The following is a 72,089-nucleotide window of genomic DNA, read 5'->3' as shown; positions in this document are numbered from 1 at the left end:
GAGAGAGCCTGACAAGGACATCTAAGGCTGGGGAGTCTGTCAGCCACCATGGAGACCCCAAGGATCTCCCCAGTAAACCTTTGCCTGTGGGGCCAAGTCACAGAGACTGGTGGGGGAGAACCCTGCTGTGGCTGCCCCATCAGGGAGTATAATTACAGAGCTGGAAGGGATGCAGGGATAATCTAATCCAATGCTGTTCACACTGTGATCTGAGGTGCCCTGGGGTCCTACGGCTGCCCCAGGGGAGGAGGGTAAGCCTGATAGAAACCCCAGCTTCAAATAGAACAGCTCTGTTTTCATCTGACTGGACTTTAGGGTCCACGAAGATGTCATTTAGGGAAAAAGTAGCATTAAAAATAATGATGAAAAACTCCGCTGGATGCGTCTATCTGTCTCACACTGCAGAATCAGAAACTCAGAGCTGCTCGGTTGCCCAAAGCTACCAAGCTGGCAGGAGCCAGCACCCTGGGCTGGTTTCTGGAGACAGTCCACACTTGGTGCAAGTGTTGGATGTTCTGTGCAGAGAATCTGTCACCCACTGTGGCGGTGTTGTCAGAATCTGAGGGGTCCAATTTGCAAACTCTTACACAAAAACCCAGCGATCCACCCTGGAGATGAGCCTGGCCCAGCCTGCTCTCAGAACCCTGATCAGGCTTCTCGAAGCCTCCAGTGGCTCAGTGTGCTTCCTCCAGAGAGCGCTCTCCCACCTTCCTGTGCTATCCATCTTCCATGGGACTGCAGATTCTAATTCATGAGATGGGCTCTCCTCTGCCCAACAATGGTCGAATCAAGTGCAGGCAGAGAGCACAGGGGTCTTGCTTGGCTACCCCAAGGCATCTCCCCAAGGAGGGACAGCAGCTGTTACAGTGAGACAGGACGGCCGTGCCTCCTTGCCTCCCAGCCTACTGCTGCACCCCGCCCTCCCTGGAGTTTTCTCTGCAGGAGCCAAAGCTGATGGTGGCTGGAGCTGCTGGAACTCCCAGTTTGCATGCAGAGCAGGCGCCCAGGAAAGGAGGAGAGCATGCGACAACCCTGTACCCCAGGACGGAGGTGCCCAGTACCCACGGCCGAGAGTGCAGACCCAGGCCTGCTGAGCACCCCTGGGCTTGTGTGGGGAGGGGCACTGTGGAGGCTGCACCTGCACAAGGGACTGGATACAGACGTCTTCAGCTAGAGGGATGCAAATCAACACAGACTGCTTTCCTTGTCCACCCATGGGATTGTAGATGTCTATGATGAAACCCAAAATTCTTCCAGCCTCTACCCACTGCCCAGTTCCAAAGCTGCTTCCATGTTTTAGGGGTTTGTTACAGTAGCATTTCCACTTAGGATCTTTTTTCTGTCCTAGTCCAGTTAGGCTCCTGTACCAATAATCCAGGTGGCTTATAAACAGAAATTTATTACCCTCCTGGAGTAGAAGTCCAAGCGCAGGCTGCCAGCAGCGGCTTCTGTGAAGGTCTTCATTCTGGTCCAGCATCCTTGTCTTTTTGCTCCACCCTCACACCATGGAAGAAGCCAGGGCATCTCTGCGGCAGGGATGGAGAGCCTTTTGGAGCTTTCGATGATAACAAGCAGCCGACATGGTTTGCCACCCCTGCTCTGTGGGAAGGGGTGGTTTCCTCCTTTAAGTCACCTAATCACCTCCTGAGGTCCAGCCTGTTCATACCAACACCTTGAGATTAGGATTTCTACACATAAATTTGGCAGAGCAGAGGTGGGGCACAACTATTCAGACCATAGCACAGACTGTCAGTCCCTTATGGTCTGTGACTATGTGTGACCTGTCCTTGCCCAAGGAACGGTAATCTTGAGGGCGGGAATCAGGTTTTGTGTCCTGATTTCAGCACTGTGTCCTCAGCACTGGGCCTTGCATACACTGGGACCTGTGCAGCATCTTGGGATGGATGAGTGAAGGGATTCAAGGGTCACATATGAGCTCGGTAGTCTGGGCGGCTTCCCAGACTGCCTGTTAGTTTCATGCTACCAAGCAACAAAAGGCCATTCTGGGAAGTCTCCCAGAAGAGAGGGTAGGTTTGATGCTTCCTGCATTCTCTGTCCTTAATCCTGTAAGAGTAACCAGAAGGCATCTATACACTCATCCCTTGGTATCCACAGGTTCCAGAACCTCCCAGAGAAACCACAGTCCATAGATGTTCAAGCCTCTTTTATTAAATGGCACGGTATTTGCATCTAATCTCTGTGTATCCTCCTGTGTATGTTAAAATCATCTCCAGGTCTCTTATAATGCCTAATAGTTAAACACCATGTTAATTTTTGTTGTGCTGAATTGTTTAGGGAATAATGATGAGGAAAATACCTGTACATATTCAGTACAGATGCAGCTCTCCCAGGCCTAACCGCATCTCTTTCCACAGTTGGTTGAACCCACTATGGAACCTCAGATACCGCAGGCTGACATACATGAAACAATCAGAGGTTGTGTTAGGGCCGTGGGAAATTAATTGCTGACTTAAATCCAAAATATATGGCACAGGGGCTGGGGATTTAGCTCAGTGGCACAGCGCCTGCCTGGCAAGTGCAAGGTCGTGAGTTCGATTCCCAGTACCGGAAAAAAAACAAAAAAAAAGAAAAAACAAAATATATGGCACAGAAAATAAATGCTGAACAGGCAGATGTGAAAGAGAGATTTATCTTCACCTAAGTATGTATATGAGACACCATGGGCTAGACCCAGAACTTGAAGGGTTTTTCAACCAGGTAAATGGGGGGAGGATGGTGTTCATGATATGTAAAAATCCATCATGAGACAGTTTGAAGGTGAGAAAAAATATGGGGGTCTGTGGTATGTGAATGGGAATTGGAAGGTAGTAAAAGCAAATAAAATGAGGTATACAAAACATTTAGCACAGTGCCTATAATACAGTAAATTTTTAGTGTCACCTTTATTATTATCATTATAAATGAAAGCATATGGCTTTAGAAGCTTATTTCTAAATAAACTCAGATCTTCTATCTGAAAGAAAAAGGAAGACTCCCTTATTGCTTTTCACTGTCATTAATTAATCTTTTACTTTTAAAATTAATTTCCGTTAAGAATTTACATCCATTATTTTCATGCTACCAACAACAAAAGGCCAAATGGCCAGGGCGAGCGGGCACGTACAGAGGACTTTCAGTCCTGATCTGGGGACAGCAGGCCCAGCCGTGGGTACACACTAGGAGCCCCTGGGGAGTTTTCCACACTTCGGCACCTGGAAGCTGCACCTTGCACCACTGAAGTCTGAATCACTGGGGGTGGGAGTCAGATGTCAGTAGTCTTCAAAACTCCCCAGGCGATTCCAAGATCTGCCAAGGCTGAGAGCCCTATAGAAAGGAAGAGTCACTATAGTTGGTGGGTAATGGCACGTGTGACACGCAGGACAGGAATGCAGAGGTCTGTCTGTGCTACTTCATCTAGTCTAATCAAAGACCCTGGGTTTCAAAGGACACTGAGTCTTAGCAAGACTGAGTCTCAAGGAAAACAGAGTTAGCAGCCCGGGCCTGGAAAGCACCACTGCCAGCTCCTGCCTGCCTTGCCCCAGTGCCCTCTGTTCTGGGTAGTCCCCTTGCCCATGGAGGGGTCTGAAGCTCAGACTGTGGTACAGAAAATGGAAAGGAACAGGAGACCAGGCCACCCCCTGGAGGCCAGCCCAGCAATCTGGGGGTGAGAGGAGAGGGTTTACCCAGCTATCTGGATCAGCTGTCAGCCAAAACCAACAGCAAAGTGATGCTGTTATGGTTTACTCAAGAGTGGCCCCCAAACTCTCATGTGGTCCAAGGAGGGGCTTTTGGAAGGGGATTGGATAATAGGGGCACTACAGCTGCAAAGGTGGGGATTGCTCAGAAGAGGCAGTCACTGGGGCATGACCCAGAAGGGCCTATCTTCATCCCTGGCTCTTCCCGTCTCTCTGCTTCTTGGCCGCCATGATGTGGGCAGCTTTCTTCCATAGCGGACCCTTCTTCCATGCATTTCTGTGTTTGAACCAGCCAACCATGGACTGAAACTTCTGAAACTGTAAGCCAAAATAAACCTCTCCTCTAAATTGCCAGTGTCTAGTGTTTTGTCCCAGCAAAGAAAAAACATGACTAAGACAGATGCCATCCGCCAGTGCTCTAGCCAGAGAGCAAAGGCCTGCCCGTGTTCCACTCCTCTGAGGATACTACATCCCCAGCAATTTTAGAAATCAAAATACAGCTGCAGTGGCAATTTCAAAAGTAGCAACCCTTTACCAGTGCAGCACCTTTCCTTCTTCAGGAGTGATTTGCTCCCACAAAGCAAAAAGCATAATACTCATCCCATGTGTTCTCCCTTCAGTGCTTTAAGGAGATCTATAATCTCAGGTTTTATAGGGAGTGGGTGTAAACACACGGTTTAAAGATCTAATCTTCAGCTTGACAAGGTGTCTTTTGAAAAGTAAATTATTGACAGAGAGAATAGCAGTAGGGAGAAGCTTTCTTCCTTTTTTCTTCTTTGAGAGGGGAAGAACTAAAGAGTGCAACACTCAGCTCTCCTCTGAATGGCGCGTGCCTCAAAGGGAAGAAAATGGACAGAGAAAGGGTAGGCTGCAAAAGCCCCGTGGCAGGAATGAGCGAGAGCAAAGCTGTGGCACTTTGAGAGAAAGGGATGCGGCGTGGGTCAGCAAGAGGGCGCTTCTCTCCTGTGAGGAGAGTGTGCACCCTGGCTCTCCACATTGGGACTGGACAGCAGGCTTTCCGGTGACCTCTGGTGCCAGGCCCCAAACTGGGTGCCAGGGGCTCAGAGCTAAGTCAGACACTAAGCCAGCATGGAAGGATGCAGGGTCTGGTGGGGGAGACACGCCAGCAGTGCTGTAGGTCCAGGACCAGAAAGAAGCACAGTGGCTGTGGGAGACAGCATGGCCAGGGGAGTCGGAAGGCAGCCTGGGGGACTGGGTTAGCCAGCAGAGCTAGGGATGTGGCTCAGTGGTGGAGCTCTTGCCTTCCATGTACAAGGCCTTGGGTTTGATCCCCAGCACCACAAAAGGAAGGAAGAGAGGGAGGGAAGAAGGAAAGCGACATGGGGTGCACAGTTGTGCAGGGACATGGGCCTTGCAGAGCCACAGAGCTGGGACTGATGCTGCAGGTCAGGGAAAATCCTGCCCAGAGCCTCAGGGACCAGTGCTGGTTCTTGTCAGGTTGGGGCTGGCTGAATCTGGACCTCAGCTTTTGTCCCTAGGCCTTTCAAGGGGCATCCATGCTGGGTCCTAGAGAGATTGTCAGAGATAGCACTCCCCAGGCCTGTCCGAGTTCACCTCAGCTTGCCTCTGGGTTTCAACACCAAAGATTGTCACAAAGGCCAAGTTCTTAACTTTCTGTCTGGTCTGAGGCTGACTTGCCACCCCACCTTCATCTCTGCTTTCACACTCTATGGGCCACTGTATGAGTAATCTATTGTCCAGCATCTATCCAGTAATCTATTGTCCCAGCATCCTCAGCTCCCTGTCTGACTTCATTTTCTCCCCTTACCCCCAGCCCTATCCCTGGTAACAGTCCCCACAGGGCACTTGGCTATTCCTCACACATGCCCAGTCTACCCTGCCCCAGGACCTTTGTACCCACTCACCCCACTGCTTGGAAAGCTCACCCCTCCAGGAACTCTTCCAAGGGTCATGTTCTTGTGCTGTTCAAGTCTCTGCCCAAACATCACCTGTCCAGAGACTTTCCTTGCCTACCCTTTGGGAAGAAGCTCACCCTTTCCCTCCTTTATTTTTCTTGTGCAGCTCTTACCACCGCCTGAGATTATAGATCTGTTTGTTCTTTCTTGTTCTTCGCGTGTGCTATGGACCGAATGTTTGTGTCCCTCCAAATCCGTATATTGAAATCTTTTTTTTTTTTTTTTTTTTTTTTTTTTTTTTTTTTTTTTTTTTTTTTTGGTTTTTCTCCGGTACCAGGAACCAAACTCACGACCTTGCGCTTGCCAGGCAGGCGCTTTGCCGCTGAGCTAAATCCCCAGCCCTGAAATCTTAACTGTGATGGGCTGGTACTAGCAGGTGTGGCCCCATACAAGAACAGGCAGGAGAGAATTCGCTTCCTCACTACCACCTGCTGTGGGAGGATACAACATGGTGAAGGCCCTGTGCAGGATAGGAAAACTGACCTCACCAGACTGGATCGGCCAGCACCTCCAGCTGTCGTCGCAGCCCCCGAACATGTGGGAAAGGAGTGTTCTCTGTTTAAAGCCCCAGCCTGTGGTGCTTTTTCTGAGTGTCCTGGACTGATCAGAGTGCCCCTCCACTAGTAACACAGGTCTTCCCACGATTAGAGTCCCAGCATCTGTAAGAGTGCTTGGCTTCAGCTTAGAGCTCAGTGAACACAGGTAGAACGCCAGGACATTTCCAGGTTAGACCCGACACAGGAGGCCTCTTGTCCCCTCCAGGCCCTTGCACATGCTGCTCCCCCGAAGCCCTCCCCATCCCAGCTCCCACCTCCACCAGCTCCTCACAGTGCCCTCAGGACATGGGAGAAGAGCCCGCCTGCCCAGGAAGCCTACTCAGCCCTTTCCTGGCTCTGCCTCTCTTCAGGACCTGTACCTCACTGGAATCTCGGTACTCCAGCATTTGCATCTCACCTGTCTGCCTATCCAGGGGCTCTGGCAGGGCAGGTGCGGGCTTCTATTTACCTCTAGAGCCCCAGGGCCCCATGCAGCACCTGGCACATCGACCTTTCTTGTAAAATGCCCATCTGCTCGTGCTCTCCCTCCCTTCCAACATCATCACCATCACCATCGTCAGCGTCACTGTCGTCATCATCTGGTGCCAGAGGTGAAGCCTAGAGTGGCCTTTGTATCTAGCAGGCAGGAAGCTGTGAGAGAGAAGCTCATGGGCTTTCTGGATCTGGCAGGCTTCCTGCTGCAGCAGAGCACAGCAGAGCCTACACCCTTCCCAGAGGCCGCACAAATTCAAGAGCAAACCCACTGTTTCCACCTTAGGGAAGGAAAGTCCACCAAATCAAGTGAGAAATTCCTCATTCATGGTCTTGGGATTTCCCCCTTCCCCTGGGAGAGATAAAGGAAAATATGTTTCCCTTCTATATTAACAGCTTAAAATGGGAGATAAATCCTCCCATCCTAACCTGTTTTTAACAAATAGACTTTGCTGTCCAGTGGCATGATTCATGTCTGACAGATCTATTTATCCATTCTATTTCTTCAGAGATAGCAGCTAAGAAGTTTTATCTATTATTTGCCGCCTCCCTCATTCCCAGTTTCCTAACCAAGCGTGTGCAGTGCGCGGTTGATGGATGGATGGTGTTTGGGATAAAAGGGGGCAGAATCAGATAGTTTTCAGGATGTGAGAAAACTGGCTTATTAACAAGGAGTCATCTGGCAGGAGGTGGGGGTGTGGGGCGTGGGTGCTGGACAATGGCCGGTGATGGATGAAGGGACCCCCGGGGTCCCCAGGTGTGCATGTGAGATAACAGGGGGTGGTGCAGGCAGAGGCGATGATGGGAGCGCCCAGCTTTGCTGTGGCCCACTGCACAAAGGGGGCTGTCAGAGTAGCCACTTGACTCCTGCCACAGGCCCCCGAGAATTCCTCACCACAGATGTGCCAGTACTTTCTTCTCCTCTTCTCTCTGTGAAATGCACCTCCACACTCAAGGAGTCAGGCGCTACACAGGGAAAAGGAGGCAGGAGGTAGACAGGGCTGACTGTTCAGGACATGAGAAACGGAAGGCAGCTGAGCTTCTGCTGCATGCCCACCATGAACTTTGGGGTGACAGCCACGCCTTTGAATGTGATGACACCCAGGGCTCAACTGTGCTCTCCAACGAGGACAGTGAGGTATAGAGGCGCTGAGTCACTGGATTAAAGTCACACTGCTGGAAATGATGGCAGGAATCTTAGCCCTCTGTCCGCCTCAAAGCCCTGCAGACCCACGCAGCGTCTCCTGTGTCTCCTCCATGTGGGTGCGTGGGCACCAGGAGGTGCTTCTGCCACGGAGGAGATGGGACCACGGGGGCAGCAGCCCCAGCCCTTGGACTGAGCCCTTCTGAGCCATATGGTCTTGGGAAAATCACTGTCTCTCCCTGGCTCTGTCTCATCACCTGTCAGAAACAGATACTGAATCCCTCCTCTTGCAGGCATTGAGAGGATTAAACTGGATTAGGTACGTGAAAGTTCTTTGTAACTAGTAATGCCCTCTGCAAATATTAGTTATTATGTTGTTACACTTTCCTGTAATAACCCAGAGCTTGGCCGAGAAAAGCCCTCCATGTTCTTTATTAAGATATCTCCTAGGAGCTGAGCTATTTTATGGCTTTTTGTTCTCATATGTTGCAGTGACTTTTGCACTGAAATGGCTTTAAAGAAGTGTTAAATGACTTTTTAAAAAACCCAACAACCTGAGGTTCTTGTTGAGATTGTGAGAATCCCCGGAAATGACAGCGGCAAGGACACAGGTAATTAAGGAGGTTTGCGGGACCCAGGCATGCTTCCCCACATGCAGGAGCCCACGTGTGCTCCCTGGGCGCCAGGAGGCTGCAGTTGCCATGGCCGGATCTCCTCTCATCTCCCAGGTGAGGCTGTGGAAGCGCAGTAGAGAGCCCAGCTGGCTGAAGGCCACAGGGCCGTAAGCCTCAGAGCCAGGCTGGTGCTCCCCTGCACACACGTGCACGTGCCTTGCTGCCAGCCTTCCCTACGCGGCCTCCACTTCCTTCCCCACTGTGTTAGTTTGGGGTTTTTGCAAGGTGAACAATATAATAGAGGATGCATATTTTATAAGATTATTTATAATAGTCACCCAAAGAAATCATATACAAGAGAGTGCAGGAAATCTGCCATACACTAAAGACCCAAGAATCTTGCTGAGGGCCAGGATCCCACAGAAATGTCCTGCATGAATCCAGCTGAAGACCTAGAGCGCATAACAATGCCTCCCACAAGTCCAACTGGAGGCCTAGAGCCCATAACAATATCTCATGCAGGCCTGTTTCATGGATCTGCGTGGAAGACCCAAAGGTCAGTGGTGGAATCTAGGAAGGCTGTGCCAGGAGGATGAAGGATCTGTGCTAGCAGCTGAGGGATCTACATTGGAGCCAGGAAGTGACGCTCAAAATAAAAACCAGAGCCCCCAACCCCCAAAGTACCACAGCCATCCTGAGCAACAGTGAGGTCCTGAGCTCCTCCAGTGATCAAGATAGTTGAGTTCCCATCAGGAAAGCCAACACAACAGCTTCCCCAGGAGAGAGCAGTGAGCTATCTTCCCCTCTGGAGCCAGGAAGTGATGCTCAGAGCGAGGACCAGAGATCCCCCAAAGTGAACTGAAGCCATTCTCGCAAAAACAAGGCCCTGAGCTCCTTGGAGGATGAAAATAGCCAAGTTCATCAGGAAAGCCAGCATGACAAGCTCCTCCAAAAGAACCAACGGCTGCTTACAGCTTCTACCACCTCACAGCAACCTTACTTCTCCAGTTCTGCCTCTTATGCTTCTGGTAACAATCCTTAGGTGGGCCTTCCACACCCAGGACCACACTTACTCACTTCAGCTGGGTGTTATAAGTTGGCCATCAGTTGTCAGTCCACCATACCCATACTGTCTCCACTTCCATGTGAGAAGGACATCATCCCTACCATGCCCGGAGCAGACCTGGGGGTGTCTCGATGCCTCTGAGTCCAACTCCGGCCCAGCACTGAGGAAAGTAACACAAAAATAAAACCGCTGTGTAGGAAACTAAGATTTCATAACAACTGTCAATAAACCACAAGGAACTACCATGCCCTCTTCCACAGGTTGCTGTTAGGATCCAGCTTTAAAACTAATCTAGAGATAAGAAATGGGGGTTGAGGCAGAACACTGGAAGAGGAAATTCAAGTTGCTCTTTCTTGCCTTTGCTACAGATCGGGTAAGGCTGCTCCCAGTGTTTTGGGCCTTGGTTTTCTCATCAGCCTCTGAATGTGCTTCTCAGGTATACCCTACCAATGATGACAGCATTTTAACTCCATTTCCTTGTGAAGTTTCCCTGGAGAATTTTAGCTGTTCCCCAGTGGTGTCACCAACATGGCTCCCAAGCCGGCACCATCAGCCCCTTCCTGATGTTCACTGCATTTGCCATGTTTTATTTCACTCCTCTTTGGCACTGCTGCCCAGAAGCCAGCAGAAGTGGCTGCCCCTTCACTGCTACACAGGTTGCTTCGGCCCTTGGCATTGCAGTGTGTTCATCTCATGATGCCACCTTCATGTGGCACCAAGTCACTGAAGTTTCTCAGCAGCCTATGAAGTTTGTGCCCTCGCTCCCACCCACCCCTCTCCATTAGTTTACTCATTCATGCAACCACTGCCTACTGATGGCCTGGAGCAGTAGGTGTGGAACCTGGGCCTGGAGACATGTTAGTGTACTGCTCTTGCCTGCATGGGTGTTATACTTGAGGAGGAGTAAGAGATAATGTAGAATAAGTTATAATACAGTGTCTGCAGGGGCTGGAAATACTGGTGAACAGACAGAATATCACTAAGGATATCTGCAATCTGTGCAAAAATATATCTGTGCAGACTCCATCAACACTCTGCCCTGGAATGCATGCTGTGATGACAGAGATACAGGTTGAAAGGGGAACAGAAAGAAGAAATATCTATTCTGTGTTATTTGTTTTCATTACTGTAGCAAAATACCTGAGACAGTCTAGCTAAAAAGAGGAAAGTTTTATCTTGGCTCACAGTTTCAGAGGCTTCATTGCATGTTCTCTTGGCCCCATTGATTGAGGCCTGTGGTGAGGCAGCAAATCATGGCAGGAAGTGGGTGGTGGAGCAGAGCTGCTCACCTCATGCTGGCTGGGTAGGAAAGACAGAGGAAGAGACAAGGGTCCCACAGTCCCCTTTGATGGCACACTGCCAATAACCTAAGGTCCCCACTGGGCCCTGCCTTGTAAGGATTCCACCACCTGCCAGTGCTATCTTGAGAGGTCCAAGCCTTTGTCACGAGGAGAAAGAAGGCATATGTGGGGCACCTACACGCAAGGTCCTATGGTCAAGGTGTTACTCCACCTGAGTGCTGAGCATGAATTCCCAGAGAGAACAGCTTGGTGCCCCCACAGGCTCCTGCCCCAGGCATCCCTCTCCAGAGGGATCCCCCTAAGTGCCAGGAGCAGGCTGAAGTCTCCTAGGACAGAGGGGGCTCTGCCCTCCTGGATTCTCTGCCAGCCACGCACACTTCTTCCTGGCCTCCACATCACATGCCTCAGGTGCCATGGTCCAGCCCTTCTCAGTAAGGATCGTGTTTCCTTTTGAGGCTGTCTTTGTCACCTGATGATTGCATTACTATCTACCCCATCAAATTCAGACACAAATTAAATGGGATAATGCAGGCTAAAGGACTTCCTAAACTGGGAAGCAGTCTGTAATTGGCAGCTATTATTATTACTATTGTTAAGCTAATTATAATAGTTACTATTCCTGCAGAAGTTATTAGTCCAAGGTCATGGGGAAAACCTCCCACCCTGACATGAAATGTGTGAAAGGGCTCATAGCCTTTCGAAGACTCGTTCTGTTGGGTACAAAGCTCTCCCACACGCAAGTGTCTAGTGCCGCATTCGAGGTTTCCTGGGGCCCTGCTTGCGATCCGCCTGAGGATGCTGCAGCTCCTTCACAGGTACAGTTACGAATACTCTCTGAAAGCACAGTTTGCGTTTATTTTGCTTAATTCCTACATTATGTTTCCGCCTCCTCCTAACTGCATTTGTTGGCAAAAAGAGCCACGTGGGGAAGTTCAGCCCACAAATAAGAATATAATTATTACCCAGTTTAGCAGCGCTTGGGCGTCACCCGGGTATTCACCGGTGCTCTGCAATCCAATCGTCTCTCCTTCAAGACCGTACTTAATAGGATAAACAATTTCTGCTAAACGCAATAAACGTGAACCTGGCTGTCATCTCCATAATCAACTCAAATTTCCCATTAGAAGTGGTGGCTGTGATTGAGATTCGGAATTTAATTTGGCGGTGCTCGCCTCGCTGAGCTAGTGTGGGCTTTGAGCGTGCCTTGCGTCAACCGAGACAGAGCTGCTCTTCCTTGTCTCTGGGGAATCTTAAAAGAAGATAGATTATAACTCAAGAAAATTATACGGCCTCGGTATAATGAAAGAGATAAAACATTATTGGATTAGCCTGTTGAAAGAACAGCAGACAGCAAAGCAATAATATTAAACTAAACAAGGGCCCAGGCCCGTCAGCTTTATTCCAGGGACCCAGGGATGCACGAAGGCAGACACGATCACCTCGCTTGCTGCAACAACACTTGCACAGCTCCTTGTTCTATTAATTTCATTTGGGAGAGCAGTTCAAGGCACGCCAATCGGTGGCACCAAGCTTCCGTGCTGTGGATGTGCCAGGGTCTCGTACCCAGCAAACAAATCCGGCAGTGAACCCAATGCAGATGATCTGGCTGACAGCAAACTGATTGAAGGGGAATAAGATGAGGCAAATTCACCTTTAATTAGCTGCACCTCCCCCCACTCCTTTCTGGTAAATGCACCTAAAGTTTTTCAACCAGGCAGGATGTGCCAGAGCAAAGAAAATCTTAAGGGAGGTTTTAATGGGATTGAATGAATGAGAGAAATAGAATTTAGATCCTCACTTGCCAACCTGAAAAACAAACATATTTTGGTGTTTTTGTAACTTGCAGATCAATTGTCTTATTCTCCTCTTCAGGCACTCTCCTCCCCAGATAGTATTTGCCCAGAGTAGGAAGCACAGACCAGCTCATGGGAAGTGAGGGGAAGGTACCATGCATCTACCCCATAGCCATCAAAGGTTCCTTGGCTTGCTCTCTTGCAGCCATCACAGCCTTCCCTTTTTTCTTTTAACTTTCCCTGGCTTTGGGAAACTCCCCCCAGGCACTCACCCCTACTGTTCCTTTAACTATTTGGAGGTAGTGGCTGAGCTGAGATGCAAACTGTTCTTACCTATTAAGTATTAACACCTGACCAGCAAGTTCCACAGGGTTAGTCCTAACATTGTTTTTCAGGTTGGCAAGTTAGTTAGCAGAGGAGCTGAAGGACAGAGACCCACCTTCCTCTGGCAGCAGCCAGCAGAGATTGTCAACACACACACACACACACACACACACACACACATTCACGCACATACACACACACACACGCATGCACACATGTGCACACAGTGCTTTCTTTTGCTTTATATTTTGTGAAAAATCCTTTATTAACCAGATGCTGCTTCACTGAAAAGCAGGAGACTATCACAGTTAAGAGTTTAAATTTCTAGAGCCGGAGTGTGCAGTCCGGGTAGCCCACTTTCTCTGCAGCCTTGGACAAGTGTCTGAACTGTTCTGAGCCTCAGTCCCCCCTGCTCTTTACTAGGGTTAATAAGAAAGAGCATCTGCCTTGGGAGGTGGCCATGAATGAACTGAGACAACGAATCAGTGGCTGGCACATAGTGATCATCCAGGAAACAGCAGCTTCCATAATTGCTGAACCTCATCCTGCACTCATCAAGGAAAGAGCAGCTTCATATCTATTTGTTGGTTCATTAGGAGTCACCTCCTGTATGCCCGTCATCTGCTAGAGGGCGGGACTACCTGGTGAACAATTCCAGCACAGCCCTTGGCCAACAGTAAATGAGAGTGAAGTAAAAGTGTAGAGTGGGCAGCATGAGTTTTATAAGGTCCTTTTAGAGAACTTCAACACTTTTGTTTAACTCACTATTCAAATCACCGTACATTTTACAAAATAATATCTCTACTTTAAAAGCCTGAATGGCGCTTCCCTCTGCCTGAGCTGGTTACAGTGGGAGCTGGAGTAGGGTGAGGTGGGCGAGGCCTGAGGGTCCCCAGGCCCCCACTGTGTGCAGAGCACAGCGGTGTCATCTGCCAGAAATGCTCCCTTGCCGAACAGTTGACCATCTCTGATGTGGGGCCTGAGCAGGGGCTTCCCCCACTGTGTGGAACTCTTTGTCTTGTTTTTAGTCCCCTAGAGCATGAAGACTAGGTGGACCAGCAATTCCAGTTCCCATTGATGGGGTCATCTGCAAGAAAAGAGGTTAACACACATTACTATAATCTGGTGCCCTGGGGTGGGGCAGGATGGGTAAGGCAAATGGCCTTGGGGGTCTGAATCACTGACCTCACCTCTCCAGTCAAATGTCTTTCTTTGTGACCATTGTACCACCCTGTCCTCCGTTACCACAGGGCATGTGCCATGCTGCTTTCCTTGGCCGGCATCTGCTCACCCAATCCAGCCTATTCACCCTTCAGATCTCACCAAGAGCACATTTCCTTAGGGAAACTTTCCAAGACCCCTAATTCTCCATCAGTTTCCCATATTTTAAACTCAGAGCATTTTGTAGCAATTGTTACAACTGAAATTTTCAATGCATCAATAGGACACTTCTAGTGACACTGATCTTCTCTTCCATAGTGCAGTTTCTGTGATGATAAGGACTGGATCAGATTTGTCACCAGTGAGCCTCAGTACCCAATGGGCACAGAGAAGGCCCTCAGTAAACATCTGTTGGATGGATGACATTTGCCTTTCTTGGATTTCTCTTTTGCATGGTGCTGTCGTTCAGACAGGATCTCTGTATGCAAGGTAAGGGCTCTACCACTGAGCTACACCCCTACCTCCTACTTGAGGATGTTTTGAATGTTGATGAGAATATGAATAATCAGTTACTCATCATGATATACTAGGTATCTAGCTTTGCCACTTCCTATCACTGGCTCCTGTCAGATTGGCAGAGGCATTAGCTGATGTTCAATCCACATTTATAAGCTTTCAGGGTCAGAAGCTTGGGTGCCTTCATTTAAGCCAGTCATCACTGATGTCCAACTTATCATGGTTAAGCCTCTGCTTCTTATAGGAGTGTGAACCCTGCTGTGCACTGCACAAGTGAAGGATCTAGGTTGTGCATCTCTAGCAAGAATTTAATCCCCAAACTATCATCCCACTTCCTACCAGCAGGAAGATTGTCTTCCAGAAAAATGGTCCCTGGGGCCAAAATTTGGGGGATTCTGCTTTATATGCCTCATTACAAACTCAAGCCAACTCCATGAGATAGTTAATTGATCCTTTCCATTTTACAGGTGCAGAAATAAAGGCACAAAGGAATAAACATCTTGCTCAAGATCACAGTTAGTGAATAAAAGAGGTGAAATTCAAATCCAAGTTGAGTCTAGGTACTCAGAAAGTGCCTACTCTATAAAAGTGTCCAATAAATGTTTTTTCCTTCTTACTGAATGCTCCATACTCACTTTTAAGAGGATCAAAATGTCACAGAATGGAATAAAAGCAAAAAGAGGTTGAGAGCTCTTAGATAATAAACTGACCAAAGAATTTTGGAGCTGGAAGGGAGCCTTAGTCTCATTTTTCATTTGTTAATTCCATATACATCACTGAGCAGACACAGAAACCAATGGGACTTGATCACTACTCACAGAGGCACAGCAGGTAGGTTTGTCCCCAACCCCCAAATGCAATGTGCTGAGAACCATGATGAATATATGTTCAAGGTCCATGGGCACCCACAGGAGGAATGAATAAACTCCACCTGCAGACTTCAAGGAATTTTTGACAGAGAATGGACATCAGTGCAGGATTTTGAGGGCTGAGTATACGCTCACTACATAGAAAGAGTTTAAGTACTCCAGAATTACCCAACAAGGACTTGGAGCTGTCATGCATGCATCAGCAGTTCTGTAACAAGAACACTCTGAAGTGTAAAATAATGCAACACAACACCAGAACCCAGAATGGATCTCCAGCTTCCTAGTGTCCAGCCCCCTACTGCAACCCCCACCATGGCCTTCTTCTTTTGACTTATTCTCTGCACTTCCCCAGAGTTCCTCTGTCTGAACAACGCTCAAAAGGACCCTTACTTTTCTGTTGGTTGACCTCACATTCTGGTCCTCAGAAGCCAAGAGGGAAGATGCACTCACTGTGGGATCCTGAAAAACTAGGAGAAACCATTAGCTACACCATGTGAATTGAAGGCCCTGGGCCCAGTCTCCTACATGAGGGCCATTCCATTAGGTGACTTCAGGAAAAAACACTGAGTTGAAAGGTTTACAAAGCATAGGCTCAGTTCCAAGAATACCTACTCCTTCCTTGAGGGCCCTTTGCTCATAAAAGGGTGTTTTTGTCATCATGAGGAATTACAAGGACTTGTTGAGGAAATTACTTATTAGCTGACATTCAATCCATATTTATAAGCTTTCAGGGTCAGAAGCTATGGTGGCCTCACTTAAGCCTCACTTAAGCCAATCATCAGTGATGTCCAATTTAATATCATTGTTGAGCCTCTGCTTAAGTACCTTAGTGTCTTGGTTACAGTTTGTGGAGGTTTCAGTCCATACTTGGCTGACTCCAAGGCAGAGTGGCACACGGCAGAGGGCAATAGTTCATGGTGGCAGAAGACAGCAAAAGCAACCAGAGCAAAAAGGAGGAGTGGCGCAGCAAGCAGCCTTTTTCCCTCCCTTATATATGCAAACTATTGGCCCCAGGGCAGTGTAGCACTCACAACAAAGAATTGAAAACTCTAAAAGCGCACCCCATGACTGCATGTGGCTTTGAGGGGACACCCAGACACAAACCATAACAGTGGGGAATGCATCACTCTTTAGGGATCACCCTAACTCTGGCCAGTTCTAAGAGTTTGAGAGTGATTCTTATGGTAATATGTAACTTGTCACCTTGGAGCTCTGTCACCTGAATCGCTTTACAGAGTTCCCCATCCCTGGTCAGACACTGGCTTCATATTCTTCACCTCCACTTACAGCTTCAGTTGAGCTCCAGCTTCTAGGTCTAGATTCTCACACAAGGCAAAGGGAACTTCAGCTGCTGTGGACCCAAACCATGAGCTGATAAGGATCCCACGCCCTTGCGCAGCAATCCTGGGATGATGGTGAAATTTATACCTTAACCCAACTGTGTCTGTTTTGCTGATATCCATCCTACATGAGAAACTAGAAGCGAATTCCTCAGTGCTGCATGGGCAACTGGAATCTTTCTCCCTGAGAACGGGTCTTTGGTGACTTCTTTGCGGCTGGCTACGTCTTCCTGGACTGCAACTGGCTATAATTAGAGGTTCCTGATGTCCTGTTTGGGGTGGTGGGCTGGACCTTTCTCAGTGCCTTGCTAGTCCCTCACAGCAGGAGCGGGGTTCTCAGTCACCATCTCTCCCAGTTTTCCCCACCCACTGCAGTGACCCCAGATGTGACCCTTGAAATCAGCACTCAATTCTGTTGGGTGATCCTTACTGTGCCTTCAAATCTCACCCGTATGGGTCAGGCTCCCTGAGTCTATGGCCACCACATGCTCTCAGCTGTATTCAGACCTCAACTAACTGCTGCTGTCACCCACTGAGCCCCTGAGGCTGGAACCCAGGTACGTTGACAGTGGGAAGAGTGTCCCCTAGGTGCTTCCATCCTGCCTTCTTGGGAATCAGAAACTGGCAAACAGCTCAACCCAGAGCCAGCTTCCTCCAGATAATAGCTTCCACAGGGACCCCAGTGGCCTGGAAATGGTCCTTTTCAGGACAGGGACTCCATTCCTTTGGCAGGTGGCACAGTGGCAGGAGCTGACTTCCCACAGGGAGCTTCATGTGCTGTCTCACTGTGCTGGAGTAGGCGAAATCTGTGGCTATCACCAAATCATATAGAGGCCCTGCCTGGAGGGGAGGAAGAGCATTGTTTTCAAGAGGAAACATTCATGAAATGAGGCCTGAAGCCAGGCCACACCAGTGGGTGGGGGCTCTGGGCGTGGAAACTGCTTATGATTCCTCTGGAACAGGAAGAACTGTCTGTTTTCTCACCCACCTGCACAAATTAGCTCATTCCAGTTCAGACCAACAAATACCAAACAACTAAGTGCTAGGCATTAAACATGAACAACAGCTAAAATCCTGACTCTTGAGAAACTTAGAATCTAGAGATAGAGACAAACACCTGACAGATGATTACAGACCATATCTGACTTAGGGTTTCTTTTTCAACTCCGGGAGGGTACGGAAGTGAACTTCATTCAGTAGCATTGTGACCACTTCCTGGACTAGTGTTCTGCCGCACAAGTCTCTCATATGGTGTTGGGTAGCTGTGACAGGGCTCGAGCCCAGCTCCTACCTGGTCACCATCAAGAGGAACTCTGAACCTCCAGAAGACTGCGATGCCAGGCTAGGATGTTCTGCAGGTTGGCCTTACCAGATGCATCTTCAATTTGCAATATATCAAACTTACAGTGGGTTTTTCTGGACCCAACCCCACAGTGTGCTGAGGGGAGCCATAGTGGTGACAGCCGAACTCACAGAAGGGAGCAGGTAAGAGGGGAGGGGTGGATGGTGGAGGGGGGTCAGGGGTTGGTGTCCAGCAGCTCTTTAAATGTACTTTAGGATTATTGTCCCCACACCATGGTCCCTCCAAATCTTTCAGAAACATTCCCATCATGCAAGAGCCACTATCAGCAAGCTCTTCCCAGGTACCAAAGCTCCCAAGCATCTTCTCTCCCTTAGAAACTAGGGTCACTGCCACCAGGAATGAATGCCAGGGTGGAGGCCTCAGTGGGGCAGTGGCAGCAGCAGGAGCCGGGCCACAGCTGTCAGAAACCGAGCAGTGGAAAGTTCAGGTGCCGGTCCCTCCACAGAGGTGCTGCTGTGCGGGAGCTGGAGGTGCCTTGGATAAGAAGACCAGAGACCAAGACTGGAGAGGTCATCAACCATGTACCGCCTCTCTTAGCTCCGGCTCCAGGGCCAGGTTCCTTTCCAGAGTTTGGTTATGATCCTGCCCCAATCCAGCCCTGGAGAGTTTAGGGTCCCTCTAAATGCAGGCAATCATGTCTAATAGAAGCCTCCAGTGGGAAGAAAATTGCTTCCATTTCTTAATGCATCTGATGCTGACCTTCGCGCCAGTGGGCAAAGCAAGCTCCTTGGTGGTCCCATTGTCTCACCGGCTGTGGTCAATGAATTGATCCAATGGCTATTTACAGAACTGTCCAGCCTACAGGCCACACACAGGGAGGGGGCTGTGGTGCAGGGGAGGGGGAGCTTGCTTTACTCCAAAGCAGAGCTCTTCCAGCAGCCTGCTTTTGCTTTCCAGCACCTTGACATGCTGCCCTTAACCACCTTAACTTTTGTCTACCGGCGCGGAGACTGACCCAGGAGGAAGAGGAGTTGTCAGTAGCCAAGCCGGAATAAACCCTCCACATAAAGTCCACTCCAGGAGCTGCATGGGCTCCAGGGGCTTCCTAATAGGATCTACTTTATCCTCACAAGGTAACAAGTATTAGCCCCCTTTTATGGAGAGCATAAGTATCTTGACCAAGGTCACACAGCTCATAAAATGTTATGGCCAAGAGTCTAATCCAAGGCCAGGGTTTTCCTCCTAGTTCACTATGACTATTGCATTGACAAAAACAGCTTGGTTATTCCCACTGCCACTCTGGACCCCAGAGTTCTCCCAATTTTGCTGACAGTGGTGGTTCTCTTGCAACTCAACAGCCATAATGCTGGACTCCATAGCTCTCCTTTGACCTGAGCCAATATCGCTCAGGTGTGCTGTTAGTTTGCTTTTCCTCTTTAAGCCTTTCCCCCCTTTTCTTCCCCTTTTCTTCCTTTCTCTCTTTTCCTCTTCTTGTTTACTCTGCACCTTGCCCCTAAATATTCAACCCTAAATACATTGGTCTGTGTGTCCCTAGCACCCCTGCCCCACTGAAGGTTATACTTATCACATTGCTGCAAGGAACTGTTGGGAAATCTCTATTAAATGCCATGCAGTGTTCCACAGTTGGACATGGCACTCTTGGTGATGAGAAATAATTATCTCTAGAGCTAGCATTTATGGGTGCTGAACTTTCCAACCCACACACGTCATCTCACCTTCACAGCAGTTGTGGGAGATGGGCAGTCATCTGTTTCCACATTGCTCAGGGGAAAGGCTGAGGCACAGGAAACTTAAAAAGACTGACAAAGTTCACATATCAGTAAGTGGCAGAAAAGGGTTTGGACTGTTCCTGCGTGGGTCTCTTTCCTCTCAGGATGTATTTTTAGAGACGTGAATGCACAGGTATTTACACTAGATTGGTGCATTGGTGTGATTTTATAACACACTCTGAACACTTATCAGGAGTGTTTCTCCCTGTGATTCAATATATTTTGATGAAATGGCTTTCTGTGACCCCTGAGTAGCCTGCTGTTTGAGGAGCTGCAGTGGACTCAGCTCTTCTCCCTTGAGCCTTTAAGATATTTCCTTTTCTTCTTTTCCTTTTTGCTATTATAGCCAAACCTGAATGTCTTTATACGTACATCATTACCAAGTTTTCAAACTAGGTCTTCAGTGGACTCTTGCATTTGGTGTTACCGAATCAAAAGCTAGTTATTTAAAAATATTTTGGAGATATGTGCTTACATCCTTTCCCTAAAGAGTCGTGCCATATCATATACTCATCCCACTTTACAGAATTACCCATTTCCTCCCTCTCCACGTCAGCGAGCATTGTAGATTCTAATCACTGTCAACTGGACAAGTGAAGGATAACATCATGCTGTTACATTTGAACTTTTTTATTGCTAGTGAGAGTAACAGTTTTGCATGTTTCTTAGCCAGTTGAAGCTTGTGCAATTCCTTTAACATGTCTGTTTCTAATAAATTATCACATGGGGTCTACCTTTGTGGCAAAATTCTTTTGGTGTGTTATCTATCATTTGCTTATACTTATGGTGTTCTTATTTGAAATTCTAAATTTGTTTTTGGAAGTGAAATCTATCAGCCCAACTTTGCACTCTTTACCAGGTTAGTGCTACCACATTATATTTTAAATGCTCTTATGGATGAGGGGGATTTGCTTTTAGAAAATATTTGAATAATTTGCTTTCAAAAAGAGCTACAATTTCTCAAAGGCAAGTTTCATATAATAGGGCTTCAATTCTTCAAGGACAGGTTTGCATATAGTAGGGCACATCTCAGAGACAGACTTGCATATAGTAGGACTGAAACGCCTCAAGAGCAAGTTTGCACATAGTAGGGCTGAAATTCCTCAAGGGCAGACTTTCACATAGTAGGGCTTCAGTTCCTCAGAGGCAGGCTTGCACATAGTAGGACTGAAATTCTTCAAGGGCAGGCTTGCACATACTAGGACTGCAGTTCCTTAGAGGCAGAGTTGTTCAATGGAAGGACTCCCTCCTTAAAGGCAGGTGTGCCCTGTAACTTGCTCTAACCAGCCAAAAGTGAGCAGGAGAAGCTCACTTCCATTGGAAGCTTTCATTTCAGGGCAAGGACATCTTGGAAGTAGATGCCGAGATAAAAATCCTCTCATCGAGTTCCCAGAGTGAGCACAGGGAGCAAAGCCCTTTTAGAAGCACTTACTGTACACTGCATGTAACTGAGAAGTAAGCTCTGCTGAACTGAGGTTTGAGGATTATTTCTCTGCATGTGACCTCAGCGCCCTGATCTCTCTGCGAGACCATTCATTACCATGTTTTTCTTTCTACCCTGGGCAACGCCAGTGTCCAGCACACTGCTTCTGCATCAGCCTGACTAGATGCAGAAATGCATGTGAAAGAGAGACCACATGCCTCAGATTGGCAGTTAAATACAAGACACGTGGTTACACTGCAATATCAGATAAACATCAAATATTTTTTATAATAAGTATAAAATATTTGTATAATATTAAGTATTAATAATAATAATAATTAATTAATAATAATAAGTATAAAGTACAAAATTGCAATATTTGGGAGATGCTCACACTAAAAAATTAATCCTTGTTTATCTGAAAGTCAAATTTAACTGGATATTTGCTAAATCGGGTGATGCTTTTTGTGACTCCTTCATGACCTCTAAATGTCTTTGAAATTCTTCACCCCTTAATGACCATCTAACCAGGTCGCCAGCTTTTCCCTTTAGAACTAACAGTTGTCACTCCTTTATCTCCAGGCATTTCACAGTGTAGACTTCTAAGACCAGTTTGACTTTTATTCCTGTAGGATATATTTGCTCCTGGAAGCAAAACATTTCACTGCGATGTGTTTCGGTATTGTTTTGTTTTGTTTTCAGTACTTTTGCCTAGCTTTCAATGAGCTGCTCATTTTACATTATCGGCTCACAGAAGCCTCTCCCATTATGTCCTTGATTAATGTGTCTTCACATTTAATCTTGTCTCTTTCTCAGAAGGAAGTCTTTGTGTTTTAGATTTCCACTTCTGTACTCTATCCATCATATTTCTTTTCTGTCATTGTTTTAATCTCTTTGTCTTTTGTTTCTGTATTATAAGAACATTTTTTTATAGCACCTTCCACATCACTGACTCAATTTTCTGCAGTGTCAATTCTGTTCTTTATAGTTTCCAATGTGGGTTTTAATTCTGCTATTGTGCTTTTGCTTCCCCACATCTAGCTGCCTCCCTTTCATCTGATTAGTGTCTAAACATCTCAGCTATTTTTATTTTATAAATTCCTCATTTTCTTGAATATGTTATAATCACAAAGAAAATGCATTCGAAAACTTATTTCTATTTTCCTATCTTATAGATATATGCTCATTTTCTGCATCTTGAACATAATTTCAATCTTTTGTGTTCAAAAACCTCTTTACATGTCCATTGCTATTTCTTAACTCTTCTTGGAACCAAGAGCCACCTGACCACATCTGGTTCACCAGTAAATAGTACAAACAGGCTTTTCTGTGGTCTCCTATGCTGCCTATCTGATGGCTATAGAGATGGTGTCTCAGGTCTTGATTTCAGAGACTCATTAATGTACTCAAGCGTTAGCCAACACTCTTGTATCTAGGAATTGCCTACCTAGTGGGCTAGAAAATCAATTGTCACTCCAGCTCCTTGGTAAGCTGGCTCTGCAGAGAATTATTCTGAGATAATAGGAAGCCTTATGCAGTTTTTTCTCTCCAGAAAGAGTGCATAGGAGAGGGGACACCTGGATGTATGTCTCCAACACAGGTCAGGGAGGTGCAAAGGTGCACAATCACCCTCAACCCTCTTGCCTTCCTCACCGCACCACCCCCCCAGCCCTCACTGATTTTCTAACTCGCCTTGGATGACATCTATGCTTGGCATTTGACATTCCTAGGCAGGCACCCCAACCTCACTGAATAACCGGGGCTTTCCCTTTGTTGTCAGTTTTAAAAAATATTCAGAGGAAATGTTTCAGTAAAAAGTAAAACCCAGGAAGCTATTTTCCTGAACTCTCTTGTCTCCCACGCCCTGCTGTGATGTCAACCAGTGTCACCATGACATCCGTCAAGCCTAGCTTTCTCTGGAGCTGCCAGCCTCCCAAGGCTGACTCCATCCCTCTTGTGATCACAGCAACTATGCCCAGAATGTCACCGCTGAGGAAGTGCAGAGGAGAGGACTGAACGGCAGCTTTCTTGTTCTGCACAAACTTTACTTTTGACACATAAAGATACTGTGGGAAATTGCCAGATGTGGAGACTATAGTGTCTCATCGGCACATCAGTCTTCCAGTCCCTCTCTTTGACTAAAAGGGGACTCTCAGGGGGCAATGGCCCATCAGTGACTGTTCAGACACCAGCTGAAAGGATATGGTGTAGGACAGGCGCTGGGTGCTGTTCCGAAGTCCCCACAGGCGAGGACCTATCTTACTGATATGTATGACAATCCTGTTCCCACAAATATCTTTTTAGTTTAAGACTGCAAATCTCCTCTTGTTTTGGTGACAGGTGGTTGGGATCATTATTTTTTATCCATCGAGCCCATGAGAGCATCTACAGGAGAGGGAAGAAGTCAGGTCTCTCGTCTAGACCTAACAGAGGCCTAAGCAGACGCTTAGAAACTTGAGGACCCAAGTGGGAAGGAGGTGGGTCTCCAGGTGGGACACAGCAGCAGGTCCTAATCTGTTCATCTCAGATATATTTTCTCCTATAATGAACATGCCTTGAGATTAGGGCACATCTTACTGACCTACATTCCACACCCTGGCTCATGGTGGGCCTCCAGAAAGGAGGCAGTGGTGGGTGGCACAGCTGGGGTACCTTTGCTTTGATGAAGGCCGGGTTGTACTGCCAGCATCTCCCAACTCCTGCATCAGTGCAGCCCTGGGCAGCTCCTTATAGGCCAGGGCAGTGATGTGCCCCTTGCCCCTCTCCGCACAAGGACCACCAAGTCTTCCCTCACAGTGCTCTTCTTGTACTGTCCGGAAGGGACATGAAGAGCAAGCATGTCACAAGAGGATCCACTTTCACACCTTGGAATATTCTGCAGCTCAAGCAAAATCTTAGGCACCACGATATTCAGAGAGGTTGCCTGGCAGCCATGGGAGACCAAACCATGTCCCTGCCCACAAGGGGGTCAAGGGGCGTGGAGCAAAAGGAAAGCCCACTGGTCACATGTGCTACAAATCGGGGCATAAGGAGGAAAGGGCATTTATCTTGAGCTTATACAAGTGTCAGTCATGGAGTTAGTGTAGGGGAGGGGGGAGTGTGAATAAATAATGGATTGTTGAACAGATGGATGATAGATGAGATTAACTGATTATGATAGAAGATGGGTAATAGATTGGTAAATAGGTAGACAGGTAGGTAGGTAGGTAGATAGTCAGGCTGTAATATTTTGTTCAACTTGACAGCAGTCATATGAGCCAAGCATTATTAACTCCGCTTGACAAATGATGAAAGTCATACCTAGAATTATTAAGGCACTTGTCTAGGCCCGCATAGGCAGCAACTGAAACAGCCAAACTGTAAACAAAGCCTGCCTGGTTTGATAGCATCTGCTCCTTGATCAAATGACATTCCTGTCACCACACTGGCCCCCAGAGGTGGAGGAGGTGGAGGTTGTCTGGGGGAAACTAAGCCCTACCTCTCAGCCCTGTCACCTTGCATGCTCACCCAAGCCTGAAGGTGCTTATCTTTGTGTCTTAGACAAATAATTTCTTTCCCCCTCATATATAAAATGGATTCTCTGCATCCAGGTAAAGAGTAAGTGGAACCGTAACAGTTAGCAGTTACTGATCACTTGTGTCAGTCACTGGTCTAAACGTTGCATATGCACGAATGCATTTAATCCTCAATATCCAATAGGAGAACATAAGTTTCACTTTACAGACTAGAAAACCAAGAATGATGAGGACAGTCCCACCCAGGCCTCAGCTGGAGCCCCTGTGTATGAGATGGCCAAAGTGGTACACTTTGTGGAGAATGAGCTGCACGCATAATGCATGCTCACTAAATGGTACCTCCTACACCACATTCTTAGCTTAACTTCCCATGGAGCTGCTCCAAAAGCCCTCAGCCCCATTAGTGAGCCATTCCCATTCTAATTTGATTGTGTAAGAAGTATAGAGAATTGATTATAATTACTTGATAGAGGAAATAACCCCAATGACCATCAATAGGTGAACAAAGATAAGGTGGCATATTCACACAATAAAAGATTGCATAGCAATGGAAAGAAATTAACTATGGATATATGAGAAAACATGATGTAGAATGAAAAATGTAGGAGCAGAAAAAAATTACATTCTACCCACATACAGTTAGAAAAAAGATCACCACAAAGGCATATTGGTAAGTGATACATATAGGTGATAAAACTCTAGAGACAGAAAGGGATATATTTCACATAGAAGCAGGGACAGTTACAGATTGTCTCAAAAAGGGGGAGGGTGTGATCAGCAGCAGCTGAAGGGTGCTGCCGAGCAGTGTTGTATTTAGCGAGCTGGGTGGAGGGTTATTTCACAAGTCTTTAAAGAGGATCTATGTTTTGTGCACTCAGCTCACCACAAAGAGCAAACAAAAAATATGGACAAGTCAGCCTCAAGTGTAAGAGGTTGCTACAGAGTAGGAGTGTCTTCGTTACTTTTCTTCTTGCTGAGACAAAATAACTGACACCCAAAGTTAAAGGACAAAGGCTTATTTTGCTCACAGTTTGTGCAGAGTTCAGTCCATAGTTAGCTGCCTCCAATGCGGGGTGTCATGGGAGAGGGGCATTGCAGAGAAGAAAGAGTTCATGGCAGGCAGAAGGCAGCAAAAGCAGCAAGCAGCAAGTGATGAGTGACTCCAGCAGTCCTCTTTCTGTCCCTTAAAGTCTATCCAGGCTGTCTGCTCTTCAGGCAGGTAGCACTCATATCCACTCATATCTTAGCATTGCAACAAGACTCTATCCCAGTATCACATCCTTAATTCCAGGATCACACATCCTAGATCCAGTCACCATTGAAAAGCTCCACCTATGACCACATGAGGTTTTGAGGGGATATCTAGGTATAAGCCATAACAAGCAGTTAGTTTCTGTGGCCGTTTTACTGTGTTTCCTTTCAACTGTGGGACTCTTCGTAAGTAAACCCAGGCACCAGCCTAGCAGGTAGAGCAGCTGAAGACAGCTCCACGAAGCACAAAGAGCTAGGGACCAGAGCACTGCTGATCAACTGCCTTTCTACTTTGCTTTCTTGTGTGATTCCCAATTCCCTGGATTGCTTCCAAGTTTCCCTCTCCCAGACACCTCGCTCTATTGCCCAGCTGGTTCAATCTCCACTTCAGGTCTGGCCTTTCCTGCCATTTGGACTCTGCTATCTGACCTGTAGCTTTGCCTGCTTCCTTGTCTCCCTATCACCTCTTACTTCAGGAGGCTACTTTCTTCCTCCTGCCTCCCACCCCAGCATCCCCCTTCCAGCCAGGCCAACTCAATTCCTAAGCAGAATGATACTGTTAGGTCATTCTTCCTGCTTATAAATGACCCTCACACTTTAGTCCTCAAATTATAATTCCCAGACTTTGTCCTCCAGGAAGTCCTCCCTGGGGTTCCAGCTAGAAAACTATTGCTTCTTCCATTGCTCATCTACTGCATGTGGGCACAGTGAGGACAGCAAGGCAACAGATTCATTTCTGTATTCTCAGCACACGGTAGGAGCTCGGTGGGTTTTTATTTGCTGGATTATAATTTTAATTGAAATGTCTCGACATGTCCTGTGCCTAGTTTAAAGGAAAACAGGGACCAGGAGCATTACAGAGGGAGTGAGTACAAACACGGCAGACACATGGTCCCATCTCTCACCATTTATTTCATTCAGAATGTTCCTACATTTGTCTTCTGACACACCCAGTGTGGCATAGACCCCTCAATGTCAGCACCAATTCGGTAATCATATTTGGCACAGTTGGGAATGTCATTAAGGGAATAACCTGAAGTAAGCAAGAAAAGAGGTCTGTGACCTCTACAGTAATTCACTCTGTCCCCTTTCCAGTGGTTGGCTCTAGAGGCCTAACTCTTCCTGGCTGTCCCAGGGACTTGGGTTGAAATAAATGGGTCCCCAGCCTGATGACAAGAAGTACAGGCTGCTGTAGTACCAGAGTAAGGAACTTATAGAGATCAGGGTCATCTTCCTGTTTTAGCCTCCTCCCAGCATGCTTGCTGCCTTCCTGAAGGGGAAATGCTCAGTAATACTCTAAAAGGATGACTCCTCCCTAGGTCTCTTTGTAGGTCTGACCAGTGAGGACAGCACAGCTGCAGCCTGCCTGCCTTCTCTGACTTGCCTACAGGGAGCACTTTTCAAATGCTTGTTATGGAGAAAGGTATCCCTGATCATGATGAGACTGAGGTCACACTGACACAAATGTATAGTATATGCCATGTTCTCCTACATGAGTATTGGGCCTGTAAAGACCTGGCTCTGTCCCTGTAAACTGTGTGACCTGCAGTGAATCATAGTGCCTGACAAGTGCTGGGTAGGAGGCAGAATACTGGCCTGGAGCGTAGGCCTCACATCTGATCTGAGTGTTGATGCTGGCCATAAAAACCTGGGATATCTGCATGATGAATTCTAAGGCTTGAGGGTTGAATATTAGCTTGAAGACTATGGAAATAATCTGGGACCTTGTTTCTGACAGTGTAGTCTACAAACAAGCAGCAGCAACATCTCTCTCTGGTTTTGGTACCAGGGCAATACTTGCCTCCAGGAATGAGTTAGGGAGAATTGCTTCCCTTTAAATTTCATTAATGAGTTTGGGAAGAATTGGTATTACATGCTCTCTGCTTAAGTTTTTTACTACATTTTCAATTTTGTAGGCTGATATTGCATTATTCAGAATTTTTATATCTTTTTGATTCAGCCTTGGTAATTCACATGTATCTAGAAATCTGTCCATTTCTTCTGTATTTTCCATCCTATGACAGTAAAGATTTTTGAAGTAAATATTGATGATCTTCTGAATTTCTACAGGATCTGTAGTGATTTCATTCTCCTTATTCCTTATTGCACGAATTTGAGTTTTTTCTTTCCTTTTTTTGATAAGGTTGCTAGGGGTTTATGAATTTTATTTATTTTTTCAAAGAACCAACTGTTTGATTCATTAATTCTTTATATTCTTTTCTTAATCTCCACTGTGTTAATTTCTGCTCTGATCTTTATATTTTCCTACCTTCTTTGAGCTTCAGGTTTTATTTGCTCTTCTTTTTCTAGAAGCAAGAGGTGCAGCATAACATTGTTTATTTGTGCTTGTTCTGTTTTCCTGATGTGGGAGTTCACCACTATAAATTCCCTTCTGAGGAGTGCATCTCACAGGTTCTGGTAAATTATATCTGCATTTTTGTCTGATAGTAAATATTGTTTAATTTCTTCTTTAATTTCGTCTGTGACCCAATGATTGTTCAGGAGGGTGTTATTTAATTTCTATGTGTTTATATGGGATTTTTGGTAATTTCTTTTGTCAATTATTTCCAGTTTCATTGCATTATGGTCTGATAGTATGCATGAGATAATCTCAATTCCTTTGAATTTACTTAAACATGCTCTATGCACTAGCATATGGTTTATTTTAGAGACCATCATATGTGCAGCTGAGAAGAATGTGTATTCTGATGTTTTTGGGTGGAACATTCTGTAAAGGTCTACTAAGTCCATTTGTTCACAAGTTTGGTTGAGTTCTGTTATTTCTTCGCTGATTTTTTTCCGAGTTGATCTATCTCTTTGTGACAATGGAGTGTTAAAATCCCGTTATGATGGTGTTACTGCTTATTTGATTTTTCATGTCTGTTAAAATTTGTCTGATATGGCTGGGTGCTCCTGTATTTGGTGTATAATGTTTATGATTGTTATCTCTTCCTCTTGCATTTTCCCCCTGATGAATATGTAGTGACCTTTGTTATCTCTTTTGATTATTGAAGTTCACATCGTTTGCAAACAGAATAGCTACCCCTGTTTTTTTCTGGGTTCGTGTTGTAGGGAGTATTGTTTTCCATCCTTTGACTTTCAGTCTATAAATTTCCTTTTGAGTTAAATGTGTTTCTTGCATACAGCATAGTGTTGTATTTTGTTTCTTGATCCACTCTGCCAATCTGTTTCTTTTAATTGGTAAATTGAGGCCTTTTACATTAATGTTTATAACTGATTTGTATTGGCTTATCTTTGTCATGTTATTTTCCTGATGTTGGTTCCCTACTTTTTCCCTCTGTTTAATTGCTTGCTCTGCTTAGTGGTTTCTTTCTATTGTTGTTCTTGAAACTGTGGTCATTTTTATCTGTTTTGAGAATATCTTTTAGTACTCTTTGTAGGGTTGGTTTGGCACTTCTGAATTTCTTCTGTTCTTTGTCATGGAAATATTTTATTTCTCCATTAATTTTGAAGGATAGCTTTGCAGTGCAGATCAGTCTTGATTGGAAGATGTTTTCTTTCAGGACCTGAAATACTTCACTCCAAGCTCTTCTTGACTTGGTGGTTTGTGTTGAGAAATCTGCCGTCATTCTGATGGGCATTCCTTTATAGGTGATTTGGTTTTATTTTCTCTAACAACTTTTAATATTCTGTTCTTTTGCTGAATTTCTGGGATCTTGATTATTATATGTCTAGGTGTAGATTTATTTTTGTTATGGCTAGTTGAAGTTCTATATGCCTCACTTAACTGTATCTCAGATTGTTTCCATGCTTGGGAAATTTTCTGCCATTACTTCTGCAAATAATCCTTTTATATCATTTGTGTTGATGCCTACTGTTTCATTGATACCTATTAGTCTTTACATCATTTTGCAGCTGTTGAATTGTTACTAACTGGTTCCTTGTTATTTATGAGGTCTTTTGTGATCATTAGCTGCAATGCTGTCTTCAAGGTCTGAATTGATAATAAAGTCTATCTTCAGCTTCATTCAAGGGGTTTTGCCAGCTTTCAGTAGAATTTTTAATTTCCTGGATATCTGTTTGAAACTGTATCATGCATTCTAATTCTGTCCTGTACTGTTCATTCAAGGTTTCTATCATTTTTCTATGCTCCTCTAATTTTTATTTATATCTTCCTTATATGTGCTGAGCAACTCTTTCATTATTGTTGTCATTTCTTCTTTACTTGAGAGATTATTTCTTATCTGATTTCTTCTGTAGCCTGATGGAGTTGTTTCTTTACTTCAGTTGATATCATTTCAGAAATTTCAGGTGTATGACTTTAAGCTTTCCTATGTCAGTATCTCCTGTGCTTGTTCTGGGTGTGGTGGAGGTCTGAGATTGCATTTTACTCCTTTGTTTTGTCATTTTCAAAGATCCCAAGGATTCTTGTGGCTCACTGTGTCTCCCATGATGGTGGGGTGGGGTGGGGTGTGGTCACCAACTCTCCCAAACCTCCCCTGGGCTCAGTGTGGCTGTTGTGTCCATGTGGGGATTTAGAGGGTGGCTCTCTGAGGCTCCTGAAGCTGTCCAGGATTCAGTGTGGCTCCTGCATTGGTGTCAGAAATGCAGCATTTTGAGTCTCTCACAAACCTACCTAATCAGAAACTACATCCTCTGTAACTCATATTCACAGTAAATTTAGAGTGGGAATCAGTGGTCATAGGATAAGTGGCCCTAACACTAGGGCCACTAATATTTGGAAGGAAAACTGATGGAACTCACTGAGAGTTTGGAAGGAAAGAAAAATCATTGAGATTCTTAGGGTTTTGGTTTGAGCCACTATGTGTATGATGGAACTATTTCTGAGTTGTGGATGATATAGAAGAATCATATTTGAAAAAAACAAACTAAAACTTCTCTTTGTAGAGTATATTAAGTTTGTGGTATGTATTTGACATTGGTATGGAGTTATCAAAGAGACATTTTAACATACATTACTGGACGAGATCCAGGAAGATGTGTGTGTTAGGTGCCAGCTGCTTGTTGAAAGCACTTGAAGGTGTGGCCCAGGATGGGGCTGGACAGGCAGAGTTAGCAGAGGTGGCCCAGATAGAGGATGAGTCTGGGAGCACTGAGGTTTTTGCCTGAGAAGGAGGAGGTTTCTGTAACTTCAGCTGTGAAGGCATAGGCAGGTAGGTGGATGGAAAACCAGAAGCATGACTTAAAATTCTTCCTCCAACAGCAGGATGAGACTCACCACAACAGGAAAGCATGTCCCTTAGCTGGTTACCTTCTTGCTCCAAGGCCTCTTGGTTCTGATGAAAGTGTGTACTCATAAACACCCCCAAGCATGGCCTCTGTGATTCAGTGGGTGCTGAAGTCATGGAAGGGATCTTTATACTCCCTGTGGCTGCATTCCAGGGGCAGCCACCTGATTCTCTGGAAGAACTCATAATTTAGCATGAGGTTTCTCGGCTTTAGCTTGTAATGTGCCACATCAAGGTCAGAGCATGCATGCAGAAACATGCTTTTCTACATGAAATACCAACGTGGGAAAACCAGAACTTTAAAGTTAGGAATATGGAAAGAGAAGATGAACCTCACAAAAATCATGTCATGTTCTTGGCCCAGGGTCATCGCTCTTATGATTCCTTTAGGATATCTGCAGGAAGACAGTCTCCTTGACAAGCTTTCAATTCCCGTAAGCATTACAATGTCCTTTTCTGCATAGACGAGCTTGCTTGAATTCCCTTCCTTACTACAGCAAGTACTGCACAGGGCAGAGAGAAACAGGAAGGGTGGGCCAAGGGGTCCAGGGTCTGCTCTGATGGGAGCCAGCTTTGCTTGCCTCCAATTCTATCCTATTTGCTTCTGTTTTTAAACTCTGTGAAGAAAAGCCACTCAAGTAAAACTAAAAGTGGTCCTTCAAGATAGCTTGATATGGTAGTGTGTGGCAGGGTCAGAATACTGCTGTCTGCACACCAAAGCCACTGCATGATTTTGTAAATAAAGTTTTATTTACACACAGCCATGTGCCTTCATTTCTATATTGTCTGCAAATGTAAACTGCTTATGTCACACTGTGATGACAGGGTTGAGGAGTTGTAATAGATATCCTATGGTCCTGCCAAGCCTAAAATATTTACTATCTGGTTGTGGAAGATTGACAACTGGGAGTCAACTTGTAACACCCAGTTGAACTGAATCAGTATGGTGCTGGGTATGGAAGGCCCACTTCAAGATTGTTGCCGGCAGCATAAAAAGGAGAACTAAAGAAGAAAAAGAGGTGCTGTTAGGGAGCTATTGGTTCTCCTGGGGCTGTTGTTTCTCCTGGAAGAGCTTGTGATGCTGGCTTTCCTGATATGGACTCGGCTGTTCTCATTGTCAGAGGATCTTGGGACTTTAATGTTGCTGAGGATGGCTGTGGTACTTTTCACGGGAGCTCTGGTTCTAATTTTGAGCATTGCTTCCTGGCTCCAGTGCAGATCCCTTAGCCTGCTAGCACAGATCCTTCATTCCACTGGCACAGACTTTCTAGCCTCCACTACTGACCTTTGGGCCTTCCCAGTGCAGATCTGTGAAACAGGCCTGCATGAGACATTAGCATTGTCCAGGCCTCCACTTGGACTCTAGGTCTTCAGCTGGACACATGCAGGACATTGCCATGGCTCTAGGCCCTCAGCTAGATTCTTTGGGTGTGTGGACAGATTTGTACTCTCTTTGTATTTGACTGTTTGGGTGACTATAATAAAATAATCTTATAGATTATGTGACCTGTATTAAATTATTCCCCTTGCAAACTCTGACTACAACACTGGTCCTTTACAACAAAGGTTTAGTGTCTCCCTGACATATGGGATAGACTGAAATTTGGTGATACCTGGTGAAATACAAGTATTTAGTGGGTATTACAATGGGAGGAAGGGCCCCATACTGGGGAGTAGGAAGAGGAAAAGGAGAAAGTAGAAGTGTTTATGAGGTACACTCTATTCCATTTCTAAACTTTCAGCTCTGTACAACCATTTGTGGGTGGGCTGGGGGTTTAGCTCAACGGCACAGCACCTGCCTGGCAAGCGCAACGTCGTGAGTTCGATTCCCGGTACCGGAAAACAAAAAACCAAAACCATTTGTGAGCTTCTCACCAGGTCCCTGTTTTGCTTCCTGGCTTGCTTCCCACCATTCAAACCCATCCCAGTGATTTGTGACTCCTTCTTCTGTCCTACCCTGTCTAAGTGGTCACGTGGGACTCTGCTTATGACTTTTCCAAATCTTTTAGGTCAGGGATTCTCAACCCCTGGGCCACAGATTGATACCAGTGCATGGCCCGTTAGGACCAGGCTGCACAACAAGAGGTGAATTCAAGCCACAGAAATGACATCTGCTTTTAAAGCCACTCCCCATAGCTTGAATTCCTGCCTGAGCTCCTGTACCTCCTCTGAGATCAGCAGTGGCATCAGATTCTCACAGGAGAGTAAACCCTACCATGAACTGCATATGGGAGGGATCTGAGCTGTGTGCTGCTTTGAATCATCTCTAAACCACTCCCCCATCCTCAAGTCCATGGAATATTTTCTTCCATGAAACCAGTTCCTGTACCAAAAAGGTTTGCAATCACTGTTTAGGGTCTTGGGTTTATAAAAGCTGTCAGAAACAAAATGGGATTGATTGTGTAGACACTAAGCAAAAAATTAGCAAATAAAAATAAAGCTAGGAGGCTATGAAAGGAGGAATCCTACTGTATGCTCACCTAGTACTGGCGACTGTCCCAAGACTGCCAGAATAACAACCTTGCACAAAGGCCACCACTGCTTTACACAAGAAGTATTCCTTTAAGGACATTCATCTAGTGACTGTCTGTTCAGCTTTGAACTGATGCCAGCCATGTTAACAGTTCTAGCGGCCAAGGATTTTTGTTTAAAAATATCTTATGTAATCCTCCTCGCTGTTGCCTTGAAACACTTCCCTTGCTTAACACCTTTGACTACTCAGATAGTTTATTATGGAGGGCACACTGCTATCGCCATGGTGTGTTATTCCCAAGGAGGTGCTGCTATTTTTGGAAAATCTATCGCTGACTGTTATTTAGGTTGACACACCATTAGACAGGCTGCCCTACTGATCTCCCATTTCTCTATAACGTGCTTCCACTACCCCAATAAGAGTCAATAGCCGACACTCTGATAATATTATGATGATGCTTCCTTAGACTTAAAACCCTACACTGGTTCACTATTGCTTCCAGAATAAAATCAATTCACTTACTTTGAATATATGCCCTTCACAACCTCCATTCCCTCAGTAGCCTCACTGGCTTCAGTGTCTATAGCATTGATGTATCCCTCCGCAGGCCTGAAATTTCTCACCAACCACACTGCATGTCATTGCTCAGGCAGCTTTGCACCACTCCTCACACCTGCTTTTCCTTTCATGACACATTGTACACAAGATTCTCCTTCTGCCTGAAATGTTCTCCCTTTCTTTTTTGCTGTGCTCACACTCTACTTACCTTTCAAATCCCTACTTAGCCACTGCCTCCTGGATACTCTCCCCACCTTTCCCAGATGCACACTCTTTTCCTTTCTCTTCCTTTCCTTTCCTTTCCTTTCCTTTCCTTTCCTTTCCTTTCCTTTCCTTTCCTTTCTTTCCTTTTCTTTTTTGGTACTGAGAATTGAACTCAGGACCTCACTCTTGTCAGGCAGGTGCTGTACCACTGAGTTAAATCCCTGGCCCTAAGATTGAACTCCACCCTACTTCAGTTTACTTTATAGCACACAGCATGCTGTGTTACAACTGAAAGAAATAATTAAGAATGGCAAATCCACTCACATGCTTACCTCCCCTATGAGACTGTGAACATGAAGGCAAGAACAATTTAGTATAGATTTTATAGCAAGCTAGGGAGAGGAGTTTGAAGTTACTCAACACAAAGAAGTGATAAACACAAGGAGATGGAAATGCCAATTGTTTCAACTTGATCGTTATACCTGTGTATATGTGTTGAATCATCACATTGTACTCCATGAACGTGAACAATTTTAAAAACAATAAAATAAGTTTCAGTGGAAAAAAGGAATCACGTGATATGTGTCTTCAGGTCTCTAGTCTGGTGCAGCGCCTGGCACAATGTTAGCATTAAGGAGAACTTGGCATGTGGGAGGAGGGAAGGAAAGGACGAGAAAGCAAACACATGGCACCCCTGTCCTCCTTCCTTTCAGTCAATCCTGTCCTTTGTGACCACAGCTCTGTCCCAGTACCTCCCAAGGGCCATCCTTGGCTAAAGATAAAGAAAAAAAGAGCCTCTATTCCCAAGGAGCTCACAGCCTAGAAGATGGAGAAAGAGACTCAAAGATGGCTTTCATCCAGGTTCTGTCGACCACTCATTTCCTGCTGGCTCATCTTTGGCAGCAAGGACCTTTCTGGACCCCTCTCTGGTTCCTTTTTCTCATGAGGATCATTGCAGACTTTCAGTCTTCATCTCTTCCCCCTCTGATTAGTTTTCACATTAGTTTTCACTCCTGTGTTGAAAACTCCCATTGGCTAGGGAATAAAATGCAGCTTCTTCCCCTGGAATCCGGGACTCCTCAGATTTCCCCAACATCATAGCTTCCCACTCATTTCTCCTCTCCCACTGGAGCACCAGTTTCATCCTTGACCTGAGTACCAGGAGCAGATGGTGTGACTGGACTGGTATCACAGAAACACCTCTCCAGTGGCACACATAGGCGAAAGGCAAGTTGGGAGACAGAGAAGCTGGTTGGGAGGGACAAAGGGCAAAAGGCCTGAGCTGTCTAAGATGAAACAGGATTTAGGATAAAAAATCAAATACTAATACTGAAGCATTTAGTGACTATTTTAGTTACTTTTCTCTCATTGCTGAAACGAAATACCTGACACCCAAAATTCAGGGCAGAAAGTTTTATTTAGCTCACAGTTTGTGGAGGTTTCAGTCTATAATTATCTGGCACCAAGGCAAGGTAGCATAGCAGGGGGGCAACCATTCATGGCGGTGAAAGGTATCAATACCCACAAGAGCAATAGGGAGGAGTGAGCCTATTTTTGGTTACAAGCAGGCTGACCACCCTGGGGCAGGTTTAGCGCTCACAACCCTCAACCCCAGCACTACACAATGAACCATTCACAAACTCTAGGTTCAGCCACCTCTGAAAAGCCTGCCCCCCATGACCACATCTGGGGGGACATCCAGACACAAGCCATAACAGTGACCAAAATGAAATGGAGCACAAATGAGAGCCAAATATGAATCTAAAGCCTGGAAAAATAGAAGAGGAAATGTCTTTAATATAGATTGAAGATTTAGGGGGAGAAAGCTTCTTCTGCATGTGGGTGAGAACTTCAGATGAGGCGCTCCTCAGGGTGAGTAGGGCAGGTCAGGAGATGGGCAAGAAGGTGAGACTCAGCACTGATGGCTCTGGCTGGTCCCTGAGCTGACAGGCACGTAGAAGAGTCACAGGGCAATGGTAGAGTAAGCAGGAAAGATGACAGCCAAATCTTAAATAAGAATGGCATGGACATTGACTCAAGAAGGAAATCAGTGAAGGAGGAGAAGCAGAGAGAGAGAGAGACAGAGAGGGAGAAGAAATGTGCAGCTCAGCAAATGCCCTGAGAAGTCAAACAAGTCATGGGTGACATCCCAGACGTGTGTCTGGGACAGAAGTCAAATTGGAGTGGGTTAAAAAAACTCCAGAGATGTTTTGTTCTGACACCTTAAGCTTATTGGAAACCAAAGGAAAGTGCTTATTAAAAATGGCGGAAATGATAATGAACTACCATCTTTGCTTGGACTCTGTAAAAATTAAGGTAATATAAAACCAAGCTATTTTTTAACAGAAAGATTTTCAAGATAACAGAAATGTCATTGGTGTTAGTGCTGGGAGTCATGTGGGGTACAGACACATTTGTGAGCATGAAATGTCAAAAGAATACACACAAATGTAAAAACAACACAGGGTTACTTCAGGCACACGAGAATCATTTGGTTTTGCTAATACAGTGCTTGCCTCTATCAGTCGCCTTGCTGGTGCTAACTTCAAATACATTAGGTATTTTAAAAGCAAAGCTGAGGCTAGACTTGCTAGTTGTTTTCTCTATGACACTGTGTCCGAAATCTGTATATGATTCATATTCCATTAGTATGAATTCGTATTTGTCTTGGGTCTGAAGGAAGAGAAGATAAGATGTTTTTCATTTCCCTTGACTCAAGTCAGTTCAGAAGACATACACTGTATTCCTACCGTGTACTAGAGCTGGACTAGATGCTCTGAACACAGAAAAAGCAGGGCTCCTGATTCAATAGGGGAGATGGACCCACTTGTGCTGTGCTGGAACTTGGATTTCAGCTAGTGGAGATGCTGGGGATATTTTGAGTTTGGCTTCCACAGAGCCAGGGAGGTCAGAAAGAGCAGGATGTGTTCCAGGAGGCACAATGGTGCTTTTGTGATTGAATCAGAAGATGCAAGAGTGAGTGAGGGAAATCGATAGGGATTGTGAGAGGTCACCGAGGCTTTCAATTATGTGCTCTGACATGTGGGCTTATGCAAGGATGACCCAACAGAGGAGGCAGCTGAGGCTTGGGCGATCATTCTGGAGCCACATGAGGGTTGGACAGGCAGGGCTGAGTTCAGAGACAGACAAGCCAGTGAGAGGCAGTATGAGTGTTTCGGGTGACAGGTGATGAGGATCTGGTCAAAGGCAGCAGCAGGGGAATTGGGGGACAAAGCAAGAGAGTGCATCCTGGAGAACTTAGGAGAGCTGTTTGTTTGAAAACCTGTGTGTAACATCTTGTGCAGAGGGGAATGCCTTGGTGGCCCAGGAGTGATCAGACTGGAGTCATCTCTACCCTACTCCCATTGGCTTCCAGATACCTGTAAGTCCTGCAGGAGGGGACAAGGCCTTGGCAGCTGAAAATGAGCAGCAGCCTGCAGGTGAGGTCTGAAGTGAGGTCTCTGGGAGGTGCCGTCTCACTGCCTTTCTCTAGGTGGGTGACTTTGGACTACCATTTAGCCTCTCTACACCTCAGCTTCTCCATGAGTGAGGTGATGGCAACTGTCCCTCCTATTAGTCCTGCACTAGTAGGGCAGCACTCAGGGTGGGGCAGCACTCAAGGACAGGTGGCTATGAAGGGAGGAACCTGAGCCTGGCTGAGGATACTTCAGTCTAGCAGAGGCGCGGTTGCTTGGAGTTGGAGGCCCGCTGCGTGATGGAGGATGTGCCTGGTCCATGTGCTGCTTTTGTGCTTTTATTGGCCAATAATCATGGGGGGTTGGGGGGGCAGGGAGAGGGCAAGGAGAAGGGAGGTAGTGCCCAGCCTTGAGAGCCGTGCACTTTGGACCCAGAGACTGTTGTCAGGACGGTCTAGTCTAGCCACCTCATTGATAGGTGAGGAAACAGAGGTCTGGATTGGGAAAAGAGCTTAGCCTGAAGTAAAGCTGAACCCTTATCTGGTGGCAAATGTGTGTGTGTAACACAGTAACACAATCACTTCTAAATCCCACTCTGTGAGATGTGCTTCTGAGCGTGTGCATGATCACAGCACAGGCTGACAATGGTGCTACACTTTTCAGCTGAAATGCTTAGGACAATGCCTGGTTTGATAGGCAGGTACTTGGCAATAATGGTAACAAGAACAGTCAGCTGGACAAGGACTCATTAAACCAAGAGCTGTGCTGAGCCCACTAGTGATCTACTCTCCCTTGGGTAGAACTGTTATGGCCCCCAACTTAAAGATAGAGAAGCAGAAGCTGAGAGCATTTGGGATCCCACAGATAGCAGGAGGATGAGTGATTGGCCTGTGCAACTCCGAACCCTAAACTGTACTTCTGTCTTCAGGGTGGCTGTTGATGTTCCTGTTGGTACTACTCCTGCTGCTGCAACTCCTACTCCTGTCACTTGGGAAAGCCATCCTCCTCTGCACAAGGTCTATGGGAATGGACCACCCATAGTACACAAGAAGACATGAAGTCTAAAGAGAAGAATGATGTGTCCAAAGTCACCCCATAGGAGGCTGCAGGTCCTCATCTAGTGTCTCTCCCTGCCCCGCTGTGGCTCCCAGATGTTCCTTACCTGTGGGGTGTAGCCTTCCACATTATACGGCTTCCCGTACCTCGTGTGCAGGGTGGAGTGGGGGGAGCGCCCACCAGCGTGGTTCCTGTGATCCAGACCAGGCCCTCCAAACTGTTGGTGAACAAATTTATCCTGTGAGGTGGACATGGCGATGGTGACATGGTGAGGACTTTGTGCCGCAGCCCCTACTGGGTGAAAGCAGAAACCCTGTGGCTCTCCACACACGGCCCTTGGTGTCTGGCTCCAGCCAGCTTCCCAGCCTCACCACGGCCCACTCTTGACTCACCACACACCCTAGGCCCTAGCTGCTCGTTTCCCTCAGTTCCTCCTGCTGCTCTGCTCCTCCTAGGGTGAGGGCCTCCCCAGGTCTACTTGCACCCCACTGCTGACTGCAAGTTTGGCTGTTGCTCTTCTGTGGCTGTGTGACCTCTGAGCTCACTTAGATATTCAGGCTCTTGGTTTCCTTATCTGGGAGGTAGAGATCATAATAACTAGCTCATAAGGTGGTTCTGAGAAAGCCCTTCTACCTATGCAAAGAGTCTTTCTCTGAGATCTGCAGTTCCATTAGAGTGGAGGTGAACTCCATTCAGGGTCACTGTTCTCCTCTCCAGGCTTCATAACTTGGTGATGATAAGTTTTCTTCACAGTGTTAGGGATTGAATCCAAAGCCTTCCCACAGAGCTACATCTCTAGCTCTTTTTTTTTTTATTTCAAGACAGGGTCTCTCTAAGTTGCTAAGTTGCCTAGGCTGTGCTGGAATTTGTGATTCTCTTGCCTCAGCCTCCCAGAGGGCTGGGATTACAGGTTTGCAATACCACACCCACTTTGCAGTAATGATGATTTTTAATGCTTGTGAGGGGAGGGTTTCACTCCGCCACCTGCAGGCTGAGAAGCTGCAGAAAGTAGCTGGAAGGTAAGGTGGATGCTAGGCCAGTTTGGGCCCTTCTAACCTTGCTCCTGTGACCTCATCAACTTAGAGATCTCCAGCAGGTCAAAACACAGACTGATCAGAGCATGCCTTGGAAGTCCACCCTCCCCTCACCACTTAGCAGCCTCTCTTACTCTCTTAGAGACGCAGAATCTTACACAGGGGTAGAGGGGCTTTCTCAGAACCACCTTATAAACTAGTTATTATGATCCCTACCTCCCAGGTAAAGAAATTGAGAGTCTGAATATCTAAGTGTGCTCAGAGGTCACGCAGCCAGGGAATAGCAGTAGCTGCCCTCATAGCCTGCCACAGAGCACAAGTAGACCCGAGATACAATTTAAGGGCAAGTCGTCAATAGGCCTCTAGGGGAAGTGCTTTGCGAGCTCCTGGCATCACATCATCAGTGCTGAGATAAAGATTCATCCCGGACCTGGGAGCAGCCTCCATGGTTTCCTTGCACAGCTCTGTCCCGATGTCCACAGCCAACTGTCCTGTGGCCACTTGGAACTGTCCTCAGAGAGCAGTGAGGGGCACCCACTTACAGTACAACCCTTTCTACCAAAAAAGGAGCAGAGTAACCCACTCCTGCTCTGCTCTCCAGGATTCCATTTCATCTTGTTCTTTTCCATCCACACAACAAGAGTGCAGTAGCTTACCCACTGGCCAGATGGCCAATTGCCCAGTAGTGCTTCATTTCATGCTGGCATTTTTTATAAACACTTCTACCATTTGCCTCATTGGACTGGTCTCCAGTCATTTTGCCCACAGCAAAGAAGTCTGTGGTTTATCACCTCCCTGGGGTGGAAAAAGAGCTGCAGGCCACGAGGCTCTTGAGAGAGAAACTATCATAGCAGAAGCACCATTAGGTGCCAGAGGTACTGCTGGCCTTTCATGTTGGTTTGATTAGTCCTCGTGTATCAGGGCAGAGTGACAGTGGCACTAACAGTTTATTCCCCTCTTGCCACATCACTCCAAAAGAATCCAGGATTATATCCCTAAAAGCACAAAGGGAAGATTATTTGGAGCCATTCAGGAAGAGGAATTGGGGAGCAAAGAAAAGAACCTGAGAAGCAAGGACCAAGTGTGCAGGCAGGGGCCATGGAGCTTCTCTTCCTGGGACTGGCAAGAGGGAGGTTTGGTGAATCCGGGAAGCAACACTGGCCGAGCCCCCATGCATGGGTCACCAAACCTCCCTGCCTCAATTTGTTCCTCTCGAGAATGGAGAGGCCATCGCAGCTACCTGATAACATTGCAGAGAATGTGAATGAGCAGGTGAAATAGCACTGACTCATAGCAAGGCTTGAGCTGCTACTGTTTCTGTGGGCCAAAGGCTCAGTGCAAGGGAACATTTGCAGCCAGGTTAGTTTGGAACCTGTAACTGTCTAATCACACTGCCTTCAGCACCATAGCTATTTGGACTGTGAAAAATTACATACCTCACTTTTGCCCTCCTCTAATCTTTTTTTTCCCCACTGACCTGACTTCCTTTCTTATTTGCAAGCTGTTAGGGGATAAAGCCCATACAATGAGTAGCTCTGTCTCCCTAGATGTATCGGTCATTTTAAAGCAATGTTCTTGGGATTTTAACAGTGGAAAAATAATGAGCTGGTCTTCAGAAGTTTCTTACAAGGCATTTAAACTAAAGCTTGCATGAATAACCACTACGGCTCTGGCCAGAATCATGGAACACTGGCCATTATGAGTCCATGGATACACTGTAAAAAAGTCTCTCAGATTTATTGGATGGCATTTTGCATTTGCAATAGCCCTAGAAACTGCTCTATGAACCCCCATCTCTTTTTTGAAAGATCTTGAAGCAAATCCACATGGGTGCAGTGAATATGGAGAGCTGCAACTCCCATCTAGACAATTTAGTCAAAGTACACTTAGTTTTGGCCAGAGACTTGGAGAAACAGAGAGACATATATTTATTTGGATTAGCTGAACAGATGATTTGGTAAAACAACTGTTTACATGGTTCTGCAGTGGATAATTATTCTTTTGTGTGCTCCTACCTCCCTTCTGTCAATCTGTGCTTATTTTTTCCTTTATTCTGATAACTAATAAAGTTTGCTAACTATGTCATGCATCACTTGGTGATGCAGAAACACGAATGATAGGGAGTATCTCTCCAGAGACTTCTCAGACATAAGTGATTTAATCACCCAGTTAAACAGGTGACCCCAGGGCTCTGAGCTAGCAGAGCTCACAATTTACCAAGAGCTATGATATAACTTGATGCTTATAACAAATTTGTAATGTATTAACATCATCCTTGGTTGAAAATCAAGGGAACCAAAATGCAGGAAGTTAGGTGATTTCCCTTAGATTACAAAATCAAAGTAAGCCCTGACCCAGGAGTTTTGATTCTGAAACATATACTTTTGATGTCAGTGCATGTAAACGGAATGCCAGAATTTCTAAGGGCAGCTGTTCCATGTCCCTGCCATGTGATCTTGGATAAGTAACCTCTCCAAGTCTCAGTTTCTCAGGTTGTCAGGAGGGGATAATAATGCTGCTATGTTGCAGGAACTTTTCGTGGACTAATACATATAAAAGGAGGTCAGAGACTGGAGGAGCCCCAGTGTGTCCCATGAGGCTGATGTGCACTACTCACTGCTCATCCCTCTGTCATCACATGCCCTTATCTCCTGTGAAAGCCTCTATGTCCCCCACCCGTCTGTGCCGCCTACCTGCCAGTGACACAAGAAGCCTGCACATCGCACTTGACTTCTACATGGCCTGGTGGTAACACAGTCTTCCACTTCCTTGTCGGAGAAGGTGCACAGTTCCCTATGGAACTGAGGGCTTGAGCAAGAATCTGTGTCTACAGTGCAAGCGGAGAGGATCAGGGTGAGCCAGGCACGGGGCTGCTGCCAACCCAACCACTAAGGACTGTGTGCACCCAGGCGCTGGGCAGGCGAGGGCTCCGGGAGAGCACAGAGTGGTCTGGTGGCCTCTCTCCAGCCCATTGCTCCCCCTTATGTACACCTAAGGGTCTATGTTGCAGTTGTCTGTTTGCCTGACATTTCTCTACTTGCCTGGGAGCTCTCTCAGGGCACAGACCTTGTCTTCTACCCCTGCATTTACAGGGACCAGTCAAGAGTTGCTCAATGTGGAAAAGGTATGGGCTTTGGAATCAAAAGTTAGCAGGTAGACTTATGTAGCCAGTTCAATAGCAAAGAACACACTATCTCTGGGTTTAATGCCCCCGATGGGTTGATTCGTGTATTCTCATTTGTTTCTTAAAGACTCGGTGCATTAGATATGAAAAAGCCTGTGCTTTGAAGTCACAACTGATGGATACTTTGTAGTTATATGATATTGAGCTGGTGATGTAACCTTTATGAATCTCAGTTTACCCTCTGTAAACTGGGAACAATGAATTGCCTAAATGTACAGCTTGGAAATTTAAATTATATGCACGCAATCTCAACCTCATTGTGTTTGTCTGATACATACTAGACACCCAATTTCTTGTGGTTGTTTTTCTTTTATATTAATAATTGTTAGTAGTTAATATTACTGTATTTCTCTCTTCATATTTATTCCAAAAAATATAGATTATACTACCACATGATGAAAAAGGTAGATGTTACTTGAGCTTGCCTGTTGTTGCTTGGGTTTAGAGCATAACCATGTCCTCTAGCCTGTCCCAGGTGGTGGTGCCAGATGGTGGTGGGTACCAAGCAGTGGCCACACAGTGTGATGGGCACATGTTAAGGACAGTGCAGTGTGCTCTGTGAGCTCACCTGGGGCCTCTAGGGGATGGGAGAAGCTTTCAGGAGGAGTGACATCTAGGCTGGAACGCGAAGCCCAGCAGCTGGGTAGGAACATGGGGCAGATGTGGAAAGTGGTATGAGGATGGCAGAGAGGAGTGATGCGGTAGCGGAAGTGGCTGGAGCAAAGCTGAGCGACAGACAAAAGAACATAAAGAATTTCATCACAGCCAAAGAGAAGAGTGAAAAGTGGAGAGGAGGGGCCACGGAAGCAGGGATACCAGGAAGGAAGTGGGAATATATGGGCAGTTTCCATATTTTAGTTGAAGTCAAGATTTTGCTGCACAAAGGACAGCAGAACCACTCTAAAACGATGTACTAACAAACATAGATATCACTTAGATGGCCTCTGTACTTGTGGGTCTGTAGATCTTAGGTAACTGTCTTCCCACCCTCCTTTGTGCTTGCAAAGAGTCATTCTTCTTAGAAGGCAGAGTCAGGACAGAGTTAAGTTCTGCAAAACCCTTAAGAAATTATGTTGTGAACTCTCAACACAATAAAGGTCATCTATAGCAAAACTATAACCAATGTACTGCTACACTGGGGAAAACTGCAAGTACTTCCTCTAATATCAGGAACAAAACAGATGTCCACATCCACCACTCCTATACAATGTGAAACTTGAAGTGTTAGGCAGAGGAATTACGCAGGAGAAAGCTAAGAAGTCTCCAAACTGGAAAGGAGAAACCAAACTATCTCTGATGGCAGATAATATGGTCTTACATGTTAAAAAAACCTCTGAAGACTCTATCAAAAATCTGGTGAAACGGATAAAAAAAATTCAGTGAAGTTGTAGGATATAAAGACACTATACAAAAATCAGTAACAGTTTGTACACAAATCGGGAATAAGCTCAAAAGGAAATTTAAAAAGCAAATTCATAATATCCCCCAAAAATGTCTAGAAGTAAATGCCAAGTAAGTAAAATAATCTATAATAAGAATAATTAAAGGACACATACACAAAATGAAAATAATAAAAGGACATAAACCACTTCATTTTCATTAATAATACCATGAATAATAAGAATTAATACTGTTAAAGTATACATATACCAAAAGCAATCTATAGATTCAATGTAATCTCCATCAAAATGACTATAGCATTCTTCCCAGAACTAGAAAAAAACAAGCACAGAATTCATATGGAACCACAGAAAACCCAGACTAGTCAAAGCATCCCAAGCTAGAAAAAACAAAGCTAAAGTGGGTGAAGGGACATATGTCTATAATCCCAGCTTCTCAGTAGGATGGGGCAGGAGAATTGCAAACGAAGCCCAGCCCAGACACCTTAGTGAGAAAATAAAATTTAAAAGGGTCAGAGACATAGCCCAATGGTAGAGTACTGGCTGCACATGTACCTGGCCCTAGGTTGAATTTATGCTGGGAGAGAAAAAGAACAAAGCCAGAACATCATACTACCCAACTTTTAAACTCCAAAACATACTATAAAACTGTAGTAATCAAAACAGCACAGGTAATCATAAACACTCACAGAGACCAAAAGAACAGAATAGAAAATCCACATAGTTGTAGCCAACCAATTGGCAACAAAAGTTCCAAGGACATACAGCTGAGAAAGGACAAACTCTTTAATAAATGGTACTGGGGAAACTGGATACACACACGCAGAAGGATGAAACTGAACCTGCCTCCCCAGTGAATCAAGGAAATATATAAGACCCAGAACTATGAAACTACTAGAGGAAGAAACTTTGAGACACTGGTTTAGAAAGATTGGGAGCAGGGGGTGGGTAAGACCTCAAAAGCACAGGAAACAAAAGCAAAACAAGTGGGATTATATCCAACTAAGAAGCTTCTGCACCACAAAGGAAGGAAACAACCAACAGTGTTAAAGACAAACTACAAAAGGGAAAGATACTTGCAAAGTAGTAATTTCACATGACATTAATATCCTGAATATGTAAGGAACTCAAGCAACTCCACAGCAAAAAACTCCCAAGTTGCTGAATTTAAAATGGGCAAATGATCCGTGCAGATATTTCTCCACTGATGATAGGCAAATGGCAAGGATGCAGGGGTGGGTGCACTATGGAAAACAAGGTAAAGGCTTCTCAAAAAACCAGGAAGCATAACTACCATATGACTCAGCAATCTGGGTATACATATATGCAAAGGAAATGAAATCATTATATGGAGGAGACACCTGCACACCACACTTATTACAGCATTAGTCACCTCAGTGAAGATACTGCATGAACCAAAATGTCCATCAGAAGATAAATAGATTAAAAACTGGTCTTCAGAGTTTTTTAAAAATAGATTAAAAACTGTTGGGGCTGGGGATTTAGCTCAGTGGCAAAGCGCCTGCCTGGCAAGTGCAAGGTCATGAGTTCGGTTCCCGGTTCCAGAGAAAAACCAAAAAATAAAAAAATAAAAAAAAATAAAAAATAAAAACTGTTGCTGGGTGTAGTGGTGCAGGCCTGTAATCCCAGCACTCGGGAGGCTGAGGTAGAAGGATCACTGCAAGTTCAAGGTAAGCCTGAGCTAGATAGTGAGATCCATATCTCAAAGGAAATAAACAACAAAAAATGCAGTGCACATAGCAACAGAATATTATTTAGCAATACAAGTAATGAAATCCTTTCATTTGTAGCAACATGGATGAAATGGGAAGACGTCATGTTAAGTGAAAAAAGACGGAAAGACCCTGCATGTTCTCACTGTAACTGGAAGCTGATACACAGAAGCAGAGAATAGAATAGAGGTCACAGGGGTCAGGAAGGTGGGGGGACAGAGAGAAGTCAAGAAGGAGAACCAAACACAGCTGGAGGTGGGAGAGCAGCTCTAACACTGTAGCACAATGGCATATGGGCAGCACCTACTTACACAGTTCAAAGTAGCTGAGGGAGAGAGCATGCAGATTCTGAATACATCGACATGCAGAAATGATGATGTCTGAGCAGGTAGCAATGCTAATTCCTCTGATTTCCATTATATACATGTATCAAGACACATTGCCAGATGACTGGTGCGGGCTCCCAGGGCAAAGTGGGTTTGAAGGTGTGAGATGATGGAGGAGCATCGTCCCCCGTCTGGTTGGAGAGGTGTCCTTGAAGCCCAGCCGTGACCTTTCAGACAGAGACGCAGTCTGGGTGAGGGAGTCACAGCGGCGACCCTGGCGTGAAGAGCTCGGGCAGGCTGGCTCGTGTGGAGTCTTCCTGGTTTATAGTGAAGATGAAGCAATTATCCAGATAATTGGATCAGTGTTGATAACTTCAGCAAGAAAACCTACTCTGGGAGCTGAATAATCCTGCTTGGCTCTCACCATTGATCCAATTAGCTGTGTAATTGTCCTGGGCCCACTTCCACATCCTCTTTAGAGTCTGAGCCATGACAGGTCTGGTTTCCCAACAAGCAGGGAGGCAGCAGCCGCTCTCTTTTCCTGGACATAGCAGTGGCTCTCGGAGCTGGAATCCTGGTCAGCCCTCTCCTGACGAGGGAGGCCAAAGGACAAACACTGAGGAACTGTGAGGTTTTATCAATAGAGCAGTACACAAAGAATAAGTGGCTTGAATTTCAGGCATGCACTTGCTATTAGGGGGCCCCACGAAGTCACCCACCTGCTCTAAGTTTCTGGTTACCAACCTTTCTAGCAGAGTATGCAATGACCATCCGCTCCCTTACTGAGAAGTCTGTAAGCAGAATGAGCTCAAGCAGCAATATCCATGAGGCACATTCAATGTCCTGAAAATGGGCCTGCATGCTTAAGATGCACAATACATCTTTACACATTTAACAAACACCATGGTATGGTAAATGCCGGGCTACGGGGTGGTAGGGAGCTGCTGATTTTACCTAACTGGAGGGCATCAGGAAAGCCTTCTCCGAACAGGAGGTTGGGCAGAATTTCAAACTCTGGACAACAATTACCAGTGAAGGAGGCAGGAGAGGTTCCGTGCTGGCTGAGGCAACGGCAGGGACAAGGCAGGAAGGACAGGATGCTCAGGGTGCTGCAGCGGGGACACTTTTGGAAGATGCAGAGTTTAGCAGGGTCCTCAGGATGGGGCGGACCTTGAATGGCTTCAAGCTGGGGACAGGTGGGTCAGACTTGGCCCTGTGATAGGGCCCCTGGGCTGCACCGTAAGGGATGGGTCCAAAGAGCAGGGTGGAAGCAGGAAGTTTAACTAGGGAGCTCAAAGACAGATGTGCTTGACAACCCTGAAAGGCCAAGGAGAGGATGTGAGTGCTGCTTGAAGCACAGAGGGCTGTGCAACAGGGACTGTCAGTGACGCCCCAACTTATCTCACTGAGGACCAGGGCTCTCGGATGCCCCGTGCTCTCCCAGGCCTGGGTTCTTACCCTTTTTTTTGACGGGGGTCACATGCAGTCCAGGAGGTCCAGCTGGACAGTTCACAGTCAGCGGGCTTTGGGGCAATGTCCACACTCCGCACCTGTCTGCTCTTGTTGGCTGCACTTGACTCAAGGAAAATTGGTCTTTCACCTCTAAAAAGTCATCACGAAAGAAGAGAATCAAGTGGTAGAAAGGAATTCCATACCCTTCCAACCATCTGCTCACCCACCCAATAAATATACACTTGCTCACTCGTGCAAGGCTATTGGTTTATTGTTCCAGTACAGGTTATTCCCCCAACAAATATTTATTGAACATCCAGTAAGTGTCCAGCATATGGCTAGCTGTGGTCAGAGGAGTATTGAAAACAATCCAGAGTAGCTGCATGATCTTAGTTTTTACTTTCCAATTGTGGTTAATCATACTTCACAAGGTTATTTCTGGGATTAAAATTGATAGTGTACAGTTAAATATTTTACAAAGTCTAAAGTGCTATAGATGTGCAGGGAATACCACCCGATGTATCATTCTGGGTAATTCACTCTGCATCTCTGGGCTGTTTTATCCCGTGGAAAAGGAGAGCTTTGGACTAGATGGTCTTTAAGGTACCTTCTCGTGTGAAGAGTCTGTGAAATACTTGTTGAGAACAAATGGCATTCGAGATATTGTGCTACATGGGATATACGGAAATGTAAGATGCAGTTTTGACTTTGGAACACACAGCTTGCCTTACAGCTCAAGGAGAGAAACACAACGCACAGCTGAGTGCTGTGGCACTTTCTTCGGTAGCAGGTTTTGAAGCATGAGGCCCCGTGGTAAAGCCATGCTGGGGGACAGGGGCAGCTGGGCAGGAGAGCCCGAGGCTGCAGGGCAGCAGACAGGAGGCTGGTGCAGGAGTGCCTCCGAGCAGTGACCAGGGACCAGGACTGGTAGGAGGAGGGAGATGTGCTTGGTGACGGGTGACTGGATGGTTTAAGGGCTGTTAGAAAGAGAAAGGGTTCCCAGTACGAGTGCGTGAGTGCACAGGAACACAGAGCAAAGGAGAAGCTACGTTGAGGAAGATGGCTGAGGTAGGCAGAGCTCCAGCTCTCCACAGAATGTTAGTGCCTAGTTTCTACATGGGTTTGCAATTTGGGAAGAGAGATCTGTGCTAGAAATTCAGATCTGACCATGAAAAACTGCCTTGGAGGGTGAGACCATTCTTGAGGGGAGAAGCAGAGCACACAACACTCCCCTGTCCAACAGAGATGGAGCCATAACAGACACTCATAACAGGGCAGGAGGGTCCACAGAGGTGAGTGGGTGTGGGGTGGGAGATGGCAGATAAAGTCACATCTGCAAAGCAGTCAAGCAGCAGGGCCTGACACACTGCTAAAGTCAAGGCACTGCTGCTTGCCTTGGCACACAGTGGTTCATGAGTGAATGAGTGAGCATGCTATTTACTCTGCCTGAGCCTCAGTGTCCCCATCTGTAGCATGACGAACGTGCTGTGATTCTTTGCTTCTTCCACCTGAGTGACTGCACTGTGAGACTGTTGATAGTGTGTGTTTCTTTTCAAGCCTGGAAAGGAGACAAGAGGAGGAATGACTTGCAGAGAGCCTGTGATGTACGCGGCAAGCACTGTGCTGTGTTTCACCCAGGCCACCACATCTGATCCTCACGGCAATGCCAGAAGGCAACTACGGACAATGGGCTCCTAGACAGGGGTGGCCCAGAGAGACCGAGTCGTGTCCACGGTCACCACGTGGTATGCAGTGGTGTTGGGATCTGAGCCGAGGTCTGTCTGACTTCCGAGCTTGTGCCGTGGCCATTGCCCACACTGGGTGGAAGGGAACTGGTCCGGCCTCCACTCCAGCAATCCCTCCAGTCACCCTAAGGCCTCCCTCATCCCTGCGTACCAGATTGAGTCATGAGGGAGAGCATCACAGAGTTTTCGCCAGCTTAAATACACAGGATGTCATTCCAGACAAGGTCATTAACAATACTTCGCACTTGGCAAAAGTCCTAAAAAGAGGATGATATTAACCACGGTGAAATTCATCTCCATGACTGCCCCAGAGACCAGCAAAAATCAATGGCCTAGTAAAGCTGGATCTTTAACGAAAGGTCAAAGACTCTACTGGAAACCACAGGTGGATAAGGTTAAGTGGTTACTGGAGGCAGAGTGCTGTACACCCGCGGGGGGCCTCCGAATGGGCTCCCATCTACTAATTTGCACAGGTTTGACAAAACAATATTGTCTGTGATTTGGCTTCTCCCAACTATGTATTTGACAGCTCTGCGGGGTACCCTCTTCCTATTTCGACTTTAAAACGGTTGCATTGTGTTTTTGCAATGATCATCCCAACTCCAGGCCCCAGTAGAGACCAAGAGGGTAAGTAATACACACACCAGCTATTAAGAGTCACAATTATTTCCCTCTCTGAGATTTGAAAGCCTGTTAATGGAGAAGAGGATCACTTACAGAAAGAACTTAGTAAAAAAGTTATAACTACCAGATCTCTCATTTTTGTACCCAATTTTCATTATGGAGGTGGCAATATAATGAAGTAATCAGCTGGATAAATAGTGAGTTTGTAAATTACATTGGATGAGATGCATGTGGTTTATTAGTACCACACAATGCAAATCTAGAAGAAAGGCTGGCATGGAATTGCATCTTTAATTCTTGGGAGTAGCATGGGCCACATAAAGGATGAGTCAGAGGCGGGCCTCGGTAGATTATTATGAGAGCCTTTCACCATTTTAAGTGTATACAGAGACAAACCAGGACATTTGGAAAGTTTGACCAACTGGCTTGATTGCTGTTATTCAAAATCCTTTATATGTTTTTCATTATGCAAAATTAAGCACGCTTAGAGAAGTAAAAAATAAAATAACACATACCATATCCTCATGCCCCAGTGTCTGTTGTTAATCTTCAGGTCCACTCCAAATCTTTTTAATTAAAAACATCCCTATCTCTGTAGAGGACTGCTCTTGTGGGTTTTCCCCACAGCATGCATTTTATTCTGCAACTTGCTTCTGCCAATCAACACTGCATTTCTGAGGCCTCTTCATGTTGATACAGAAAGAGATCTACATCATTTTTAAAAATCTGGATGTTCTATTCCAAGACATGCATTGCATTTAATTGATTCTTCTTCCTTTTGAGGGACATTCACATTTCCCCGATGTTTTGTAATTACAAATAATGCTATAAAACATCCTGGGTAAGGCCTTGAACGTGTGCTGCTTCTACAGAAGGGCTGTCAGGGATGTGCCTTTTCTAGGGGTGCACGGGATGCTGTTGCCAGCAGGATGACTTATTTCTCTGGGTCCAGGTCTTCCCAGCACTTTCTAACAGGCATCTCTGACCAAAATAAAGATGGATTCATGGAGTACAGTGGGATGAGGTCAGCAGTAAATTTCAAGCCATCAGCTTATATAGACGGGGTGCATCAATATATTTTGGCTTTCCGTAGAAATGCCCTGACACAACAAGTTTCTTGTCACACACAATTTGTTAGGCAGCTGCATCCCTTTTGCAAACAGCAGCCTTCCTCGGTGTTAGAAGCTGGTAGCTTCTGGGTGGCAGGTTTTCGATTTCTCTTCTCTCTGTCATTTGCTACTGCAGACAAGAAATTTAAAGCAACCTCTCAAGACAACGGAGACAGAGGATCTGTGTGATGTCTGGATGCCAGGGACACTGGCCAAGAGAGGGGAGAAGGTGCAGACAGAACACAGGGACTCAGATTACCATTCCCCCATCCAAACAGAAATTGGATTTGAGCCTGGCTCCTGCTGTTTGTTAAGTGAGTTCTGTCTGAGCCTCAGTTTCCTTTGTTCGACTGTCAACACTAGCATCACCCTTGAATAGACATGGGGAGGAGCTAATGTGGGGGAGGGGCCCAGTGTGGTAATGGATCATAATCAATAGGTCTATCACAATGTGACTAAATAACAAAGTAAATGAAAATGAAAACAATTTCTTTAGCTAATGTGCAGGAGGTTTCAGCCTCTACTGCTCCCAGAACTACTCAACATTTTCTTCTGTTTCTGTCTGACCTGCAAAACCTCACTGTGTTCAGATTGCTACGGAGGAATCATGGGTGAAGTCACAATGTTAAATCTGGATTCAGAAAAGGGCTGGATGTATGCACTGCCCACAGTATGCGAGAGGCTGTCTGTGCTAGATGAGGCGATTTGCCCTAAGTATATGGAACTGCACTAACAGTCTCCCTTCCCACAGGAGCATTCAAAAGGAAGTGGGGGGCACCTGAGCGTGACTGCATCTTATGCACCAGGAGGGCCCCAAATGGCCAAGCCACCAGCATGCGTTTCTCTGGAGTCCAAGCTTGAGCCCCCACTAAGATATTTTCTTTAGCTTGTTTTGCACTTTATTGCTGGGGACTTAAAAATGATGAAATAAATCAGCTAGCATTGCCATGAACATTTGATGGTGGGGAGGGAGAAAGAGAGGGAAGAAGATGGAGGAGAAGGAAAGAAAGAAAAAAGAAAGAAAGAATGAGAGAGAAAGAAAGAAAGAGAGAGAAAGAAAGAAAGAAAGAAAGAAAGAAAGAAAGAAAGAAAGAAAGAAAGAAGAGGAAGAGGGCAAGAGGAAGGGGGAGGAAGAAAAGGAAGAGAAAAAGGAGGAAGAGGAGGAGTAAAAAGAAGAAAGGTAGAAAAAGGGAAGAGGAGGAGAAGGAGGAAGAAGAGGAGAAGGAGGAGGAGGAGGAGGAGGAGGAGGAGAGAGACCTGGAACCCAGACTGGGGCTGCTGAGCAGGGGCAGTGGGTCACTGACATATTGAAACCATTCATACGAATTGGCTCTTTTTTCTCCTACACAATATAACTTCTTTTGCATAAAGAGTCAGACGTAGGCTTTGTTTTGAGTACAGAACAAATACGCACATCTTCCAGCCTGACAAAGCACATATAAACATGACAGTTCCTTGGGGAATATTTGTTGAAGTCAGCCACTTGTTTCCACAATCATTTGAAGGGAGTTGCAAGAGACGTCCCTCGTCCCACAGGCAAGCCACACAAAGCATTATGTGGCTTTCTGTTCCCCGCCACATGATGGATCAGGGGTTCATTTATAACTAGCACTTACCTGGAGCTGGGTAAACTGAGGCAGCCCAGGGCAGGGCCAAGGAGAAACACCTCTGCCAGCACCCTCCAGCCCTCGCCCCTGTCTTCATTCTCTCAGTGTGAAAGGAGGCCCAGTGCCACGCCAGGGCCCCTCAGAAGCCTGCACAAGCAGTGTAGCTGTTGGCTTCTGTTCCCACAGAGCAAACAGCTCAGCGAAGAAAACAGGAGGCCACCAGTGCCTGGAATCCCTGCAAACTTCGCACAGACAGGAAAGGGAGCAGGGACTGTGACGCTGCCAGCCAGCAAAGGTGGTGGAAGACTCAGTCGCACGTTGGTTTGTGTTCTTGCAGACGAGGCTTAGGTTAGCAGCAGAGGGACCGGCAGTTGGCAAGGTGTGAAAAACATTGCTCTGCTTGTCCTTAGACTTGGAACTGCAGGCAGGATGTTTCCGTGCCTCAATCTCCTTACCCTCAACATGATGAAGATAAACAAGTTAGTGTAAGGGAAGAGCATAGCGCAGGTATATGTTGAGCACTCAGACAGGTGAGTTGTTCTTTCTCAGTATAATGCAGAGTTTGTAGTTAGAAAGGCCCAGATTTGAATCCCAGTTTTGCCTCTTCTCAGCTGTGTGATTTTCAGAAGGGCTCTAGAACCCATTTCCCTGAATTCAAATTCTACTTCAATTCACTAGCCATGTGGCCCCCGGTAAATCACTGACCCTCTCTGGGACTAAGATTTCTTATCTGTAAAGCAGGGATAGTAATAGTATCTACTTCACAGGGTTGCTGGAAAGGTTGCATAAGTCTAAACATTCAAAACACTCTGGATATACAGTGTGCTCTTGCTATAAGCAACTAATATTTTACCAACTGTCTCTGATCCTGTCTCTGCATACTGAAATTGGGAGGGCTGTGTCAACCCATCACTAAAGGGTTAGGAGAACCAGGTGAGATTCTGAACATGAAAACATTGCATAAATATGCACCATAAAAATACACACACAAAAATTTCATTACATTTAGGGAAACAGAGGCAGCTTCCCTGACCTGGATGGGAGGCAAAGTGGAAAGGATGACTGGTACAGGTAGAGGTGACATTCATGTCTAATATTAGCTGAAGACAGGAAAGAGCCACAGTGACAGCCATTCCAAGAAGAGCTCATTAAACACCTGTGCTGCCCGCCTGTCACTTCTCGCACACTCAAGGCCACAGCCAAGGCAGCCAACCCTCACGTCTCATGGTCAAGTTTGCTTGATTTGAGCCTGGGTGACGGTGCCCACCTCATCTGTTTACTGCCTTCCATATGTCACAGATTAGCCTGCTGTCCCTCACCAACAAACTGCCTTCAAGGAAAATATCACCAGAATGTGCCTTCGAGATGGCACAATCCATGCTGACTCCAGCAGCATCTGCTCACCTTGGAAAGGGCAGTCACTGAGTGAATCATGTGCTCGCCTCCAGATTTTGTACTTGGTGTTCCCTCTGCCTGGAAAATGTGCCACCTGGCTCAAGGTGACTAGTTTAGGTTGTATACACTAATGCCATTTGGGCAAGAAAGCCTTCCCAATTGACTTGGCTGGGGTTTTTTGTTTCCAGGCTCCAAAAGTTCTCCTGGAATTCTAACCTCATAGTGCTTCTGGTGCTTTCAGGTGCTGCTCATTCTGCTGCAGGGACACAAACACACGTACTTGTCACGGACAGATTTCAGCACTTTAGCTGTTCTTCGTAGCCATCATCTTGTCTACCTTGACAATAAACCTACAAAATAAGGATCAGTTTCCATGCCTTTGCACTATGGCTTCACAGCTGGTCAGTAGCAAATCTGTGGCTATTAACAAGTTTTTTTTCAAATTCTGAGGTTTCCCTCCGCTTCTAAAGCATGTCAGCACTGGTCGAGGTCTAGGAAAAGCCTCACACTTCACTACTCCTCTGGTCCAGCTGCTCTTACATACCCAGGTTTACGAACACATGAACAGTTTGCTGTCTTTCAACTTTGATAACTGATTTTCCAACCCCTGCTCAGTCAATGTCCCACATTTTTTGCTACAGTAGCATTCCATTCTGGATCCTATTTTTGTATTCATTAGTTTTGTTGCATAACAAAGAACCCCCAAACATAGTAGCTTGCAGCAGTCATCATTTATGAGCTCATAGTTCTTTGAGTCACTGGAGGTCTAGTTAAGCCAGGTGGTCCCGCTGGTCTCGCGTGGATGGCCTTACTCACCTGCTTGAGGGTTTCTTCTGTCATCTAGTCCATGCTGGCTGTTGACTGTGGCTTTTTTGTCTCTCTCTTTTTCCACGCTGGTGATTTGCAAGTAGAGATAACATCTTACAATGGAGGCAACCTACACTCAGAATCACCTAACAGAGAAGAGCCCTGCTGGCCCACAGAGGATATTGGGAGAATGAGGGTCAAAGGATTTACAATTTTATGTGTCTGCAACCACAACCACCATTAATATGCTGTAATGCCACTTCAGTATCTGGGGTATGTATATATGTGTGTGCACCTGCATTTTACTGAGGATAATGTCAATAGTCCATAGCTTTCCTGAAAAGCTCCTGATATTTAAAAGAAGTAAAAACAAAGCCAAACATTCCCTCGTGAAATGCAACTTTCTTTCCCAGTTCTGCTGCCCTGTTGAAGGGAATATGGAGCAGTCTGAAATGTCTGGGGAATCAGAAAGGCTTAGATTAGCATCTCACTTCTCCCATTTATTCCTTTCCATCCTGGACAAATCCCTTAAGCCCTCTAAGCAATAATTTCCTTGGTTTCAAATGCAGGCTTGTGGAGATAAAGCCTCACCAGTCATTTATTGAGTGTCTACTAGACGTCAGGTGTGGTGCTAGGTGACCAGGTATCAAGATGTAGATGTGGATGGTGGCCTGCTGAGGGACAAGGTGCCAGGTATAGGGACAGAGGGCTGCACAGTGACTTGGTGAAGTCTGGGCGCCCATCATGTCTGTGGTGGTCGTGGGGCAAATCTTCTCAGAAGAGAGCTGGCCGGCAGGGTTCAGGAGGACTAGCAAATGAAAGGGCCGCCATGAAGCACTTCCTAGACAACGGGCAGCGGAATCAAGATTGGGAGGTGAGAAATCACACTAGGCTTTAGGGGTGTGGCTTCCCCTCTTAGCAAGGGGAATAGCTGCATGTGGACCCCACGTCCTTTCCTTTTAGGTCCCACATTACCTAGCTCTCCTTGCAATTATATACAGCCCTGTGACCAAAGTCTGGTAGATGGAATATAAGAGGAAGTGACCATGTCATTTTATACCCGGCCCACAGAGCATCTTTCCAAGTGCAATTCTACAACTGCTCCTTTCCTGTCTGTCCTCATACTGCAGACCATGGACCCTGCTATCGAGGAGGGCACAGCCTACGGCAGCTGCGTTTCTACATTCTGCATGATCACCTGGAGCAGAATTGGCCTGCCCTCTGCTGGGAATAGATCCTGATATGAATATGGGGTCTATAGGCAGCTGTCCTGCTTGCCCCCCGCCAAAGAAGACAGATACTCTTCCTTAATTTTGGGCTGTCATTAATTTTCCTTATTTATCTAGTCAGATTAGAGCCATTTCCTTTCCTTGTTTGGGTCTTATTTTCAGAAGATCTTCTTAGACCATGCTATTGTGCTAAGCTCTTGAGATTTTAGCATTTTTCTCTGTGCCACTGAGCATGACTTAAATGAAAATGCGTTCTTTTTCATAATTTCATTCCCACCTCACAGCATGGTAGCCTTCATGGGAAAAGATTGGGGTTGGAAAATATAGATTCACGACGCAGTTCTGGCAGTGCCAGACAGAGTCACTGTGGATTCCCAGGCTTTGTCTGTCCTGTGTTGGCAGGTATAGGAGCTATGACTCTTCTAGCGTTGATATCTCTGCACACATTATGTGGCTGTGTGTGTCTGTGTGAGGTGCAATTTCCTTCTATTGTGTGCAGTCTGTAAAGTATGGGCACGTATTTGTCTCTGGCTGTAAGCAGAAGGCCTGGTGCTATGGTTTAGATGTGACTTGAGTGTGTCCCCTGAGATTCATGTCCTGAAAGCCTGGGCCCAGCATGCCGGTGGTGGGATGCTGGAATCTTTACAAGGGGGTGCCTAGGAGGAGGTTGTTAGGTCATGGAGCAGTCACCCTCTGGAGGGAGGAAGGCTGCTCTCAAGGAGTGGATTAGCGGTTGTGAGAGCAGCTGTTATAGAGTGAGATCACCCCGAACCACACTTGATCTTGATTGCAGATTCCACTTCCCCCTCCATGTCTCTGCCATACTGTGTCACAGTCTGGGGGTCTATTCCAGTGCCATGTTATTTGTATGCCCCAGCCACCAAAGTTGTTAAATAAGCCTCTCTATTTTATAAAGTACCCAGCCTCTGACATTTTGCTCTAGCAAGACAAAACAGACTAACAAAGAGACAGAGGGCACTCACTGTGTGAGACACAGAATTTAAGGGAAAAAAGGAAGCACACCAAGATCATGTGATCAGAACTGACAATTCTGCTGAGCACCATGACAGCCAGGCAGACACAAGAGGCCAACGCTGTGTTCCAAGGCTGACTAGAGCACCTAGGGCACAGCTGCCTTTGAAGCTTGGTCTCCACCATTTGCAACGGGCCTGTCAGTTATGACTGGATTTGACTTGGGACTTACGATGTGGGCTCTGGAGAAGACACCCTGCTTGGCTCTTGAGCACTAGCTAACTAGCGAGCCCTCACAGTGTACACGACAGTGATGAAAATCATGCTTCGGTGGAGCCCCTACGAAGGGAAACTTGGATGGATATTAACCATGAAGCATGGTCCTGAATGTTGATGGTTCCTGAAGCGGGGTGGTGCAGATGTCACCCGGTATTTCTTAGTGTCTATACACAAACACATGTCTGCACTATGTGGCCCAGCACCCATATTTTCTATTGAACACGTTTATGGTTCCCAGCACTCTTTGAGTGTTTTACTGACCTCATGATATCCATTCACATCACTGCCACTGACAATGAAGCATCTCAGGTTCAACTAAGAGCAACACATCTTTGTGAATCTTTTTATGTAAGTAAAACTGATTTGAGTTCTAAAGAATAAAATATGTAAGTACTCATTTTCTATTTCACATATTTCCAGGAAAGCTAGAAATGCGTGAGGAGGGAAAATGAGATTCTACCTGGCAGAGTGCCATGAAGCTAATTACCTTGGGGACCTCGCACCACTGGATGGATTAGGTAGTTGCATTGATTTTGTGGATTAACTGTGGCAAATGGTGAAATTTAAGCCACTTTGTTCATCTGTTCATTCACTCACTACAAGATCAAATTCAAACTTCTTAGCCCAGCAAATAAACAATTTCTCAATCTGCGTGTGTCTGCTCCTCTGAACTTCGTACCAGTCTGAACTTTCATCAAGTTGTTTATACATTCAAAAATACATCTTTCAAAGCCCATTATGCCCTGGACCAGACCCTCTGCTAAAAGGGAGGATGCAATAATATGTATTTTCCTTGGCTGCCTGCCTCAGAGAACTTCCAGTTTCATAGAGGAAATAAATTCAAGTGTACATATCTACAATTACAGCTTGGGTAGCAGTAAACAAAAACTCATATTTTTTCTGATTTCACTGATGTGGCAGCTGGGATAGGCAAACTTGGGATATTTCCTCTGTGCTTGTGAAGCCCCACACCAAGGAGTGAAACGGTTGAAGAGTCAACATTTTACATTGTGATGAAATTCCTAGTGCTATATACTACTACACAAGGATTCTATTATCTGTGATGTCATAAGAACTCACCCTAAAACTTAGAGGTTTAAAACATCGGCTATGTTACCCATAATCCCACAGGTCAAAGATCTAGGCCAGGCCCAGGAGGAATGGTCATCTCTGTTCTGTCGGATGTCTGTGGGAGCAGGATTATCCTAGGTGGTTTTTGACTATCTTATCTCCAAAGATGGGCAGCCCAGGGCTGGCTGTGGCCTCAGGTCTCCTAAGGGCCTTTTCCACTTTAAGGGCCACTGCATAAGGCCTTTCTATATGGTCTGTGCCAAGGGGAAGTAGACATAGATGGTAGCTCAGGGCTCCCAAACGCATAAAAGCAGAAGGTCCTGTATCCTCTTCTTGTTTCTATCACATTCCATTGGTTAAAGTAGGTCACAGGGCAAGTCCAGACTCACTGCAGGAGGAAACTGCATACAGGTGGTATGGCCCGTTGGGAACCATCTTTGAAGACCAGTTACCACATCCAGGAAGTGTCACTGCTTAGTGAGGGACTTTTTTTTAATGCAAGTCAATCAAAAGTGCTCCTTTCTTCCCAGGAGGCCTGAAGCACATTCATTTAGCCTTTGCTGATACAGAATATGGATTTCAGAGGTTGGCAGAGCTTTTTCACCAGACAGGCATGCCTGTCTGTAACTGTAACTCTGATCAGGACTCGAAGCTCATCCTGGACTTCGAGAAACAGCAGGTGCAAAGGTCAAGATATTTGATTAAAGGGTGCTGCATGGAAGTGATATAATCTAGAGATGGAGCATGAGAGAGGAGAGTATGACACTCATAAGAAGATTGATCAGCAGATTATACAAGCAATCCAAACAAGAAGCTAGTCCTACGTGAACAGAGGTTATTCCTTTGCTAAGGAAGACCTCAAATCTGCTGCCAGAACCTTAGTTTGGGGTTTGCATAGTTTTTTCCATATATGTCTGCTTAAATGTGTAGTCAATCAAATGTGAGACTAGCATTGTACACATTTGGAGAACAGACTTTGCAGTCCTGTGTCTGGTTATAAACTTGTCTCCATCACATAATGGGTATGTGGCCTCTTATCTAGGTACTTTTTGCTCAGAATTGTGAAAGTGCTTAACATAGTACCATCTATGGCAGGATTTCAGTAAGTGTTAACTCTTGATATCATTATTGATGAGGAGCTGGATAATTTAATAATTTCCAGTTTACACAGCTCTAACACAGCTTTCTGAACAAGTCAGACACACTCCTGCCTCTATTCATTGATGTGAAATTTTGTTGAGCAGAGTGAGCTAGGCCAGAACAGCAGCCCTCTTTTCAGAAGACGATGTCAGTATCCCCACCGAGGTGTAACCAGTATCCAAACTGGCAGCATTTGCTGGCAAGAAAAAGCCTGGCCATGTGACGTTATTGCCGGCACATGGTTGATGAACAGCAAAATTAAGGCCAAGGATGAAACTGAGGCATCCATGCCATATTGACCAACCATCCAATCCAAGTACTTTTATGGTTTGATTACAGATACAATATTTTAGGAGTTGTATGAATGTAAATACATTTTTGGTTTTTATTCAAAATGCTACTTTGCACATTTCTGTTTACCTGGATACCTTACTCAGCACTCTCTGGACCCATGCCAATGACCTGCACTGTCAGGGTATACAGTCACTCGGGGGCTCCCCTTGTCCCAGCCTTTGTCGCCAGTTTCCATATGGGGCCAGGGATAGCTGTTTTCTGTCTCCCTGAGGGGCAATATGATTGGTTAAATGTTTAGGCTCGGTAGGGTTATTGCACCTACTCAATTTGCTATTTAAGTGTAGCTTTCTTGTCTGGAAAATGAGGCCGATCATACCCACCTCACAGAGCTCCGTGAGGATTAAATAAGCTCACCTACATGAATTGTTTAGAACCATTCTAGGCACACAGTGAATACACTATTATAACTATTATTAGTCAGCTTCTCTAGCCAATATGGGTGGGGCAGAGAGGTGGCCCTTTCCAGATGAAGACTTCCTTCTGATCTTTAGAATGTGGTCCTAGATCTGAGATTCTTGAGTGAGGCACAATGAACTGGGAGAAGTGGTCCTGGGATTCACATGAGAGAAGGGGGTGCAGGCCCCCTTCCTACCAGCATATCATTTCTGTGCGTGCCCTTTTGAATCTGGTTCTTACCTGCACAGGAAGATGGCAATGCCTGTGAGATGGGGCACTTGGCATTTCAGATCCACGTGGCACAAGCTGAAGTGCTCAAGTGGACAAGCCAGCATCACCTGGGCTGCTTTAGAGACCAGAAAATAGATGGTGACTAGAGACCACCTGCTGTCTAGTTGGTGGCTCAAAGACCACCTACTCAAAGACCATCCGGCTCAAAGAACGAAGAGCTTGGCTGCAGCCTGGCTTCTGTTCAGGTGCTCGCAGAATGCATGTTTGGGCCTCTGAGAGCCCCTAGTCTCCTAGTCAGTGTCCTCTGGGGCTGGGAAAATAGGCCATGAGTGCATTCAGGGGCACTGAATCACCCATAAGTCTGTCTTTTTCCTCTGCACGGGCGGTTTGTCTGGTCTCCTTTCCCAGGCTCTTGGAATTAGCTCAGGTCTCTCCAGTCTGTTCCAGTGTCTGCTCAGATTCTCCATTCATTCTGTGCCCTTCTCCTCACACTCACCACCTGGGGCTTAGACCTCTGACTGGTCTTGGAGGGGCAGCTGCTCTCCCTGTATTCCCCATAGCCCTTGCTTCTGGTTTGGGGATTTGTACTTTTGAGAGGACAACAGACTGAGCTTGAGTCTTTGTTCTGTCATTTATTAGCATGCAACTCTGGGAAGATTGCTTTGCCTGTCTGATCCTCAGTGCCTTCAATATTCTATAAGGGGGACTGATGGAGTGTGGGGATTACAAAGATTAGGGACATTGTATGCAAGTTTCCTGTGCAGTGCTCGACACACGGTAGGTGCATGGAGGCTGCTTGGTGCTTTGTGACTGTTGTCATTATTGTCATTTACAATGCCCAGTGCACTTCCAGGATTGTGGAAAGAAGGTCACACAGATGCAGAATCTATCTAGGGTACCCTGGAACCCGACTTGAATCTGACATTCAGCCAAATTGAAGAATTTGAGCCTAAAATCCTGAGTGGTACACTCACCAGAACTCGGCCTTCCTCTGATCTCCAAGCATCCTTTTCCAGAAGGGTGGGAAGTATAAATCCTGGGCACGGAATTCACTGCTTTGTGTTCTCAGCCTTGGCCTTCAAATCACACAGGTGTCCATGAAGATAGCTGGCGTCCTCTAAATACTCAATAATTTCCAACGACAGTGATAATGACCATCCTAGCATAAGGATGGTAATAGCAGGCTGCAGAAGGCCCTCATATTGACCACAAATAGGTGTAATCACGCGCACTCCATGATGCCACCTCGCTGTCATTTTTTTGCAAACAGCTCTGACCCAAATGCAGAGACAGAAATTCTAAAGAACTTTCGGAAGTTGAAAAACACCCAGCTCCTACTTCCCTCCCCGAGCCACCTGAGTCCTCGGAATGGGAGTCTGTCTTTGCCAGAGGGAGCTGGCTGAGGAGAGCAGCACCAAGCCTCGGCTACCACTGCCTCGCCAGCCTTCTTGTCAATAGCGGGTGACATTTCCCTGAGTAATCGTTCCAGGCACCTTGGTATATTTCTTCATATCACCAGATAGATTACAGGGCCTCTATTGATTTTGTGGTTTCATGTGTGAAAGATCTAATCTTAATCCTCCATTGTTCATTTTCTTTAACCTTTTAATAACAAGATTGGGAGGCAACCCATCAGAATGGAAATTGTTTCGGAGGCATGTTGTCATAAATATACGCCACAGACTGTTTTATTTTATGGGGGCAGCCATATTTTTTGAAATAATAATAATGATAAAATTTGTATGGTGTATTACCATTTAAAAAGCACTTTCCCGCATCAACTCATTTAATCCTAATGGCAGTCCTGATAGGTGGGAGTTATTTTATTTACTTTGATTTATTTATTCTCTGAGTCTTTCCACAACTTGAATTATGATTATTATCTGCTGTGTCACAGATGAGGAACCTGCATTACCCGAGGTCACAAGCTCTTTGCATGTGGGGCTGGAGCTATGGAGGCAGGCTCTCCAGTCCTGACAAGGCCAGGCGTGGCCATCTAACCTTGGAAGCAAGAGGTGGACATTCCACCTTTTATGTCTTTATCTACAAAACATGGTTGAAGCTACCTTTCTGGGATTTAGGAAGGATTAATGATGATGTGTATAAACTACCTTCGTAGTACCTGGTACCCAAAGAACACGAAAGCTTTTGTAATTAAAATAATCATTATATTAATTTTTTAACAAAGGTATGATTTGACTGGAGGACTCTATGTCAAACTTTTGTATTCTCTGTGCTGAAGAGAAATTAGAATCTCACCCCCACCTCAATCTCTTTCGTCAGTTTGTAAAACCCCAGTGAAAGACAGAAAGTCAGTGGCTCTCTGGGTGAGCAGCTGGAGGTCTCTCCTAGGATGGGGGTGCAGTGCAAGGGTCACCTGTGTGTGGGCAGCCACACCTGGAGTCTTCTCGCCTAGAACAGTTCCAGCCAGTGGCCTGGACATCCGTGTGCAGAGTGTAGCAAGGGGCCTCAGAGGCCCTGTGTATCCCTGGGTCCTGCACTAAGGAGGATGTCCTCTCCATAGCTCAAAGCAGCCACACATGGAGAAGTGACAAGGATTATGGGCTGGAGCCAGAGAAACAGAGGGTCTGGGCCTTTATTCCCAGCCTTGCCACTTGTAGGCTCTCAGGTTTTCAGAAAGCCACTTCCTTCACACAAGCTTCAGCGTTCTCACTTTATTTTTACTTTTTTTTGGAAGTGTTGGAAGTGCTTAGATTTTCTTGTTTTATTTTATTGGTGCCTGTTTGCAGTACATGATGTTTTTATTCATCGCAGTCTCTAGATCCCTTTTTCCTCATTATTTTTATTATTTGTTTTTGGTTCATGCTTATGACATAAAGTCATTACATTCATTGTGGGTAGTTACTACATATGTATGACACTTCTTAAGTTTTTTATGTCTCCTTTCTTTGTTTCTACCCTCAATGTCCTTTAGTCCCCTTCCAATTTGCAAAATATCTGTTTTTCTGCTTCCTTTTTATTAATCTTTTATTTTGCTCTTTAGCTGTACTTTGGATTACTCAAATGAGAGAAACATATGGTCTTTAGGCTTTGTGCCTATTTTATTTCACTTAACATTATGCTTTCAAGGTGTATCCATTTTCCTACAAATATTTCAAATTTATACTTCTTTATTGCTGAGTAGTATTTTATTATGTAAAGATACCACATTTTCTTTATCCCTTCATTTGTTGATGGACATATCAGCTGCTTCCAAGACTTAACTATTATCAACTGTGCTGCTATAAACATAGGTATGCATGTACTACTGTTATATGATGTCTAATTTTTTCTGGAAGATATCTCTAAGGGAAATATCTAGGTCAAGTGGAATTTCTACTCTTAGTTTGGTGAGAAATATCCATACTGACTTACATAATAGTTATAGTACTTTATATTCTCCCCAACAATGAGCAATGGTTTCTTTTTCACTGAAGCCATCCTAACATTTGTTATTATTTGATTTCTTGATGACTGCCATCCTTTCTGGCATAAGATGAAATCCCAGTATTGTTTTAATTTGCATTTCTCTAATGGACAGAGGTGCTGAACATTTTTCATATGTTTATTGGCTAATTGTACTTCTTCTGAGAAATGTCTATTTATTTCACTTGCCCATTTTTTACTGGGTCTTTTATTTTGCAATGTCTTTTTTTTTTTTTTTTGTGATACCAGGGATCGAACTCATGATGTTACACTTGCCAGGCAGGTCCTTATGCCACTGAGCTATATCCCCAGCCCTATTTTGCAATGTCTAATTGTTTTTAGTCTTTTATATATTCTAGATATTAGTCCTTGTCTGAAGAATAGTAGACAATTTTTCCCATTCTGCAAGTTGTCTCTTCACTCTATTGTTTTTTGTGCAGAAGCTTTTTAACTTGATGCAATCCTATTTGTTGATTTTTGTTGTTATGTCTTATGCTATTGGAGTTCTGTTCAAAGTCCTTGCCAGTACCTATGACTTCTAGAGTTATAACTGTGTTATTTTCCATTAGGTTGTTTTTGTTTCAACATCTATATCTTTGATTCATTTTGATCTTAGTTTACTACAAGGTGAGAGATATGAGTCCAATCTTCAGTCTTCTGCTTATGGATAGCCTGTTTTCCAAGCCTCATTTGCTAAAGAGGTTATCTTTCCTCCAACCTATGCTTCTGGCCCTTTTGTCAAAGATAAAGTAGCTGAACGTGTTTAGGCTTGTTTCTGCATCCTCTATTCTATTCCATTGACCTCAGTGTCTGTTTTTGTGCCAATAACATGGCATCAAGCTTTGTTATATAACTTTGGGTCAGGTTATGGTGAAGCTTCCTTCTTTACTCTTGTTTCCCAAAATTGTTTTTATTACTCTAAGTCTCTTCTGGTCCCATATGAACTTTAGAATTGTTTTTCTCTACTTTTGTGAGGTTTGCTGTAGGTATTTTGATTGGGATTGTGTTAAGTCTATATAGTGTCAGTTTTAGAAGTATGGCCACTTTGACAATATTGGTTCTACCTATCCAGGAACAGGTGATATCTTTCCATTTTCTAATGTCCTCTTCAATCTCTTTTTTCACAGTATTGTAGTTTTCACTGTAGAGGTCTTTCACTTCCTTGGTTAGGTTAATTCCTATATATTTACTTTTTCTTAATGCTATTGTAAATGTTATTGTTTTTCCAATTTGTTTCTCAGTGAGTTCATTATTGGTGTATGAGAATGCTATTGATTTTTGTGTATTGCTTTTATATCCTGCCACATTGGTGAATTTGGTTATTCTAGAATTCTTTTGGTGGAAATTTTCAGGTCTTCCATGTAGGGAACATTTGCAGAATCATTTGCAAATGATTACAATTTAACTTCTTCCTTCTCTATATGTATCCATTTTATTTCTTTCTCTTGCCTGATTGATCTGGCTAATATTTTGAGGAACTATTTTGAACAGGAGTGGTGATAGTGTATATCTTTGTCTTGTTCTTGATTTTGGAAGAAAAATTATCAATTGAATATGGTGTTGGCCATTGGTTGGTCAAAAATGGCTCTTATCATATTGTGATAAGGTCCTAATACATCTATTTTCTTCAGGTTTTTAAAAATCCTAAATGGTTATTGAATTTTGTCAAAAGCTTTTTCTGCATCTATTGATATAACCATGTATTTTTTGTTCCTGCTTCTATCTATGTGGTGTGTTACATTTATTGATTTGCATATATTAAATTATCCATGCAATCCTGGAATGAAAACTACCTGGTCATGATGTATGATCCTTTTGATGATTTGCTGCATTCTGGTCGCCAATATTTTGAGGATTTTTGCATCTATAGTCACTAAAGACATTATTCTGTAGTTTTCTTTTTCACTTAGGTTTTTGTCTGGTTTTGGGATCAGAGTGATGTTGGAATCCTGAAATGAGTTTGGAAACACTTCTTCCTTTCCAATTTCATTGCAGAGTTTGAGAACAGTCTATCCCCGTGAAGTCGTGGTTCAGGATTCACAGCCCCAGTTGTTCATGAGTCTTTCCTTAGAACCTAACTAATAATTGTTTGCATAAAGCCCGGCATTTTTGCAGACATTCCTGCAATTTCATGGAAACTGAAAATGTCCTCCGCAATTTTTTTTGGTAGCCAATCCAAGAGCGTTATTCAGTTCTCCTTGCTGCTGATTGGTTGCTGCCCTGTAACCCATCTTGGCCAGATGCACCTGCATTCCCGCATCATAGCAGGTTGCTGTACCACTGTAGCTCTCTCTAGTGCTTTTAGTTTTGTTATTAAGGCCCTAAGATCCCTAAGATGGAAACAAAATGCCCTGCAACTTCTAAGGCTTTATTAGTACAGTATTTTATTAAATTAAATTATATAACTTCAAGAGATATAGCATATTTAAACTATAAAACTATAAAAATAGGCGTTTATAGACATTTTTCTGACCATTTCTGAAATTTGCGGTTTTTCACAATGTGCAGGTGCTCTAAGAATGTAACCCCCATAGATTTTGGGGGTTGACTGTAATCTAGAATTCAGCAATGAATCCAGCAGGTCCTGGGGTTTTCTTAGCTGATATCTTTTATTACTGCTTTGATTTCATTCCTTGATATTGGATTTCATGTCTATTTGGTTTGCTTTTGGTAATTTGTATGAACCTAGGAATCTGTTCATCTCTATAAGATTTTCCAATTTGTTGGAATACAATTTTTCAAAGTAATTACTATTTTCTGAGTTTTGGGAATGTTGACTGTGATTTTACCTTTTAAACTTTAACTGCATTGATGTGAATCTTTTCTCTGTTTATTTTGGGAAGTTTGTCTAAGGATTTACTTTTTTGTCTATTCTTTAAAAGAATCAGTTCTTTGATTTGTTTGTTCTTTGTATTTTTAAAACTTAATGTCATTGATTTCTACTTTGATTTTTATAATTTCCCCCCTTCAATTTGGTTTTGGTGTGGATTGTGGTTGCTTTCTAAGAATCTTGAGGTTCAACATTAGGTTATTTATCTGAGTTAACTTTGTTTTCCTACTGTGAGGATGGGATGCAATAAACTACACTCTTAGTGTTGCTTTCATTGTGTGTCATTGGTTCTGGCGTGTTGTACTGGCATTGTCTTCTGATTCTAGAAACTGTTTAAATTCTTACCTGATTTCTACTGTGACACTTAGGGTATATAGGAATGTGTTATTAAGCTTCCAAGTGTTTATAAATTTTCTGTGGTTTCTTCTCTCATTGATTTTTAGTTTCTATGCACCATTGTGTAATAGCAAACATGGAGAGATTTTGATTATTTTGTACTTATTTAACCAGGCTTTGTGAACTGAATATAGTCTGTTTTAGAGAGAGTTCCATGTACTGCTGAGAAGACTATTTATTCTGTTGTAGTAGCAGAGTAGAACACTCTGTAGATACTAAGGCCATTTGTTCAAACATGTGATTTAACTCTGATATTTCCTTGATTTTTTTAGTTTAGTTGCTCTCTTTATTTTTGCATTTGTGAAATTGAGGACACCTACTATGATTGTGTTGGTGTTTACTTGATCTTTTATGTATATTGAATGATCCTTGCATTCCCACGATGAATCCCACTTGGTTATGATGTATAATCTGTTGATGATTTGATGCATTCTGTTTGCTAGTATTTTATTAAGAATTTTTGCATCTATATTCATTAGGGAGACTGGCTTGTAGTTCTATTTTTTTGGTTGGGTCTTTCTCTGGTTTTTGTATCAGGGTACTACTTGCCTCCTGGAATTATTTAGGGAGAATTGCTGCCCTTTCAATTTCATTAAAGAGTTTGAGAAGAATTGGCATTAAATCTTCTCTAAAATTCTTGTACAATTCATCTGTGAATACATAAGCACCTGGGCTTTTTTTTTGTTGATAAATTTTTATTACATTTTCAATTTCATTGGCTGATATTGAGTTATCCAGGATCTTTACACCTTGTTCATTCAGCTTTGGTAATTCATATGTATCTAGGAATCTGTGCGTTTCCTCTGTGTTTTCCATCCTATGAGAGTAAAGACTTTCAAGGTAGGTACTGATGATCTTCTGAATTTTTACAGGAACTGTAGTGATTTCATCCTTTTTATTCCTTACTGCATGAATTTGAGTTTTTTCTTTCCTTCTTTGATAAGGTTGGCTAGGGGTTTGTGAATTTTATATATTCTTTCAAAGAACCAACTCTTTGATTCATTAATTCTTTGTATTGTTTTCTTGGTCTCCACTGTGTTAATTTCTGCTCTGATCTTCTTTGTGCTTTGGGCTCGACTTGCTCTTCTTTTTTTAGAAGCATGAAGTGCAGCATAAGGTTGTTTATTTGTGCTTGTTCTGTTTTCCAGATGTGGGAATTCACTACTATAAATTTCCTTCTGAGGAGTGCTTTCATTCATGTCCAATAGGTGCCTGTAAGTTGTATCTGCATTTTTGTTTGACTGTATATACTGTTTAATTTCTTCTTTAATTTCTTCTGTGACCCATTGGTTTTTCAGGAGGGTGTTATTTAATTTCCATGTATTTATGGAGTTTTTGCAATTTCTTTTCTCATTAATTTCCAACTTCATTGCACTATGGTCTGATAGTATGCATGAGATAATTTAAATTCCTTTGCATTTACTTAAGTGTGTTCTGTGTGCTAGTATATGGTCTATTTTAGAGAATGTCCATGTGCAGCTGAAAGAATATGTATTCTGATGTTGTTGGGTGGAACACTCTGTAAAGTTCTCCTAAGTCCATCTGTTCACAAGTTTGGTTGAGTTCTGTTATTTCTTTGCTGATTTTTTTTTTCAAGTTGTTCTAGCTCTTTGTGACTATCATAAAGTTCCCTGTTATGACTGTGTTATTGCTTATTTGATTTTTCATGTCTGTTAAAATTTGTCTGATATGGTTGGGTGCTCCTGTATTTGGTGCATAGATATTTATGATTGTTATCTCTTCCTCTTGCATTTTCTCCCTAATGAGTATGTAGTGACCTTCATTATCACTTTTGATCACTGACGTTCACATTGTTTGCAAACAAAATAGCTACCCCTGATTTATTCTGGGTTCCTGTTGTATGGAGTATTGTTTTCCATCCTTTGACCTTCAGTCTATACATTTCCTTTTGAATTAAATGTGTTTCGTATATACAGCATAGTGTTGGATTTTATTTGTTGATCCACTCTACCAGTCTGTTTCTTTTGATTGGTGAATTGAGACCATTTACATTGATGGTTATAACTGATATGTATTGACTTATCTTTATCATGCCATTTTCCTGCTGTTGGTTCCCTAATTTTTCCCTCTGTTTAATCGCTTGCTGTTGCTATTATTGTGCTTGAAATTGTGTTCATTTTATACCTCTTTCTAGACTATCTTGTAGTATTCTTCGTAGTGTTAGTTTTGTGCTCATGAATTTCTTCAGTTGTTCTTTGTGATGAAAATATTTTATTTCTCCATTAATTTTGAAGGATAGTTTTGCAGTGCAGATCAATCTGAGTTGGAAGATGTTTTCTTTCAGGACCTGAAATACTTCACTCCAAGCTCTTCTTGACTTGATGATTTGTGTTGGGAAATCTGCCGTGATTCTGATGGGCTTTCCTTTGTAGGTGATCAATTTGTTTTTCTCTAACAGCTTTTAATATTCTGTTCTTTTGCTGAATTTCTGAGATCTTGATTATTATATGTCTGGATGTAGATTTATTTTGGTTATGGCTAATTGGATTTCTATGTGTCTCACTTAACTATATGTCAGATACTTTTTCCATGCTTGGGAAATTATCTGCTATTACTTCTGCAAATAGTGCTTCTATGTCACTTGTGTTGATGCCTGCTGTTTTGTTGACACCTATTACTCTTACATTATTTTTCCTTTGAATAATCTTGCAGCTGTTGTTTGTTTCTTGGTTCCTTGTTATTTTTAAAAGATCCTTCATTTTGCGATTGTTAGCTGCAATGCTGTCTTCAAGGTCTGAAAGTCCCTCTTCAGCATTGTTCAACTGGTTTTGCCAGCTTTCAATGGAATTTTTAATTTCCTGGATATCTGTTTGAATCTGTTTCATGCATTCTAATTCTTTCCTATATTGTTCATGCAATGTTGCCATCATTTTCTATGATCCTCTTTTTAAAATTTATATCTTCTTATATGTGCTGAGCAATTCTTTCGTTATTGTTGTCATTTCAATTTTTACCTGAGAGATTATTTTTTATCTTATTTCTTGTATAGCTTGATGGAATTGTTTCTTTACTTCAGTTGCTATCATTTCAGAAATTTCGGGTGTTTGACTTCCAAGCTCTTTTAGGTTTTTCTCCAGTACTGGGAACTGAGCTCACGACCTTGAGCTTGCCAGGCAGGCGCTTTGCCGCTGAGCTAAATCCCCAGCCCCTCCAAGCTCTTTTATGTCAGTATCTCCTGGGTTTGTTCTGGGTGTGGTGGAGGTCTGAGATTGCATTTTGCTACTTCATTTTGTCATTTTCAAAGGCCTGTATGTTCCCTTGAGCTCAGCTTCACTCCCATCATGGTGCAAGAGTGATGGGGAAGGACCCAATGGTCCCTGATGCTCTGCATGGCTCCCGTGGTGGTGGTGGGGGCACTGGAGCTGCCAATACTCCTGAAGCTGTCCAGCACTCAACTTGGGTCCCACAAGGGTGTGGGGGCCTGGGATGTGGTCACTGAGGCTGCTGAAGCTGTCTGGGGCTCAGCTGGGCTTCCACTCCGGCAGCTGAGGGGTGGATGCATGGTCACTGAGGCTCCCAAAGATATCCAAGGTGAAGCTTGGCTCCCATGCCAGAGGGGGATGGGTGGCAGCATCTCACTGAGGTTTCTGAAGCTGTCTGGGCTTGAGCTTGGCTCCCAGAGGGTGTGAGGGGGCTATTTGTTCTTTTATGTCCAACATTATTTATTTAACGATCGTAAGTGTTCTAGTATTTGGTGCATATATATTTACATGTGTTATCTCTTCCTGTTGGGTTCTTTTTGCACCCAGTATGTAGTGATCTTCTTTATCCCTTTTTATCAATTTTAGCTTAAAATTTAATCGGAGAGTAAAATTCCTACCCCTGCTTGCTTTTGAGGTCCTCACACATTAAGCATTTTTTCCACTCTTTGGCTTTTAGTCTATGAATATGTTTTTGGATTTGATGAGTTTCTTGGATGCAACAGATGTTGGATTCAGAGTTTTGATCCAATCAGCCAATCTGTGTCTTTTAATTGAAGAACTGAGGTAATTAGTATTGAGAGTTATTACTGAAAGGTGGTAATTTATTCCTGACATTGCATTCTTTACTGTTGATAAGTTTTTATTTTCTGGGTGTTTTTGTTTGTTTTGTTCATTCATCTACTGCCTTGCTTGATATATTCTTTCCATCTGAATTTTTACCCTTGTTGGTTTCACTGTCTCTCAGATATTCTTGAGTATTTCCTGCAGTGCTGGTTTGGCGTTTGTGCATCTAAGTTGTTCTTTTTGATGAAATGTTCTTATTTCTCCATCTAGTTTGTGAGAAAATTTTGTAGGATATGTTAACATGGTTGGAAATTTTTTGTTTTAGTACTTAAAGTACTTTACTCCAGGCTCTCCT

At 44.7% G+C, this 72,089-nt stretch overlaps 2 protein-coding genes across 2 annotated transcripts in view; one reads left to right on the top strand and one right to left on the bottom strand.

Annotated features, from left to right (window-relative positions):
* The window catches only part of C8a (complement component 8, alpha polypeptide), a 67,586-nt gene extending 66,492 nt beyond the window's left edge, over nucleotides 1–1,094 (top strand). Inside the window, 1 exon segment of the mRNA XM_005398770.1 lies at nucleotides 943–1,094. Coding sequence (XP_005398827.1) covers nucleotides 943–1,094 — 152 coding nt within the window.
* A 10,435-nt stretch (nucleotides 1,095–11,529) lies between these two features.
* Nucleotides 11,530–53,298, bottom strand: C8b (complement component 8, beta polypeptide). The gene is given in 24 exon segments (XM_013521573.1): nucleotides 11,530–11,619; nucleotides 11,748–11,825; nucleotides 13,853–13,989; nucleotides 17,411–17,547; nucleotides 17,549–17,628; nucleotides 23,957–23,988; nucleotides 23,991–24,056; nucleotides 24,059–24,113; nucleotides 26,959–27,038; nucleotides 27,041–27,103; nucleotides 31,304–31,331; nucleotides 31,333–31,545; nucleotides 37,060–37,188; nucleotides 39,094–39,206; nucleotides 39,209–39,225; nucleotides 40,678–40,773; nucleotides 40,775–40,816; nucleotides 42,698–42,909; nucleotides 43,088–43,101; nucleotides 43,774–43,930; nucleotides 47,409–47,526; nucleotides 48,123–48,266; nucleotides 53,211–53,280; nucleotides 53,283–53,298. Coding segments are annotated over 24 exon segments (2,187 nt in total).
* Nucleotides 53,299–72,089: the final 18,791 nt, after the last annotated feature.

This window comes from Chinchilla lanigera, unplaced genomic scaffold (genome assembly GCF_000276665.1).
Source record: "Chinchilla lanigera isolate Chin_1 unplaced genomic scaffold, ChiLan1.0 scaffold00063, whole genome shotgun sequence".
Lineage (NCBI taxonomy): Eukaryota > Metazoa > Chordata > Mammalia > Rodentia > Chinchillidae > Chinchilla > Chinchilla lanigera.
This window is presented reverse-complemented; position numbering and strand designations above follow the sequence as displayed.